The following is a 72,089-nucleotide window of genomic DNA, read 5'->3' on the forward strand; positions in this document are numbered from 1 at the left end:
ATGTTCGACTTGAGGAAATACACTGATTAACTTAACTAACAGTAGCATAGCATAGCATTTTTTATTTTTTTTAAATCAGTTTGCTGCTAAAAAGCTCAATAAGTAATTTTGATTGCCCAAATGTTTATTTCTTTGTATATGTAATATATGTCACAAGTGTATTCCCTAGGTTTTCTTATCTTAGATGGCGCATGAAGCAAAGTTAGCTTTCCGCATGGAAAAAGCATATTTTCCAAAATGTCAAACTATTCCCATATTATGTCCTTCATGGATTAATGTCCACAAATCTGCTTAAAATGAGTAACAGTTGGCACATGCAGTTCAAACAGGAAGTGTAAATTGGGCAATCATAGATATAACTCACATGCTGCTTATTCTGAATATGCCTGGCTCGGGCATGCAGTAACTCTGCAAAAGAAAACCTTTAAATGAAGGGAGTGAGGGTCCAACGGGTGAATGCGTTATAACTGATGTGTGAGGCATAAGTAGGTGATTCATTAACCATTAATGAAATCATGAAATACAACTTATAAACTCTTTGAAGTGTCACTCACGGGGCAACCGGTATTCGTCCGAGCCGTGAAAAGTTGAGCGAAATGCAGTCGCACTCTGGGAAATCTCTGCTGAGTGGACGCAAATGTTTTGGCGCTGGCTGTGAATCACAGACTTGACGCTCAGTCGTTATTACAATTAATGACAGCGTCTCGTCCGAGTGACCTAACACGTGATGAAGTGGTATGACTCTTGCCTTTTTTGGCGTCTCTCCAGTCAGGGTCAGTCAGGCTTAGTTCTCCATCCTATAGAGGACATCTAGTGGCTGCACACCACGACTGACTCACTCCGTCTCCGCCGCCTTCCGACTGCGAAAACCGGCATGACCTCACAGCCATAATTGTCTACGGTGAGAGTTGTCGAAAAAGGGAATATCCCGATCACGAACAGGATGTTCGTGGAGGATGAAAATAGCTGTTAATTAAACAGTGTCTTTAGGAATAAAGCCAACAGAAATTGATCTCATAAAATGATGTGATGGGACGGGGAGCCGGCTGACACAGTATGAACGCGGCGCTGGGATAATTAAAGAGACGAGGCGGTAAGGACATGGCTATTAGCAGGTTAATTAGGCAATAATGAAAGCGATACCTCAGGTTACTGTGGGCTTTAGCGCAATATGATTCCCCGCCGAATGATATAAGGCGGGTGTTAAATTTAATCCTTGCACATTAATAGGGAACGGCATACCTTCCACTCAATTATTGCCAAAAGACTTCACCTGCGCCGCGCAGTCACAAATTGAGAATTCAGAATAGATTCTGTGGTGGCTGTCCACTCCGATTAGTTTGATGAAGCTTACAAAGCTTTTAGAGGGGGATATTTGCGAATTTAGCAGGTGGCACATATCATTCATGGATCTCCTTATTAGGGGGATTGAAGTGTTTCATTTAATGAGTAATTCATTCCCCCCGCTACTTTTTGACCCACTTTGACAGAAGTAGGAGCGCGAGCACTTAATGGGTAGTTTCATAACCTTGAGTGGGTGTCCCACTATTTGACGCGTTCGAAATCGCTCCGTTTCATTATGAATCAGCGTCCGCTGTGATCAATAGCGTCCACGGAGTCGGAGCGACGACAAACCAAGGAGAGGTGTCCTGCAGGTGTTAGAAGTCGGGAGGACAGGGTGAGGTCAAAGGTCAGCGTCCAGGCTTTATCCTCCTCAGGGTGGAGTGACAGGCAAGCCATTGCGCTTCATCCACCCCCTCTAATTGACTTACAAATGCCGCGGCGCTTTCGCTGTCAAGTAACTCGCAGCCCTAAGCACGGGTTGCAAAGTCGATATGACTTTATTAGCGGCTCGGCCTCCATTGACGGGCCCTACTTGCACTTTTGACCTCGGCTAACTGTGATCTACTGTCCAGAGACCGCGCTCCTCTCCCTGTCCTTCCTCCCGCTCTCACTCTGTCATTATCCCACCTCTCAATGATCGTGTCACCCTCTGACTCTAAATCCCGGAAGAGCGCAGGCGGCCAGGAAATTCGACATTGTTGCTTCCCTTTTTAGGAGTCTATCGGTAAACCTCGCTAATCCACAAATCCAACCTTGGATTTGAGCCGCTGAGTCTGAGGGGAAAGTAATTGGGTTGTTGCTAATAATTGGATTTTCTGCTGCGTGGTTTAAAAAAAAAAAGAAGAAAAAACCCACACATAACAACCAATGTCCAGGCATGAACGAGCCCGCACCTCTTTTAAGCTTCAGTTCGTAGCTCCAGACGGGGCCCCAGGTTGCGCATATAAAATGATTAACATTTAAAATCTGCTTTCAGCCCGGCTGTGTTTTATTGAAAGCTCAAATTTTCAGTAAGTGTGTTGTAAGTCCTCATTATGTGACCTGAAAAAAAGTCATTAGTTGCCTACATTGCAGCCTTTGCACTGCAGGACGGTGAGAAAATCTCTGAAGCATTTAGACATGCTATCAGGTATTAGTTCAGAGTATTTCCATTTCCTGCTTCTTAATACTCCTACTTCACCACAACTCACTCACAGCATTATTTTACAGCTATCGTGCCTAGATTCAAATGTTACATACAAAACATGTGGTGATCTTAGATTTATGTAGCTTAAACTACACAACAATAATAATCAGCATCAACTAAAAATATTTGGTCGCAATAACCAGAGCGATTTTCCTGCTTTTACTTTTGATGTTTTTCACAAAAAATATTTACAGTTTTACAATCCTCAGTTAGAAACATTATTCATTTAAACTTTTTACTTTTTCTGAATTAAAAGGAACTGAATACTTCTTCCACCACTGCACCTGCAGCAAAAGTGACTCATTGACCAATTTAGAGTAACGGTGCAGTGTGTAGGATTTGGCGACATCTAGTGGTCAGTTGGCAGATTGCAACCAACTGAATCCTCTCCCACATGCCAAGCGAGAAGGAGAACTATGGCGGCCGAGGCAAAAAAGCCCACAAAAGTGTTTGGTTTGTCCCTTCTGGGCTACTGTAGAAACATGGCGAGCGTCTCCGTGGAGAAGACCAGCTCCTTATTTACATATAAACAACTCAGTCATTGAAAACACAATAATTCTTAGTTTCAGGTGACTAGACACTAAAGCAACATATTCCTTATTCATAAAATATATTCAATTTCTGCCAATAGTTCCCCTATACGCTGCACACTGTTCCTTTAAATATGATTTGAAGAAGAGGAATTCGTCAGCGGACACTTCTATCAATATATATTCAACCGCTACAGTTGGATCAAAAGTAAACAACCATGCTTTCAGAAATAAATGAGCAGAAGCAGCGGTGGAAGAGGTGTCTTCTACAGAAACAAAAGTACATGTAGAAATACTTTGTTAAAGTCAGGAATTCTAAATACTCCGAAAAGCAATTCAGTACAGTGCTCTCACATTTTACAAAAAGAAAAATATTTTTTTGGCGTTATATTATTGTATATTGTTAAACTAGATTATTTAATTTTAAAAACAGGATTAAGGATAGTTTGAGCACTGAATTCTTTGGTTGATGCAAATTGCTGGTTTGTTTTAAGTCTGTTGTCTCTTATGTGAATTATGTTGTATGTTTCTCAGTCTGTTTTTTGTATTTTGAATGTGGTGCTTGTGTGAAAATGTTACGTTGCCATCTTGGCCACGTCTACTTTTGTAAATGACATTGAATGGTTGATATTTCTATGTAAAATCTCAATCTACAAAGGCACTAAAGTTGTTAAATAAATGTGGTGGAGTAGAAAGTACAATGTTTATTAATCATACTCAAAACATCATGGAGTAGAAGTATAACTTCATATATGGGAAATACTCAAGTAAGGCACCGAAAGATTGTATTTGCTGTACGTAAATGTACTTTATTACATTCCACCACTGAACGTAAGATTAAGCGTCTTAAAAGTGACTCCTGTAATTTCCAGATTGAATGTTTCTTATAAAACTTGTACACCACTTCAGTTGTTCTTGGTGAGAAAGGGCTCCCGGCCGCCTCATAGCCCGTATTCATGGGCTGCTCGAAGAAAGTCGACAAGAAGCCATGGGCAGCTACGGAAATGAGCAGCGCACCACATGTTGGGCCTGTGGATAGACCAGGGGAACAACAATGCTCCCCGTCGGGACTTTGAGATCCCAGCCCAGATTATTGGGAAGGAGCGAACTTCACGTTGCTTTCAGGGACCAGGCGGCTTACCACCACCCCGGATGATACCAGCGAAGTCATCCCGATTGTTGTCCCCTGCGATGCCATTAGATCTCGAGGCACGCTGGCTTCACAATGAGGCGCTCTAACGGCCAAGGTCTCCCAAACACGCTCTCTGTACAGCAAATCCATTGGCTCCTCCAGATGTTATTATGCTGTAGATCCCCGACGGGTCCGCGGAAAAAGTCATGTCTTGATGGGGAAAAGAGGCAGAAGGAGTGCGAGCTTTGGTTGGGGGGGCGGGGGTGGGGGGAGGGGGATCTACTAGTCATATTGGTGGTTCTGTTTCATATAGTGTGTCAATCCCACCAGTCTGGCACGGCAAAGCATCAGCATTCATTGACTTGACTGAAACAGAGCGAGGACGTAGGGTTGCGTTACTGAAGTTAATTGCGCATCACAGGACAAGGGATCCAAAACAGAGTAATTGCAGAGAAGTAATTTAACCGCGGTGGTTTGGTGGTTTGGTGGTTTGGTGGTTTGGTGGTTTGACTAATGGCATGATCACAGCCCCACAATCAGTGTCTGTCGCTCGACGATTGAAGAGAAGAGGCTCGGGCAAGAAAAAGTGCTCCCCGTCATTTTTTTCTTTCTGCTTAACTGCGCCACGAAAGGTCAAAGCTAAAAAAACTCTTTTGCTTTTTGCAAGAGCGAGAACAAAGAGCGGAAAGAGCACGGGCCCCTTTTTTCATGCAGTCATTTTCGAGAGAGCTCTAATTTTGTAATAGAAAATAAGGGCAAGTTGAGAAGCACTGGACGATCTTCCGGTGATGGCGAGGAGAAAAGGAAAAGAGGAAAAAAGAAGCATCCCCTACATAAATGCAGTCTGACAAATTGGTGTGGTATTGGGATCGTATTAACACAACAAAGGGAGGGAGGTCTGAAGCGCATGTAAGCAATTACATGTGCGTACACGGAGAACATCAATATGGACGTAAATGAGCTCACTTACATGTCTCCTCGCTGTTATTGTCCACTCACTGTACCCCACTTGGGTATAAAGAGCCAGCGATGTGAATGTAAATGTAAGGAGGTGCAGGCCCGCCATCCTTACTGTGTCCACGCCGGTGTTTCCTGCTCTCCACGGGAAGAAACACGGGATGAGAAACAATTTGCCGATTAGTTCCATGCATGAAATAATGGCGCTTTCTGCTACGGGATGGCGTGTGTTGATGACCTCTGCTTTGCTTTCATTAGATCATTAGCAGGATATAGGGAGTAGCGTCGTGCACGTGTGACATACAAACATTTAAAATATACAGTCAAATTCAGAACTGTTTCATTCTATTGTATAAGTTTGGTTTGATAAATACTCCAATGGACACCAGTGATTCTAAATGTTGACAAGTTTAGGAAATAAATGTCTGTTCATTCAGGTTGGAGTTAAAGTAATTCCAAACTAACAAAATGAATTCAATTGTATCACGTTTTATGACGAATCGAGGTAATTCACAATCCGTGAGGACATCAGGACGTATGCGTAGATGTGTTTAGTACGTACCATTTAAGTGGATTCATTTGTCGTCCATGTTGAAAGGCCTTCGGAGAGAAAAGTCCGTTGTAAAAGTGACGCGATGACTTATTAACCTGTGTACAAAAACTATGCGGCTCTGCTGTAATTATGATTGTGTGGGTGCTTGATGGAAACAGCTCGGAAATCAGTTTGTTAATGGAGGAACACTGGGAACTTTTCTTCTTCTTCTTCTTCTTCTTCTTTATTTGCTTTTCCAAGTAGAAACAACAGAATGAGAGAGACTTTGTTCTCCCACCCATTGTCCACCCAAGTTCCCCTAATTTTTCTTCTTTTTTTTTTTTCATGTCTCACGAGCCCCGCATTGTCTCCCAGGACACAAATAAATCAGTGTTCTTTCCTTTTTATCTGTGTTGGAAAATAATTAAAAAAGAAAAAGGGAGTGCTGAATTGTGTACAAGCTGATTCCTCTGTTCAGTAAGCCACCTTCATCTAAGAAAAGCCCCCCAACCCCCCCCTTTAATAATATGTTCTGCTCTGTTTAAGATTGAGATCAAATACTCCCTCATAGAGCTGGGGTAATTAGATTTCACTATGTAAATGGCCTTTTAAAGCACACTCCGAGTGTGAGATGCTGTGCTCACATTTGTTCGCTGCACTGCTGCCTCCCTCAGGTCATTTGTGAGTGAATCACTTGGCATCGCCTGCACCGAAACACACAAACCGGTGCACACGAACACTGATGAGACAGCGTCCCCATCAGCGAGCCGGCGAGCCGCTTTAAAGCGCTGCTGGCGTTCCGTAATTAGCTGTGTGAAACGTGAAAAGTGGTTCACTACGTGTATTTTTATTTGGTGTTTGGCGAGGGCACCTGCTTCATGTGCTTAATTGTCCAATTTTTTGTTGTTGCTGTGACGTCTGTTGCTGTACAGCAATCCAGTGTTCAATGTCCTAATTCACCCTAAAATGCATTGTAAAAAAAATTTACAAAAAAGGCATCACAAATATATTAATAATTTGCCAGATTTGTACACACCCCTTTAAAATAATACTATAATATAATAATTTCCAATTTAATACATTTAAAGATGAGTAAAGTAAAATCTCTCCCTTGTGATGTCTCGGGATTCAGTCACATCCTCGTGAGTGCTATCGAGGCGGCTCGTATGTTTTAGATTTGTTGTTTAATATTCAAATGTCATCTTTTTAGGGGGTGGGGGGTGGGGGTGCTGTCTCGCTTGCAAGGCAGAGGCAGCAGCTATTGTCTTGAGGAGACAAAAGGAGTAGTGACATCACTAATGTTTAAAAAAAAAATAAATAATAAACAGCAGGCTCCCATTATGTGGTAGAGTCAAAGCCTGGAAAGGAGACCATATGTTGGGCTGAGGGCGATGCTGCTGAGGAGTAACCGCGCATTTTCGTATATCGCTGTCATGCCCCCCCCCCCCCCCCCCCTCCTTCAGCCTTGTCAAAACCGCTGTTGTAAAACAATTAAGCTCCTATTAACATATATTTTATTAATTGCCCTATCAAGACTGAAACAAGGAGACGTGCAAACGCCCCGGCCTGACAGATTTTTTTATTCCTCCGAGGAGCGCATAGCGTGGCAGCTGAAGGAATCAGGTCAGATTATACGAGCATGGACAACCCAACAGATTTGTTTGCTATTGATAGCAGCAATCAATTCAATTAGTTGCCCCCCCCCCCCCTCCACCTCCACCTCCCCCTCTCACACGTCGAACAACCGACGAGATTAGCCGCGGTTGTGTTTTTTCCCCCATTTATTTACTTAATGTATGCATGGACTTCTCTTTCAATAGAAAAGGCTCTTGATTTTTCTTTTCTTTTCTCCCCCCGCCCCGCTTTTTTTCATTGTGCAGCGACTGTTTCATAATTATTGCCTCACAGCTTTCTATTTCCTCTGCAGTAATTGGACTGCCCTGTTAGATTATCCGGTCTAAATTGCAATACTAATTATAAAGCCTAACAGTTGTGTCGCATCAATAGTCAATTAGGATTAATTAAGATAGGAAGTGACAGCTGACGATTAAGCGCATCAGTTGCAGTTCAACAATGTAGAGGTCAAACGATCAAGTTCCTCTCTATCGCAGGAGCGTTAAGCTTTTCTTTTTTTCTCTTTTTTTCTTTTCCATACTCGCATGCAATGTTGTGTGGGATCACACACATGGGCACTTTTGTTATGTATTTTATCGCATGCAGATCCGGACGTGCCATCCGTTGTCATCTCTTTTTGTCCCAGGCAACAACAAAAAAACCCACAATGTCATAATTGATTATGCTTCTAATTACAAAGCATACAATTAGTGGAAGTTATTGATAGTTCAGTGTGTGCCTTTTAACCCCGGAGCTGTCCGTCTACTCCCAGAGGAGATGTGTGTCCTTCTGCGTTAATGATGCAAATGACTTTCGGATAACAAGGGGTGTCCCAGACAATCAGCCGTATTTACACAGTGACCTGGACATTTACTTGCTTGGCCCCTGTGTCTCCCCTGCCTTTATACATTTATATATATAAATATATATATGGAACATGATTCTAATTACAGAGCAACAGACCAGACATCAACAAGGAGAAGTTATTTTAACACAGATGGTTTAAAAATGATCCAGTTCTTTCTGAATCAGCTCTCAAATGGCTCTGATAAAAAAACACTTGTGAAATATTTGTGTTTCAGCACTTTTTCTTTATAGTGACACTCGTCTGCAGCCATTCGCCACCTTTCTTCTCTTTCTTTTTTCAATCCGGTGCACCAGACAAGCTCCTGCATCGTGTTTTAAATGTGTCCATTTCGATTGATTTAATTCTATTTCAACCATTTATCCAAAACCCTTAGTTGACTTGTCTTAAGATTTAAACTGTACTTTAAGGCAACCATTTGGACTTTTTTTTATTCATTCAGTGTATTTCTCAGGTACAGGGTGTTGTAATAATATTTACTGTAACATGTGCCAGAATTAGCCAGAAAGGAAAGTTTTCACCAGGGGTCACCTGGACAAGAGTAAAGTTGGCCGCCTTGACTAACGATGATGATGATGATGATGGTGATGATGATGATGATGATGAAGGCAAATCAATGACAGTGAAAGTAAAACACGGCGCGCAGAACAGAGTTAAAATGACCGTTCAACAAAGCAAAAACAAAGAATTACAGAACATTTAAAATTACACAATAGTTTCTTAAAAAAACAGCCATACACAAAGGTGCACAGTGAGCCTCAGCAGCAGTTGCACTACCTGACCCCCCCAGTGGCTACACTTGGTGTGGAGCAGGCTGCTGTCCAGTCAGCTGATTAGACTTGGTGCTTTAAAATGCACTTCAGATCTGCAGCTCGCAAGGTCAATGTTTATTTTCCTCCGGCGCACAAATAACATAAATACATTTTTCATGAGAAAATCCTAATTTCGTGTTGCTTTTTTCCAAGTGATCTGATCTGCCCAGAAGTAGAAGTAGTTAAACCAGTGATATCATTTGGTGTCTGGCAAGAAGCCGTTTGTTGTTAAAACAGATTTGAAATATGTCAACTGTACAGCGCCTTTTTATATACATCTAATCTATTATTCAATGATGGTTGTAAGTCTCAGCTGCACACACAGAGTAATCCTCATGAGAATGTCCAGCAGCTGACAGTGTTGGGAGCCAGTGTAAGACTTGTGTTCAGTCCAGTGTGGCGAGTCTCCTAAGACGGGCTGGAGTGCTGGGGGGCATACTTACCCTTGAGCTCCCAGAGGAGCAATGTTATTATTGGTAATAAGAAGCGATGACTGCGGTGTGAGGGGAAGCGTATGCCTCCGTAGAAGTTACACTCTGCCGAGTGTGGGCACCTCTGAGAGTCGATGAATCTTTTACCCCAGAGGGCTAGAAGGAAAAAAAAAAACTTTACGCGTTCAGTGCGAAGTAACAAGTTTGTTCGGAAATGTTAATTTAGGACACGGCTGACTCTTTGGCACAAAAGAGCGTGGCGTCTGTGCTTATGACAATTTCAATAGTTTAATCTTTCAAGGAGGGCGGAGGAGTTGTGGGGGTGGGGGGTGGGGGGATGCTAAACTACTGTCAAGACAAATATTTCCAGCAGAGTCCACTCGTATAATGGAATGAAGAAAAGATACATAAGCAGGCACTAAAAGTGTTTCTTCTGACTCTTGCCCCTCGGCATCAGGCTTTTTATATGTTTTTTTTCCTTTTCCTCATCCAGCACAAAGAGTGCATTGTTAGCAGGGCCATTACGGGCAGTCTTGACTACACTGGACGACACATGGCTCAAGGGAGAAAGCTATAGATTGCAGAGATGGGGGAAAATCGGAAAGTTCATCAGACCCATCACATCTGACCTCGAGTCGGTTTGGGGGAAGAATGCGCCGGGATCGCTAGCGCTGAATGGACAGATTTTCCGAATGCTTTGAATTCCGTTAGGAGAGCCAGAAAGGAGAAGCAGAAGAAGAAAAAAAGAGCGAGATGCTCAAAGAAATAGATTTGGCCTATAAAGTGTAAGTGGCGTGATGCCCATTCCTTTAGAGGGATGACATTAGGGGACCGGCGTTATTGATGGCTGCACAAAAAGGGGTAAAGAGTGCACACAATTAGGAGTCAATTGAAGGAGCGGGAGATTAAGGTTGATATATTTTAGCCCTGTATAGCTTTAGGTCTTTTCAGTTTGGAAATACAAAGAGGGAGAACGGAGTAGAGTGTTCCTTCTTAAATGCCTTTTTTCCCTCTGTTCTTTTATTTATTTTGTTTTATTATTAGTCTCTTCTCTTTTTTGTTTTTCTCTCCTCGTGGATGGTTACCACGACCCCCCTCTTGGAACAGATGTATTACTTATGACACCCCCCGCCAACCCCCCTTTCCCCAGTTTTCATCCGTTCACAATTTTTACATTAGAGTTAAATCTCTGCAGCTGGAATCTCACGGCTGAGTTAGCCGGATCCCATCAAATATTGAAACCTTCTGAGCCACTGGCAGGCAGGTTGAGGGGAGTTCATGTCCAAAGCCAAGCTTCAGATTCACAGACATCCCAATAGGAGTGTACTACAGAAAAAAGCACTAATAAAAATTTCATTGAAATGAGACAGGGATATTGCTAGCATTCTCCCCAGCATCAGTATGAAATCTTAATCTGAGTTAATGGAAGAGATACGAAAGCCTTTCTCAATTCAAACACAAGCGGTGCATAATTTATAAATTATTGTCAGAAAAGTGATTCCGCTCTGAGATTTCTCTCTCTCTCCTAGATGGCATTGAACTCGGCGAGACAATAGGACAACACAGCCCTCTAACGCCAGGAGATTTTTACAGCAGAGCTGTCGATATAATCAGGTAAACTTTTTTATTTTTTTTAGAAACACTGCAGCAGCACTCTGAGTGGGCAGATAACAGCAGCAGAAGCTTTTAAAAGAGGAAAAAAAGTATGTCCCTGCAAGCCGCAGACCGGCTCAGAATGAGTAAATAAAAGCGCCTCCGGAGGGGGGGTGGGGGGGTGGGGGGGGGGGTGGTGGTGGTGGTGTAAGAATCCTTTTGTCCTGAAGGTTGACAGTTTGCTAAAAGCTTCATAATGTCTCAAATATGCCGCCTCGGCGACGTAGAAGACCCGAGTGTTATTTTTAAAAAGCCTTTTCCCCTCGCTCGCTCGCTTCTTCTTCTTCGTTCCCTATTTATTTTTTTATACTCCAATTACACAAGATATGTTTGCATGGCGTGCTCGGCGGTTAATTCACAGTGACAGCCTGCTCTTCCTTCCCGCATGTGGAGCGTAATAGAAACGGTGTCCCGCGCTGGAAAACATTATTCACTAATGTAGCCTCAGCGTGTCCAGCGCCGAGCTCGGGGTTGTTCCTACTCCATTACATGGCAGGGAACAGGTCCTGATTAGGATTAGCACATGTAGTCCCCCCCGCCCCACACCACCACCATCACTACCACTTCCCTGAAGACAGCCAAGTTCAATCATCCTGACTTGTTCACACGCCGGCTCTCAGCGAGGCCTCCAGCCTTACGGATCCTTTTTATGCAGAAGCTTGTGGGACGTGCTTTAACCGTCCAAACTGAGCTGTTTCCGGACATTACACAGGAATTGTAACACATGGTTATGTGTATTATGTTTTTTTATATTAATATTAGGACTTAATTATTGAAATCAAAACATCGTGATAGTCTGTTTTTTTAGACTTTAGGCTTTAATTTAACTTCCCATTTGCCCAGATTCTAAACACAGTGAGCTGCGTATTGTGAAAGAAAAACAAGCCTATTACCCCAGGGCAACAGCTGGTATCCGTCAGCCATGTAATTCACCTTGATGTTTGTGTCACTAAATGGTAAAGAAAAGAAGAAAAAAAAGAGCGAAGTTGCAGACACAAACAGCGCAGGACGCTAGATGTTCCTGGAATAGCACGGTTGGCTGAGTCGAGGCGTATCCGAGGTGATAAAAGCATATAAAGGAGACATGAATGTTAGATGGTGGTGTGCCTCGGTACACGTTGCAAAAAAAAAAAAAAAAAAAAAACGTATTTAGGACAGAGCCCCCCCACCGCCCACTGACTTTACAATGCAAATAGATGGACGTGGATCTCGTTTTCGCGTGTTCCGCATAACTTCCTCCGTCGGGAAAAAAACAAACCAAAAAGAAGCCTTCAGGGAGCAGTGAGCGGGGGCAACAAGGCCGCTACATGACCCGGAGACCGCAACGGTAGTAGCCACAGGTTACAGAAATGGAGCATAAACTGGGAGTATTATATTATGTATAATATTTTATTATTTAGCAATTTTAATGCGAGTTATTCGCTTGTGTTTACTATCATAAGGTGAGTGCCGGGGTTTTGCGATGAGGCTTCGGGGCATGAGCGCCCGCCCGCCCAGAAGAGCGCACAGAATCACTTTAGACGACACAATCGGTGAGTGCAGCCCGGTAAATTGAAGCTGCCAGCGATAACTTATTGATGACCGTGCTTGTTTTCTCTCTACCGGTTTAATTATGAGAGCTCGTTAAATCACGGCAGCCGAGGGAGTCAAAGGGAGACGTGTTGGGCGTCATTAAGATATCCCACGACTTCATCACCCACCCCATCCATAATTCACCCGCAATTCATGTGTGACTAAGAGGGCTTTATTTTAGAACAGCCCTAACGGGTAAACTCATGTGGAAAAAGGTCCGCTGTGCTGCACCGGTCTCCGTGTCCCGCCAAGTGGAAGAGTTAAGAAGTGTAAAAGCTGCCTTTTTGGAGAGGCCAGAGTGGACCGGCGGGAGAGGGAGGGATGGGGGGGGGGGGGGGGATATCTCTGGGTGGACGGAGGAGCGCTCACGTGACATGAGGGTGGAAAGGAGGACCATGTGCAGTGGGAGCAATTTCTCGACCTTCTAACTGCGGCCGAGGTGATGCTGTTCATCTTTGGGAGGCTACTTATGTCAGGGAAGTGCCTCGGCTGCGGGGCTCCCGAGGGGACCTGACATGCTCTCCAGAGTGTCCGGCCCTGGGAAAAAAAAGAAAAAGAAAAAGAAAAACCTGCAAGATGTCCCCGGCCTGGTGGTGCTCACTCACTCAGCTTTACTTTACAATTTCTCTTGTGGGACTCGGTGCCGACCACTCATTCTCTTCCAATCGGTCTCCCTAACCCCCACCCCCCCGTCTCCTTTCTCTTTCCATTCTATCAATTTTTTTTTTATCCAACCTAATTTCTTTCTCCCTCCACCAGCCCCCATCACATCCATCACTGGACCCTCACATCCATCTGTTGTCTTCCCGGCGTATCCTGGCTTGTTATTGTTTTTCTTTTAGGCTTGGCAGGCCTGTATTCACAAATGGTTTGCTGCCTGCTGACCAATGTTTCAGACTCTCTTGTATCAATTACCGGAGGAGCAGGATGGCGTTTCGAAACAGGGCTGAATGAAATACCAATGGCTAGAATCTCCTGCTTTTGAACTCCCTGCATATTGCTTCTTCAGCTTCTCTCCCAGATAAATGAGATGATGTAGCGTGATAGTGATAACCTGCCGGTCAGTCATGAGAAAGTTAGTGAAACTCGGTTGTTCACAGTCACCGTTGGTACTTACAGCTAAGGAAAGCAATGCATTCTCTGTGTATATATAGAATCCAAGTAATCGTGAGCCAGGACCTCTAAGGAAATCAGCTGATATTGTAGCAAGAGTGACAAGGTCTGGACGGGCAGGAGACCCCTGCTTGAGTTAACGTTGGCTTATTCTTATTCTTACTTTTGTTGGGTAATGTGCGTACTTTACTAACCGCACCTACTTAAGTTATTTAACAAACCTCATTATTTTACGTAAAAAAAACATACTTATTTGAACCAAAACCCTGATCTCTTCCTAAACTTAACCAAGTCACTTTGTTGCCTCAACGGGTCACAGGCGCACTAATCGCTGAGGTTTGTGAGGCCCCCGATCACGTTGAGAAAAAATTGGATTCAAGCAGACGTCAAGCGCTCGCTGTTGCTTTGATGTTGGATAAGGAAAAGGGGGGAGGGGGATAGTTCATCCGAATAAAAAAACAATACTACCAACCTTCCGTCTGCATTTGCCATTGTCTGTCACGACCACATCTACTGGCAGACTCAGTGGTAGTACAGCCCGCCTTCTGCTTAATTTGATTGGCTGCCTGGGCCAGGAGTGACATTTGACGAGCGTTGCGACTATACGCGCTTGGCTCTGAAAAGTGTGTGACCTTAGATATCTCCAAGTGTAGAGTGTGCGTTGAGTAAAATGTCAGTTGATCAGATATCTTTCGTGGCAAAGAACGACCTCAGAGCTTAAGACCTACCTGGAGAAGCACGTGCCTCGTCTTTGTTTGTCTGTTTGCTTTCTTTCACCTGACTTGGCTGCGTGCTCTGATCACGGCCCTGATCCCAGCGCTTGCATATTCATCTGGTCTAGGTGCTAATTTGTGTGTTTCATGCCTGTACTCACAAGCTTGTTTGCACACCCTGTTCCACCTGGGCTTGTTTTGGCGTCCTGTCAAAACCCAGGCCAGCGGAACAAACAGCGTCTGTGAAGAAAAAAAGGGGCCCATGCATGTTTAATTATGACAGGACACTCTCTCTTTTCTCTCCTTCTCATTCTCTCCAAAGACCTCTCGGAGGAGGAGGTGCCTTCTTGCAACCCCGCATTATTGTCGCCTTTTTGAAGTATGGCAAGAAAAAAAGGTATTAATATTTAAAGCGCTTGCTGCCATCCCCTCACAAACACACACACATATGTTCACACGTCTGCTCGGCTTAATCCCGTCCTGATTTGGGATTTACGATAATGTATGTATTGTTTACACCATGAAATGCTGAAACATTCAAATGTAATGAGTATGTCCTGTAATCCAGGGGGGCAAAAGGAATCCTGTTTCCTTTCTGAGGACATCTTTTAAGTTGATAATACGCATTACATTTTTGTAAAAGTATTGTGATGGTGATACACCTTGCTACATAAATATTGCTGATTCTTAAACCGATACATTCTCCCAAACGTAATGGTAATGAAGCTGTTGTGCACATTTTTCATTTTTTCAAAAGGAGATACAATTTTATTGTATACTAACATTTGAAGCTGGTGCTTTGACTCAGAAAGTGGAAGCTAATTAGTTTGCTAAAGTGAAGCCAATGCGTGCCTTGAACATGCATTCTCTCAAATGGCCAGCAGGCGGCCACTCCCCTGGTTGCCAAAAGAAGTCTGATTGTGTAGAAGTCTATGAGAAAATTACTCTACTTCTCACTTTATTAATTCCCTCAGTAAACATTGGGAACATGAGTTTATGGTCTCAACCTCTAGTTTCCAGTCTTCTTCAATATAGCGTGATGTTTACTCAGTAAAGTATGGTCCCACTTAGAGTCAAATAGACTACATGCTTAACGGCGGGAATACCTTGTGATTGATAGGTCGCTGCAACGTCGTTTGTCTGGTCTTTTCCCATTGTTTTTCTCCTCAGAACTCAATTCATGAAAGTTAATTGTAACATCTCGGTCATAAACATGTATTGTACTTAGCTCCACCCTCTCAAAAAAAAGATGGCCAAAATGCTGAACTCAAGGCTTCGCAACGGCAGGCCACAAAACAATGGGTGACATCACGGTGACTACGTCCAATTCTTGTAAACAGCCCATCATAATTACTATATGGCAATTCTAAGAGACAAACAAATATATATATGAAACAGACATTTTGCCCCCACTGGCCTCCCATACCTCTACCCTCAGCAGTAGTGTCTGTCCTGTTTGCATCATGACAGTAACTTACGGAGGCAAAGAGTAATCACAGATCGGACTAAGCGACATTGGGCATTACTAGCAGTGTCTAGCGCCTGCCTACAATATTATTGTGCTTACCGTTTCTCAGTTTTGCAATTACAAAACAAAATATATTTTAATTGCAGCTTGACTTCAAAATGTTAATTTTTGTATGTATACGCATATTAAAATTATATTGGTATGAAGCATAAATATCATTCATACAATGCATGTAGTATCTGTTAAATTGTTCTCTCACTCATTCAACATGATTAAAACAGTTCAGATAGTCTTTCCACGTAGCATTATATCAATCAGTTTCTCGCTTTTAGAAAAACTTAATGTCCACATAGACTCAAATGTTTCATTTCAAAATTCAAGAAGCTTTTTTGTAAAGATGACAGATAAAATCTGTCTGCTCCAAGGTAGATGGGTTAAATGTCACACTTACATCTACTGAATTTTCGACGTGTGATCTGAGCATCACAGATTATGGGATACCTCACAACGAGGGACACATTTTAAATCCAAGGCAACGTTAAATCCCAGAGCTCAGCAATACAATTAAAAAAAGGAGGCAAAACAATAGACTCACCGAGGAGGAGAGCAAGAAGGGAGGCTTGTTTTCTCTCAGGCCTGACCTCTTTTTCTGATGTGTCACATTATGGTTATACAAAAAGTGTCTCCTTTGCATACAAAAGGTCAGGAAGATAAATCTAAATCTGCATATGTGACTTGCCCGATTCATCACAGCGAAGAGGGCCAAAGTGTTCGCTGTAATCAGACCCCTCCCACCCGCACCAAATATGAGATGAATTGTCTTTGTTAGCGAAATGTAGAACCAGGCGCTTCTTACAAACATCCACTTCTAATTAAACTATTCTGGCGTATCCCTGCTTTTTTTTAAGGAATCGGGTGAAATTAGTTTTTTTACTTTTTTACGGTGTGAAGAAAGAGACTAATTTACCCCTCGAGGTCCGAGAGATGTTTGTTGGCTTAGTGACACTCGCGCTTGTTAGATAATCCGCGATGATGCAATGCTCTGAAATGAAACGCTCTCCCAGCTTGCAGAGCTCCAGTTTGGATCTGGGCCTGTGAGGGTTTTATCTCCGTCTCAGTGTTCCTTCCACCCCTGCTGAGACATTAATTAAGGCTCCTTTCAGGTCCTTTTTTCAACAGTTGGCCCCGTAATGCTCTTGCTCAGTTAAAACCTTACACATGCAGGTGCCCCCAATTGTCTCACAACAAGCTCCTTAATTAACTTGAAGTCGTAATAAATGGCTACACTTTTGTCTCTGCCTTTGCTCTTTCCGTCTCCCCCTCCTCTCTCTCCGAGTTTCTTCGACTGAACATAATAAATAAAGAGAAGATACAAAAAAAGTCAGTCCTGTCTCTTTGACCTGGCGCCTTCCCTCAGCGAAACGTTTGTCTTCCTCCTTCTGTAGTCTGTCATCTCGAGCTGTGGATGATCTCGAGCACAGGCGGAGGTTCAGGAAGGAGTCGAGCACTGCCATCAAAAACAGGCATCACACCTCTCCCGTACACCGCTAATTAGAGTTAATTATTAATACACTTTGATTTAGCCTTGCTCCCCCACCATCAGGTGCCAGAGTATATTTTACATGTTTTCACAAATGAAAGGAGTGAGGCAAATTGATTGATAAAGGAGTTTATTTTTTATTTTTTTACCTTGCAACTTAAATCAAAGGCCCCGCCGGTTTAATTGAAGCCAAGAGAGTGTTTGAAAGTCAATTTTAAAATATATTAGAACTAAAGTTGAAAGGATAAAGTTACTCAATGGCAAACTTTGTGCTTAAAAGAGAGTCCTATTATATGTGCGTAGATAGAAAAGAGGGAGAAATGTATATTCAATAATAATACGTCTTTGCCTTCCAACACAACAAAAAACATATTCTCGCACTCAACTCGTCACATACGGAGGCTTTGTCAGGACCCCCTTGTCATTTATTAACATGCAGGATAGTCTGTGGTTAACGTTGGGAATTCAAGCAAAACTGGGATTTAATTAAAATATGTTACATGGGACACGAACAGAGGTCTGTTGGGTGAAAGTCTTGTGTTTGTTTGACAGAGCCATCCACCAAAACCTCTTGCCTATGCTGACTTTGTCGCTCTTTATACTACGTCGCCTGATCGCCTTCCTTTACTCTAGTGGCCGCAGAATTATTGCGGCCACTAGAGAATAGTGGCCACTAGAGTCTGCCCTGTTCATCATAGTTCGACACATAGTGCCACTGTAGTGCCGTATTAGCCGAGTGACCACACGTTGCGTTTACAGTATGAGCCAACTGAGCCAACCACCCAATTGGCAAGATGCCGTATAAATACCGTAAATGTGGCCTTTACAAAGGTGTTCAGATAGTTTTCTTTCTATTGGTTAAGTTGAAAAGGTTTAGAAAAAATGTGCTCATCCCAAGGCTTAAAGAATCTGCTTTATAAATTTCCTGGTGAGCCTGCGCTGTCCCTTTCTGTTCGTTAATGAAGTGAGGTCATAAAGCTTTGGAAAAATTGCTAATGAGAAGCTGCGATAACATTTCCCCAAAGCCGAAACATTTGTGGCTCTCATTAATGCTTCAATTTCTACCACCCATTGCGATTCTGCATCTTTTCTCACCTTACTGTCTCCAACATTTGCTTTGCATTTCAGTTTGACCACAAACTTCTTCTTCTTTCCCCAGTATTAGATGGATGCACAATGAACGGCAGGGCGATAGGACAGAGGAGGGGCGTAGAAACAAGGTTAAACTGCAGTCACAGGCTGACCCTGGGAATACTAGTGCCGTCACATCTGATGACAATCACTGGGTCCTTAGCGCAGAAGGCATGGAGGGTTGAGAGAAAGAGCAATGGTGGAATATGGCGGCTTGATTCAGATGAGACATTAATCAGTGATGACGGATGTTGAGGTTAAGACCCCTCTCTCCACTGGTCATGTTTCTGTCTGACCGCATAGAGGCTCGCAGGTACAGTAATCGCCCTCTAAACTGCACATTTAAGCCGGGAAAAAGCAGGCCGAGCAAAGCTTGTGTTCTGTGTGTACACTATGCTCCTACTTGGTAAAAGGTTTCATCTGGCGGCCAAAAATATACCTTCTTCCAAAGTTAAATTAGCTGCTCGTACTGTTGGACTCAAAGCAGCATGTTGTGTTAAAGTAATGCTACGTATCTGCCAGTAAGCTAACCAGCTAGATAGCTAACATTACGTAAAGGAAAAAGTGACAGTTTTTTGGGACTAAATACATCCACAGTCGACAAGAAGTGGCAACAACTGAGACAAACCATAACAAACATTGCAGGCCAACATTTATGATAAGCTAACGCTATATTAGCAGGGGCCGTGGATGAATGCTAAAGTTCTGTTGACTGTCGTCTGCGCTAATAGGCTTCCGGTGGGACTGCAGGGTGTCATCTTAAAAGGAGTATCCCTGTGTAAATTGTATCTGATGTTTTAGCTACTTGTCCAGAGAATGAACGGTATTTTTGGTGAGTGAATAGAGCTTTTGAAATACCCAGAGTTTGGGACTGAGAAATGCCTTTAATCATGGCAATCGTACACATCAAAGATGGCGACGCGCCATGGAATGTTTCGAGACACGAACATTTTAAAAAAGGAAATTATTAAAACTGGATTAACACTAACAATAATCAAACAACTAAAATGTGACCAATTCATCATATCGGGGGGCAAAAATAATACCGCTATGGTGATGTTTGAGGAAGTCAAGAGGGGAAAAAAGTAATAGAATAGAAGAAATTAGAGAGCACATACAGAGAAATGTTCCTCCATGCGGGTCATTTGAAGTTTTTACTCTTTAACACCACATCACTGCTCCCACCCTGCAGCAAAAGGCACACTTTAATAACACCTAAGTGACTCACCCATTAAATCGGTCTGACATCTCTGCTGATCCTGTGGTATTCCCAGTTTGGAAATGGGGGGGGGGGGGGGCTTGCTTTGGACTCATCACTGAGGCCAGTGATAACACCCCTGAACCTGTGGCTGTCTTGTGCGTGGCTTTGGCTCCCATGAAATAGAGTCATCACCCCCTGCAACAAAACAAATAAATCCTTCCACCCGGTCTGTTTTGATATGTAATGAGCCGGCGGTTCACTCTTCTGAGATCTCGTTATGTGGTGTATCAGTGGCGTGGCTCTCTGCGGCCGCGGCTCATCCGTCAAACTGGATTTTTCCACCTCAAAATAATGATCCTCTGCTGCACCGAGGGCCCTGCTAAAGCATCTGCTTATTTAAGATGGCTTTGCACCGCTGTTCCGTGTAGGTAACACCTGGCCCTCAGGAGTCGTCTGCGGTGGCTCACAAGTGGAGAGGCCCCTGCCAGAGATGGAGGCAACAAACAAGCCCAGTATCAAGAGGCGGTGGGTTTTGCAGGGTGTGAGTAATGCTATGGTTATTGTCTGTGGATTTCCACCAATGATGGATGTCATAAAAATATATACCATACTTAGCAGCAGTGCTGGGCTCCAACAAGCCCACAGCAAAGCCGTATCTTGTCAGGAGAGACATTTTAAGGAAGTAAGTGATGGAGTAAGTCAGGTTGTCATTCCAGGATGTGTGTAGTCTGCATAGGTGTGTGTGTGTGTGTGGGGGGGGGGGGGGGGGGGGGCGGGGGGATCACTACCATCTGCGTCCACATCTCAGACATTTCTTTGACATCAAGAGACATTAAGAGCCTCTTAATGGGTTTCAAGCTACCTGATTCTGACTATTTAAATCCACTGTGTACGCTCAGTATATAGTGAATGAATAAGTCTTGCAAATACATTGAGTTTACTGCAAGAAGTCTCAACAAATAATTTTTGAAAGAGCTGTAGGTGTAATAAAGCCAGTTTGGCTACTTCGTCATCCAATTGTGTATATTCTTCCCTGCATACAAATAGCCGAATGTATGAAAATGACAATAATTATTTTGATTCTCCATCCTTGGTTGATGTACTACGGATAATGCAAGTGCATGTTACCCAGAAGTATATGTCAAAAGATATGATTGCCCTTGATCTACATATTATGCTGCGAATGATGCTCGATATTTATTTCTTTTTTTGAGTTAAGTGACAATGTAATTTTCTATAAAAAATGAAAAAGGCTGTTTCTTGATAAGAGCGTAGCCTTCCACTTAAAGCAAAGATCAAAGTAATGTCTATTATTGTATGAAAGAAAATGAAATTCGCTGGCCTTTACTATGTTTGATTACAGCATTTATCAAAGCTCCATAGACGATACTGAGTTATAGGCTTGGGAAAAGACATCTGTCCAGTAGATGAAAGGCATATTCTTTTTTTTATATATATATATATATATATATATATATATATATATATATATATATTATTGATCATTTCATTCAAAAAATGCAAATATGACAACGTACATGTTGTATTAAACCTTTAATCTAGACTATATTATTTCGGCATCAGCAGACAACGGTAGATCAATGGACAGAGCTGCATATCTGCCACCATTGTGAGAACGCCTTTATCTCCCCACGGTGTCAGCTTCTGTGTTTCCATTCGCACGGCGCATCAGCGGTGCTTTTAACTGGTCTCGCGAACAGCTTTTTGCCTGCGTGGTTGCAGAGAGCCGGATGGCACAAGGTCGAGTGTGAGGGCAGGCGAAAACAGTTGGTGCTGTAGTCTTGAGAAACAGCTTGCCCCTGATACCTGGCCTGTTCTTCATTGTACTGTCAGACCCACGGAGGCCCCCTCCCCAGTGACCGGGCAGGGCCCACCTCTCTATCCTCCATCCCGCTCTCTGTCGTAATTGAGCTGGGCTTTGAGAATGTTTTAAAACCCGGTGTGTTCCCAAGATGCAACCTTAAGCCCATCTTAAATAATCAGAGCACTGCACAATGGGAAGGCTTTTCTTAACCCTAGCAGGTAGCCGAATGCAAAGGATCAAGTGAATCACTGAGAGAGGGAAAGGCCGGCTCACATCTGTGGACTCGCAGAGGCTTTAAATAAGAGAAACCTTGTTTGGGGGGGGGGGGGGCGTTACTTGTCTTTGATATCCTCTTATACCTCTATCCACCACCTTCTCCCGTCTTCACGCAGCCCCTTTCACTCCCTGCTTTGTCCTTTTTTTTCCTACAGTGAAATAAAAGTGATGATTGAGCTTCATTAAAGAGGTAAATAAAGAGAAGGGTGGTGCGTGGCCCCGGTGCTTCGCCCGCGTTGCTAATTGGCACGGCATGTGGGTTTGATGTGGTGTGCCGCGGAAGGGGGAACGACATCGGGGGCAGGACAAGCGTGTGACCTGGGAGCCTCGCTAACCACCACGTAGCCCTCTCTCGCTCTGTTCTCCCCGTGATCACGCTGTGGCACTCTGCGCGTTTGTTGGGTTTGCTAAGTCAAGGTCTTCTCATTCATTATAATGACTCCACTTGGATGTAAAAAGATTAATTGATATTCTTACAAGCAAACACCTTCGGGGTGATTAATCAATGTGTCAGTTTCCCCCTGCCATAAAATGTACTTTACAGGATAATTAATTTCCTAATATCCTCCAGTCATTCTGAGTGCCCTCAACTTATAATAGTTGACATTTAGCCCTTCATGTACAGCTCACAGGCTCAAAAGAGCTCGTAATACGTCGTAGTGGAGACGGTAAAACAAAAAGAGGCATCCATTTATATGGTGACACCAAAGGTTTGTGTTGGATAATCCAAAAATATTTTGCAGGGGAATAGCATCAAATGTAATTCATGCAGTTATTGACAAACATGTCTAGATCTTATAGCGAGAGGACTAAACCATGCCGTAAAAGTATCTTCTCTAGAAGGCTGCTGTTAGGTCTACACTGCAGAAAGGGGAACCGATGCTGAAGTTCCTTAAACCTGCATTCTTTCCAATAGCCACTAGTTGCAAAAAGAAGACCGATTGTATAGATGTCTGAGAAAATGACTAAATTATGGTCTTGTTTAGAGCAAAGTAGACGATAAAGCGGGGTTTCCTTTTAATGTGGCTACATTGTGATTGACAGGTCGCTACCACTACATTGTCCGTATTTTTCGCTAACAACTTTAACCCTTTACAGTGTGTTTTTAGTTTGTGAAAGTTGAACTGTTTTGGTTGCCTAAAAAAATTCTTATTCAGCATTCGGTTGTACTTAGCTTCACCTTCAAGATGGCTACCGCAAAAATGCCAAATCCGAGGCTACAAAACCATAGTCCACAATCCTGCGGGTGGGGTTTAAGGTGACTTTAAGTCAACTTCTTATATACAGTCTATTTTGAAAATGTCCAGTGTGACAGTAAAAGTCTGTTTTCACATAGAAATGCATTTATCAGTGAATAACATGCAGTGAGTTGCGCAGTATTGGAAGTAGGTATACAGATAAACAGAAAGATGTACTTAATGTGGATTGGTCACATCTGGTCGATACAGTACTCAATCTACTTCGTGAGATGAACATCCCCAGTTGCATTTCATCAGCATAGCGTCGTAACTGGCTGAACAACTCTCTGTGGATCGTATGCTTCATGTAGATAGAGATCTGTTTAGAGACAGTGTCAGAGAAAAAGTGTGTAATTACAGGATTGACACCATGAATCAGCGTAAATGCTGCTGTATTTATAGGATGTAATGCTCCTGCATCTGAGGCACAGGGTGGATGACCGTGCCGGAGCAGGCAGGGATTTTTCCACTACTGTTGATTATTGTTGATGGCTCTGTGGTAAACCTTTTGGAAGGAAAGGCATTTATCTCCTCTCGCTGGTGTAAATGCACTAACTCCAATGCTTCTTGTGTCCCACACCACAGCGGACATCTTGCTGTGAACTTAATGATTCAGCACTCACACATTAGACTGAGAGGCAGGAGAGGACATCGGAATATTTGATTTTCTCGTCACGCAGCTGAGCATAAGTAACAACCCTGGAAAATGGCCAATAAGTGATTTACAATGTGTCATCTTCATATTACTCCCACCTTTTTTACTTTGCTCAGAGCGTGTTGTACAGTAGACACATTGCATAGTCGCCACAGGAAACAATACCTTTAAGTTTCACCTAAGCAGATACATCAGAGCTATGCATATACATTATATATATATATATAATATATATATATATATTATATATATATATATATATATATATATAATGTATATGCATCAGACGATATATTTATCATACATTTTTATACTCCCTAGAAGGGATGTCAGTCAAAATATCCAGTGATGTGCTAAATTGGAGCATTCTGCAGCTAAAGTGCCAGATATTTTGGTTGGTGGAGACCAAAGCAGAGGTTAAAGCAGAGTGAATATTGGACGATTTGGTATTCACCAGATCGTCAGAAAGACAACTTCAAGCAGATTATAATGTTGTATCTGCTGGACGTGTAGGCAACTGCATGTCTGCCAGATAAACCCTTTGAGGTGACAATATATGTGTACTGTTTCCCCTTTGTTTTGCTGCCAGAAATCATCAAAGACTGGAAAAGGGGTTAGCCTTTTGTATTTACAAGTTGCATCTGCTTGACGTGGGCAGACTCCCAACAGTCTGTAAGTTTAACTAAGTTTAACTTATGTGAAAACACCTGTGTGAAAGCAAACTCGACAGCAGCCAGCTTACTAGTCATGAATGTGAACACGCTGTTGTTGCTGTTTGAAGGCAGTTTTCACTTTTGACCGAGGCTAACCGTTTTAAGCTAGGCTAAACCCGCCTGGACCTCTCGCTGCACTGAATTCCATATCCGTCTTCTTGTTTGACTTGTAAGAGAGTTAATTATCCGTCTCCCTTTCTCTCCCCTCGTCTTATCGTCTCAGAAAACTTTGTTGCGGCCCTCTCGTTCCTGACGCTTTTCCGCCTCAGCAACGCTGCTCCTGGAGTTCAACAGGTTCTTATCTGCAACAGCAACAGGCCAGCGCCGGTCAAACGGACGTGGGGTCCCACTCGGGGCACGCCGCTTGTTTACCGTGCATGTGCGAACGCTGCAGCAGCCCACTCAGTGTATGAAAAAAAACTCCTGCACAAGCAGCAGACTGCTCCGACTAGCACAGACATTTAAGCTAGCTTGTACTGTAACACTTCCCCTCCCACTCACTCCTTAAGAAAAGTCAACCACTGAGATGTGTAGCTCAATGTGTGTTAGCTTTTTTTTTTTGCCTTGACATATTCAGAGGCATTACATTTATTATTCAAATACTTGTATTCTGTCTATAATAGCTGTGTTACACTTAATGTCTTAATGTCATTTTTCGAGCACAATATACGATGCAGTTCTTGTGTTAGCGCCGTTGAAGCGTGACCGCATAACGGCTGCTAACTCCTGGCAGTGTCTGAACCGTTAATCCTCATTTTAGGTCTGTGTTGTGCATCGTTATACAGTTAAGAGGAATATTTACTAAAGCAATCCACAGTAAATCCGTGGCTTGAGGCGGCATGACCAGGTTTGTCACCATATGGTGGGAGCCGGCAACCCTCCAGTCATCCACCTAAACTGTGCTGTCGAGCTGGAGCCTTTTAGCAACACAAGAAAGATCCTCTGATTATCATTTTCAAACCGCGCAGCTCTGAAAATGAGGGCCTTGGCTTTATGTACGAAATCTGTTTCTCTTAAATAAATCATGCCCTCCAATACGCTAAGACTGGGAATTATACTTCTGATATTTATTTCATGGTATCGTGCCCTTGGAAACAAATACAACTTTATGCTGAGAATGAAATATTAAAATCAGATCTGTAAAATAAATAAGTAGAAAGACCAGTATACATATTTACAAGAGACATGGTGTGATATTTGAAAATAAATGAGGGCTCATCTCGCATACTTAAAAAATGATGTACAATGAGGCAAAAAGTGCTTTGGGATATTTTTATGAAATTATTTATGAGTTTAAATAAATCATTTATTCGCCCAAGCTTAAACTATTTATCTAAAATGAATGCACCCTGCATTAGTTTTCACAGCTCAGCATTTAGAGATGCTTTAAAAGAGGAAATGTGGAATAATAATAAGCGCTGAGACACACAGGCGACGTCAATAAGGCAGAAGATGGAGTTACGGCACATTTAGGCCTCTGAAGAAATAATCAATGTTTTTTTTCAATGTATCATGCAGACCTTTACTGACCGACATGACATGCATTAGATACATAATTCCTCTGCAGCTTGTTTTGTGCATTCATCGTAAATATTTCAAGACTGCTTTCCACGAGTCAGCAAGAGAGGTTTTTTTTATTTAAATCTCCTTGAAGTGATGTCTGCTGTATGAATCTAATTGAATTTAATCAGGTCAAATGCTTCTAAGCTTATTTTTCAAAAGTGTTATCACTCTGCACATTGAGAAGTAGGACACATGAAGTGCACTGTGATGAATTAAAATGATAAATACTGTGGAAATTACTGTGATGATATTATTAGGAAGGATAAGGAGGCAGAAAACAGGCGGAATTAGCATAAAGGGAAGAGAAAAAAAAGAAGCAATGTGCTACTTAGTGTGGATATACGGAATCGTCACACTTCTTACAAATAAGGAATCTGTTGCATTTAAAACATTTATCCCACTTTGCTTCAGCGTATTTCACATATCAAAAGGCTGTTTTTGAAAAGCGCTCTGTTTTATAACTGCAGGGTACACTTTGTACGCCTTTTTACCTTCGCCCCCTCTTCCCTGGCCCGCCACCCCTCCACTCTCGTTCCTGAAGAAAGCTAGGTGTTAACACTACAGAAGCAAGAGGAGCAAGAAAAAAAAATCCTGCAGGTACCCTGTGGGTATCTTTCAAATTAATCGTCTGGCTGCTCCGTCTTATGTGCAGTTTTGAAACATTAACAAGACCTTTGAGAGCAGGGGAGAAGGGGAGAAAGGGGGGAGGGGAGGAGAGCAGGACATGGCATGATGGTCTTTAATGTTTTATTGAACAGATACAAATTATTTTGGCCCTGGCCCTCACTGTTTGGTGAGAAAAGCATGCCGGGGCATGCCATAGGCACTGTGTGGGGACGAAAGAGAAGCAGTGTGTGATTGAGGGTCTGAGGCTTGAAGCCACATTCGTCTTTAGTTATTTATTTATTTTTCTCAGGCAAAACAATACCATGAGAAATTCTTCGAGGAACAATGGGGGTGGAAGGCTTGCTAGCATTCCACAGTCTCAACAGGAGAAACGTGCTTCAGATAAGTCGATTTCGGTGAGTTTGGTTTTTTGAACACGAGTGTGTGGAGGTTGTTGAAACATGCAGAATGCCCGCATTAAAACAGCCATGACAACATGTCACAGCAATGATTTGCTTAATGTTTTGGATTAAGTTAACTGAAGTTAATGCGCTCATGTAAAGAAACAGGAATTGCCGCAGCATTGTTATAATAAATAATAAATTGTTAAAGTAGCACATTTTACTGCTTGAAATCCCAAAATGGGCCACCATGGCAAATCTTTCCTTAAATCGGTGCCCGTTGAGCACTCAGTAGCACATTCAACCTGAATTAACTACATTATTTGTGGCTCTAATACTCCCTTTTTTCAAGTGATGGGAGTCAGTCGGAGCTTTACTCACAAGGAATTCGTGTTGATTCACTCTCATGCTTGAGGCTACCGGCCTGAACCGCAAACGGGACGAGACATTTCTGCAACACCTAAATCAATTGTCCGTCAGTGACAATACAAAGCAGCACAGTCTCTCTGCCGAGATCAACTGTAGGATGACAGAAATTGAATCGTCCTTCAAATTTGAAATGGCAGCACTTGAGATCGTTCGCTCGCGCGCCGCTTTGAGTGACTGTGACAGCGGGGAAATAAAAGCCTAAAAAAACGATTCATTCACAATTGAGACTCATTTCATTTGCACACTGATGCAAAGACGTGCCCGTTCAAAACGCTGCTCCTCCTCGGGTCCCAGGCGAGGTAGGCGACCTGAACAACTAAGACCGGAGACAGACGGACAGAGATTCCTCGCTTTATAGTTCGACAAATTGATATCATTAGAGCCATTTCCCTGCCTGTCGTCAGTATGCTTTTGCATGGCTAGAACACGAGGCGCTTCATACTGTACATACATTGGAGAGCTAGCAGTGGACCAAAATGATTCGACAGACCCTATTACTGTAATTGCGAGCATTGTGACAAACACAGGTGTAACTGATCATAATAAGCCACGGCTGCAAACTATCTCGTTCAATGTTACCGACACACAGAATTCTCAAATACGATGGCAGACAGTGGTGACTTCATTACAACCAAGTGTGCCACTTCCAGGGCCTCGTAGCGCGTTGGACTCGATTGAGCCACTACTATTATTCCATAAAGCTTATGTTTTTTTGTGCCTGCCTCTTAAAATTAAAATTAAAAAGGTCTATTACCGTGAGCAAAGTCTGCTAGTAAGTAGCCAGCAAATTCACAAAGAAAGTTTCCATATCCAGGCAGGTTGTGACTGCAGAAGCGGCTCAAGTGGAAGTTGGGTAGAACTATGCACACGGTTTGCATGCTCGGAGTTGACAAACTCTGTGCAGCGAGCCACCTGGCAATCTGCCCGTCTGGTTCCTGCGCACAAGAGTTGAAATGTGCTCTGGTGTCGGTTGCTAGTGGAAAAAGGTTAGCGGGTCATAACACCACTGATTGACCTCTGGTTGTCCCTAGGCGCCGCTTGGAAAAGTCCACAGCCAAACTCAAAACTATTGGCGAGGAAATATATTCCCAAAGTTATTGGAGAGAAAAAAAGAAATGCACACATGCAGGTACATTTAAGCTGAAACGTGTTTTAATGAGGGGACATAAAACATGTGCAGGCTGCCGAAGACAGCGAGGCTGAGGTGAAACGAGAGCGGGCCCGGTTGATAAAGCGCCCTCTAAAAGGAAATGACAACAAAGAGAATCGCTACCTTGATTTCACGTGTTGTCCTTAGAGTGCAGTCACTATTTATGTATGTTTAACAGACCTGCTAATTCAATTAGCGTGACGAGTCGCGGGGTTCTCCCTTACAGTCGATGGTTTTCAACGTGCTAATGATGCATTTGCATTGTTAATTCAAGATACTTTTTCATGTTCAGCACAGAAATTATTCCTTTAGGATTCGGTGCAGTCTGTTGTCATTAACCCCAGTTTAGAATGTCCCATTCTTATGGATGTTGGCACCGAGCCGCTGCTTGACACCATAATGCACCTGCTAATGCATGTATTACGAAAGCAGGGACGACCAGGTCGGTCCACTATGTGATAATGTTTGTGTTAACACGGTCTCTTGTGAGTGCCGGTGACATGACAGGTCCCGGTAAGGGACTGCTTCGCCAAAAGCGGCTCTTTTACGACAGGCAGAAAATCTGGTCCTTGCACTTACGCCGAGGGGCCGGTTCACACGTAGAAAGGACCGCCCCCCCGAATCGATGGGAGGACCCTTAACGATCCGGAAACCGGGAACAAAAGTCGCATGGCGGAAGTGTGTTTAGGTGGTTGTTCGTAACAGTTGCCTCACCATGAGCCAAGAGGTCAAAGGTCGTCAGTCCATTATTCAGATCATTAATAAAGCACCAAAGAAAACGATTCACGATACATTGACATGTATTTATTACATGTATATATTTTTAGATAATTTAGACCATATCTACAAAATATCTACTAATTATAAGCATGGACATAACTTGATGTTGCCTCAAATATGCGAACAAATGGATTAGCGTGGGTGAAATAATTTCCCACAAACATCCAGTGTGCCATTCTTTATTACACAACAAACAATGAACACATGACATTTTGCATTACATGCATCAGAGTCACAGTATTACAGACGTATCACTATGGCGTATATATTGGTAGTATTACCAGAATGCTTAACACCGGATGAATAAAAAGTATCAGTGGTAGGAAAATCTAACACAATGCCGGTGGCGTAAAAGTGGCTTTTTGCTCTCAGAGAAAAAAACTCAGTTTGAACTCCAGTTTCTGTGCCCAGAGACGGGTGCACGCACTGCACGGTCTTCTTTTACGGCGGATTGTGTCGTAGCGTGAAAGACAGAGCCGACATTTTGGTCCTGGGTGGACCGATGCATACATTAATGAGGACGGGTGATATGCACATCATGTGCTTTTCAGGTTCAGCTTTGCGGGGCCACTAATGTGAAAGCGGACTAGTTCACGGGTCATGAAAGTTTCATCGTCTGCCATAGAAAAGACTGCAAAGTAGCCATTAGACAGACATATTTAATAATAAACAAGAGGAGGAAAAAATAGTTACACCGACGCGGTGAGCGTCATTTGAATTTGACTATAGAAGGTTGGAGTAAAACTTTGGTTTCCAGCTTTTGTATGAGGACCATATATATGTATTATTAAATCTGTTACATGTGGAGGTCCACGTGGGATTCGGATGCTGCCGATGTTGAGTTCCTGCGGGAATGCTGGCGGGGGAAAAAAAAGTTGGCAGTGAAGATTTACCTGAGACCAAGAAAAACTGAGACTTGTCAGGGGAAATGCACGCGTTGTGCAAGGTTACATTGCACAAGCACAGTGGCTTTCTATACACGCCATGTTCAGGTTGGAAACTGATAACCAGTGGTGGTGAGAAAGTGGGGTCCCTGGCACTGTCTGTCTACTATGAATGAAAGTTAATAATACAATTGTGCTGTATCATTTAAAAGTACATATAATGATAATACGAATAATTAACTCTATATGTAAAGAGGTCTTTAAAAATAATGTTACAAAGTGCTTCACATGGTTTAACCAATATGAACACATTTCAGGACTTCACAGCAGGCAAATAATAAGAAAAAATGTAAAGTAGATATCAATGCTTTGAGGTGCTAGTGAACGAAGCAATAAAGCCATGGCAAAACACATTTAAAAAAAGCTTAAATTGCATTTATGGTTATGAGGGAGGTCCCTGGAAAATGTTTTCCCCTTAAATCTGGCTAAGTATAATCAAAGTTCATGGGACAAGTCACAAATATAGCTGAATAAATTAAACGATGCTTAAAAACAAATGTACTTTTCCTTTTACTTATTATATATTTTATTTTCCGAGCATATGTTTTGGTCTTGGCACACGTGTAAGGCTGTCTATTCCCTGTTACCTATATTCTATATCTTGAATCCCCACACATCAGTTCCCATTTTCCTCAGCACATTTCCTGCACTACTCAAAGGTTTTAAGTGCAGTGCGTCACTCTGAGAAAAGAGACATTAAATCACGTACATCTACAAAATGTCTACCATTACATTTCGCCCTCTGGAAACGTTAAGCTATATCTTTTACAATAAAAGTATCTTTTTGGGAATTTATAATGTTTTAAGTGAGTGCTAAGGGCCACAATGTTTCAAATGCACTGCATTATTTCCGAAACATAACGTTTTCACAATACATACATTAATAAATCAGTGCATCAGTCTTGAGTCACCTCGATTGATTGTTTCGCATTCATCTTATTTTTCTCTTTTCTCTTTTTCAATTATGTTATCGTCATTACAACTACACCCTTTGTATGGATCGACTCAGAATCAGCAGCGCTGTGGAGATGGGTGGTTGTGTTGGGTAGGGGGGTCTTTTGTAGTTGTGATGTGTGACTCAGGGTCTATGAAGTGTGCCTGCTCTGTGTAGTGTGCAGCAGCCTTGTCTCTTGCGTTGAATACTTGACATCATTGATTTCTCCTTACAGTGGCAAAAGGAGCAGTAATTAAGAGCCCAGGCCGCCTCATTGATTGGACTTCCCCGCCTGAGACTTCACGCTGACAAATCATTGCGGCTTCCCTCAAGGGGTCGATCCCGTAAGCCAAGTTTGTTTTTTTAACCGCCGTAACAAAAAAACACGAGACGGACAGTACATCGGACCACCCCCCCCCCCCCCCCCCCCCCACACCCCACCCTCTCTCTGTCTCCACAGTAAGGGACTGTACGGAAATTATTCAGAGTCCTAAAAGGGGGAAGCTTGTGTTCTTTTTTTTCTCTGCTGGGTGGGGGGTAGTGTTACATATTTGGAAGACCAGTATAAAGTCTTTAACATTTTTTTTTCCCTATGCCGGATGTTTTATTTCTCTAGCCGCAGAGAGCTTTCGCAGTTTACTGAGTCACTCACAGTCGTAACTGTTCAGTTCGTAGCTTTTGGTTCTGAAGCATTGGTTGGAAATATCTGGGACGCACATTTCTATGTTTTGCCATCATTTATATTTTGAAATGTGGTTAAGTTGTTGCACCAATAAATTCTTGATGCACTTTAAGTTATTTTTTTCAGATTAACAAGTAAAACAAATGTAAAATGTGTATTATGTTGAGATATTGTAGCTTTAGGTGTAAGACATTTTAAATGTATGCATAAGGATCAGCCCCCCCCCCCAATCGTTACCGCACAGTCCCTAACATGACTGAGCATGTGAAGGAAAAGTGGGAAGGCTGCGGCAATAATTAAAACAAACATCATACTAGCACAGCCAAAGTTGTAAGTTTGTAACAACGCTAACACCGTTGCTACTAAAAAATAATATTGTATTATGATGTCAGTAGATGTGAGAGCAAACACATAATGCCAGAAGCTTCTTCATTACAAAGACAGAAAAAGTTGCCACCGTTTCAATGGAAACAAACATTGCTCTGGGCCCCTTTGTAAACAGCGCACAGCTGCTATTTCGAGTGATGGGAGCTCCACCTTGTCACAACAATTCCCTTAAAGAGGAACAGTTTAATGTCAACAATATTTTCTCCATCTGCCTGCTCATGAAAACCTCCCAATCCACAGGGAAAATGTTTCTCCCATTCCGAAAAGGTAAAAACACAATAGGAAAAAAAAGAAAAAGAAAAGATGAACTGTTAACATCAAGCGCGGGTTGCAGTCAAAAGCGCAGTATTAGCCCGCCGCAGCCAGAGCTTTTGGTGGCACACATCCATCTGTTCACTTTTGCATTTTTCAAAGAGGTGTCACGCTTTCCGTTATTTCGAAAAACTTCTATGCAATTCTCACAAGGAACTCCTCTGAGCACCGTCGCCCCAGCTGACTGATTTGCATGGCCACCTTTTTTTTTTAAAATGGGGGTATTTCACCTGCCAGTCTGCCTGCGCTTTCTTCTGGGGGCGAAGTTTGATCGCTCCGCGATAATCTGATTGGGAGAGATCCGTCCAATTTGCGCTGATAATGAGACAGCTTGACAGGGACACAACAGCAATTACTAGGCGAGGCATATAGTGTCGCAGTCTAATAAGACAAGGTTATACCTTTAAATTGAACCAGTTGTACTGTATATCATACTCTTTCTTTTATTGAATTTTTTTGTGGGCCAAGACACAGCTGAAAATACTGTAGTGTACAACTGTTTCAACGTCTCACGCGTTGTTTCCTATCATTCTCTCATTATTTCACCAACTTCTTTTTCCACTCGTGCCGCCACCTTTCTTCAGTATTGGTGCACTGTGGTAAATGTTAGCGTTGGCTGGGAGCAGCCAAGCGTGCCATGTGAAGGCAGAGAGAGGGGGGAGAGGTGCAGAGGTGAAGGTGAGATCAACGGCGAGGAGACGCGATGGCTTCCATCGTCGTCGTCCTTCAAGATGGATGAGCCTTTTCCTTGGCCGTCTGAGAGCTTCTGGGGAATAAAGGACGCCGCTATGGCGCTGGAAGTTTTCTTACCGCTATCGTCCCGGTTCAAAAGAGCTTAAGACACATGTGAGAGAGACATTATTCCTGAAAGGACCAGTGTGCAACATTTAGGGGGATTAATTCGCAGCAATGGAATATAATATCCATATCCGTGTATAATCACATGAAACTGAGAATTTTAGTGTTTTCATTCGCTTCTAGCGAGGGCCATTCGCGTTTTACGTTATCCGAAAGCAGGGATGCGTTCCGAAACCCGGTATTAAGTGGCCCCGGTGCTAGATTATTATCGATAAACCCCGACGTGTCTTGTGTTTTAAATTCATACTTTTTAATGTTTTGGTGTCTGTCGGGCTGAGCTCCTCCTCCGACTACACAGACGCAAACACAAAGCGACTGGCCGATGTGGTGAGAAGTGAACCAGGTGAAGTGAAGGGCACTTGAATCGACGGCAATTACCATCGTTGCCGTACTTATTTGCGAGTAAAAAGCTAATGCTTGATCAACACATCCATGCGACTAGCTCAGACATGAAAACAAAAGTGAAACCTAATTCAGTCGGAAAATGACAGACCCAATGACGGGTGGTGCAGCTGCATCAACCATCACTGGGCTTGTTGTATGTTGCTCTGCACCATTTTGTCGTCTTACAGCTACAATGCCACTGATATTACACGGTGGGCTTCTTTGAAATTACCGCGATCCTTCATTTTATTTCATGTATTTTGTTTCCATTGAACGCGATAGACGTTAAAACCATTGAAATGATTGATGTGCAGCGTTCTATCAGTCCACGCGTGGCTGCTGACACTTGTGTGAGGAAAAGCAATACATTTTAAAGTTTATTTCACAAGCCTATCATCATACTTATTTTGTGATGTTTCAGTCATTCGTCAATGGGCCGTTCAATGCGTTCATGTTGTCGTGTTTAATTGGCGAACAGAGAGAGACAACCAGAGGCGGATGAAATAACTTGTGTTAAAGCTGAACTTTAACACGAAGAAGAGAACAGGAAACAGTCTAAACTTCTTCCCGAGGGACGAGGAAACCCAAGAGAACTTCTTTAATCAAAATACAAACAAATAAAAAAATAACATTGTGAATGAAAACAAATCTGACAAAAGGCAGACGGCGGTACGCATAGGCAGGCAGAGACTTCAGGACCACGGAAAGCGGCCACTCAGAAAAGGCCCATGACAAAAACCCAGCTGATTTATTTAAATGTCTTTCTAAAATAAGATTTAGGTTTGTTGTCAGAATTGAAGTGTATAATGTATACGTAGCAGAACAGTTTCAAACATTAATTAATCAGATGTAAATGTGGAGAATCTATGCGTCCCATGTTCCAATAGAGGACCCGTGTATTGAACACTGAGGTGTGTTTCACCACCTTGAATGTCTTTTAGAGACAGCCGACCTCAATAGATGTTTAGGACAGAGGACAGAGGAGCCAAGGATGTATGAATTACAAACACAGCTTTATTCATTGTTGCTAACTCATGTTCATATGGTGTCAGTGCAGGTTGTTATCTGTCGTCTTCCATTTTCCATTATAATTTCTCCAGACTATATCACTACTGCATAGTTTTAACTGGTCTAGTGGAGTTAATTTTCTACTTCAAATACTTTTGGGTAGTTGAATCTATAAAAATCATATTTCAGAAGGGGATTTAAATTACAAACCAGCGACTAACTGGCAAATACGTGTGCTGGAGTAAAAAAGTACAGTAATTATCTCCAATGGGTGAAGCCTAGTGTGGCAGTCGGTAGGAATCAGTCTCTTACCGGTACTGTGGTTACGTTCCATCGGTCCGTTTGGATAACAGTAGATACTGAGTAGCCGGTAGCGTCAGTGACACCACTCGGCACAATAGGATGAAACGTTTCATTTACAGATAATAATGAAATGCTAATGAAAGCCTTTCACACTGTTGCAGATGGTGAGTTATCAGGTAATACTTGTGGAAGAAGGGAATCTGGTTGCTTGGATGCGTCGTTGTGGCGACTCACTGCCAGTGATTAATGACATGATTAAAGATGTCTTTACATCTGACCTCATGAACCGCTAACGGCCCATGGAATAATTCTCAGATGTGCCGGCTAATTGGAGAACAACGTGGCGGCCACAGTCTTTTACTGTAATTATAGATATCAAAATACAGACAGGTGTCATTTAGATGTGCTGGTATGACGTCCGAGGTCATGCATGGCACTAAACATATGCAGACATCCCATTCAAGGTTAAAGAAAATACAGAAAAGTTAAGAATGCCCTTGTGAATAAATGTGGATTATATTAACACCAGTGAAAATGGCGCCTTTCAATTTACATAATACATATTGAAACCTTTCTCATGAGATATTATATTATATTTGTGTTGTGCTACCCCCTTAAACAGTCATCCCATCATAAATGGCATGTACTTTTAAGTAACTTGTCATCCAGATAACATTTGAAGAGCGACCGTAATAATCAATTGCGTCTGGAGCTGCCTCCTCTGCAGCAGTTCAGATGCACCCAGTGTGAGGCCTGCTCAGATATGAAAATGTATGGAGATTTACTGAAATTTGCAATATTTAATTGGAGTTTGTGTGCGTCTCTGTGTACGCCTCTGCATCTACTGGCAATGTGCCTGGCGAAATTAAAGCAAAATTCTTTGATCTGATATAGGATTTGAATAGTGAAGATTTAAATATTTAAAATTCTTCTGCAGTGTCACTTTGATCTCTGAAATGATTAATAGGGGTTTGTTATAGAAAATACACTAAACGGATCTGGGAGAGCCAACCCACCGTAATTGTGAGATCTCTCACAGAGTGAGGGTAAATTACACATTTTAAAGTAACAGGGTAAACAGTTCATTTGAATTTTATTTCATTCTTTCATGTTAATGAGACAGGAAGACAGAGAGCGACTTCAAACGGCCCAATCTAAAGTGGAAAATATTTTCTCCACGCAAGAATGACACTTGGAAGGAAAAAGTACTTTCATCGTTTATCATGATGATTAGGAAGAGGAGGCTCTTTGTCTCCCGTCTCTGCCTTTTTTCAGGCATAAAGTGAGAGAACTTGGCCAACACCCGCGACGGCAACAGAATAACACTAATGCTGATAACAGGGGCTGTGTGCTCGTGTGCGGCTCTCCTTGCAGCTAACACCACCTTAATAAGAATATATTGTACGACACCTAAAGAGCAGCGGTACGCTGACATTTTGATCCCTCATTTCCTCAACCTGTAGAGCTCGTTTGCCCAAGCTCTTCAAGCCTAGAATTAATATGTCGTAATGGGTTGAATTGAGAAAACTGCAGAGGACCTTTGTTATCAGTAATGACCCTTAGCTGAGCTCTTCTCCTCTTAGTTACTGTTGTTAGGGCTATAAAGCTCTCCATTCTTGAAATGTATGCAGTTTATTTGATAATGTTGGCAGATTTAACCCTCCACATTCTTGGATAGAAACACAAAAGCGGGCTCCTCCATTCTTGCTCATGATCTTCAGTTTTTGCCAGCTGACAACTGTTGCTGGCCGCTTTTATCAACCGCAGATAATTAGCTAATGAAGCTAACATTGGAGCCAAGAGTCGTTAGACCGCCGTCTTTTTTAATTTTTACAGCTGACAATCTTGTAGGCCTACTGTGAAAGTGTCTTACATGCATTTGACATTTAGTTAACTGTGCTGAAAGGCATAGATGGAGGCGAGGGAAAGAGAGAGGGCATGACATGCTACACACGTCCTCGGCTGGAATCAAACCTTGGACTTTGCGGTTATTAACGACCAAAGACTGGCCAGGACTGGCTTCCACACAGTCTGGAAATAGCCTACTATCTTACACAGTGGATGTGCACGTCCTTCACGGGCCTTTATGTAACCTGTAACCCAACACACTAATGTAGTTAACTCTGGTTCTGAAAGTTACACTGGGTTAGCTTCCTGCAGTAGCTCCCTACTCATGTACACTTACTACTGTAGGTAGCAAGCTAGTTAGCTTTGCAGCTAACGCCAGGGTACATAAACACAGACTATTCAAATGTGTATTATTACTATTATTATACGTTGAGACTTATGCATATTGGTTAGGCTGCCGGGCCCAGTGAGTTGCTCAAGCTATGATTGGACAATCACTGTTGGGGGGGGGGGGGCAGTAAATCCCATGAAAGAGTCGGCCTGCGCATCAAATATTTCTTTAAATGTTAAGATTTTTATGAATTTAAATATAAAATAATTACATGGGCCTTTTTTTTGTTTGTTATTAAAATATTAAATGTGCTGCACTGTCACACTGGTGAACAAGTGAATGGAAATCTACTCAACAGAGTTTTAAATCAACAATAACATTAATACGATATTTGCTTTGAATTAATGTTTAATTCATCCCCATCATATTTAGATTCATTAGCATGCAGAGACTAGAATAATTGTGCCCAGTTCATCCTCTAATGCTTCAGTGACTCTGCCCAGTTGAATATAATAGCCTTGTAAACTGTGCATTAATTTAGAATTGCTCTCCTTCCGATGCATTGCTTTTTTCCCCCTCTTATAAATATTCAGAGTTGGATCGCTGTGAAAACAAATATGGGACATACAGTAGCTATGTTGCTGTTTTCATCTGGGATGAATGTTTCATTTATGTATGAATTCAAGAAGCCATTTCCATTTCTTCCCCCACTTTGAGCTGCCCCCTGAAATTAACATTGACAGAAATTCAGCCCATTTGTAGTTTGTTTCAGTCTGACTAAAAAACAACATGGATTTTCAGATAAGTAGAATCGTACCGAACACTGAACACGTTTTCCTACCATGCAGCCTCTGCGTTTACCTTCCACTTGACCTTTCATCGCCAAACACACTTTCTATGCTCTTTTTCTGACTAAACACACATTTCTAACTGAAGCCGATATGGCAGGCGAGTGTGTGCTCTCGTGCGTGAGCACCGGCGTGCATGCACACGGGCGTCCGTCCGTCCGTCCGTCTTAATGGTGGCCACAGGTCAGTGAAGATGTGTCTTCAGGAACCGTTCTCGGCGGCTGACAGGTGACCTACTGGACCATGAATTGCCTGTCTAACATTTCGGGCGGCGTACCAACCGGTGTTTCCAATTGTTGTGGCACACTGCAAGAGAGCCACCTGCTCACCCACCACTGTGATCAATGATGATGATTTTTCCTTTTCTTTTAGTGACACAACCCAAAAGAGGTGGTATTGATATTTGAGGCGGGGGCATGAATCGATAGTAACCAGTCAAGCCGTCTGACTGAGCAAAACCCATAAACGTCGAGCCCTCTTGTAGTGGCTGGAGGATTGATTGATTGTTTGGAATGGCAAATGTTAAGCCCGGGTGTCAGTTTGTGTTTTCTTTTTTCTCTTCTTCTTGTTCCATCACAAGCATGTTCTGAGGATGAAAAGACTGACTGAAGCATAGTAAATAGTCAGAGGTTATCATGTATTAAGTAGGGCTGGTCACGTTAACGCGTTATTTTACAATAATTTTATCAAGCGTTAACAGCATTATTTTTTTTGCATTGGGAGGGGCTTAACACTGCTGCGCACTTTAACCGAGAACATGGAGAAATGCACTTTTAAATGGACATTTTCATTTTAAATATCTACCAGACAGCATAGTTGATAAAAAGCAAAGTTATTTGTAACTACTGTAAACTGAAGTTATCTCATCACCGGAGGACTACGAGCATGAAGTGCGTCTTAAAGGCGTCACACAGCATTGATGCCAATAGCTACCCAAACAACCAGTGGAGCGAAACTTTGACAGACTACTTTGGATGCGGCGTGCAGGAGAACTGTCGATAAACCAACGCGAGAAAAATTAACAAATGCCTTGGCCAAGTGGCAGGCCGCTTCCTGTAGAGGAAGAGGTTGGTCTGAGGAGCGTCCTTAGAAACACAACGAAAGACGGCGCGTATGAGCCTCAAGACGCACCGTCGTAAGGAGGATAAACGATTTGTATGAAACGGAGCGGACTACAAAAATGGCGGCGGGGGTCAGTGTAACTGCTCAATCATTTTTTCAGAGGCTTTACAGACGAAAAAGTCCCCTGCACAGTAAATTCCAGCTGTGTTTTTTTATTTTTTTTGCTAGACTTGTTCAGAATTTTTTTAAATATTCTGTAAGTTAACTTGCTGTTGCTCTGAGAGTGCCTGTTATATTGTTCTGATAACATTACTTTCAAATAAAAGCGTGTAATACACTAGTTTTTATGAATTCTTGTTTTTTTGCGCATAATGCGATTAATCACAGTTAATTACAGAAAAATTAAGCGATTAATTTTGTTAATCTTTGCCCAGCACTAGTATTAAGATATTTCATAGGTTTCATAGGAGAATAGGTTTATTTCACAACAACGTTGAAAAGAGTGCTCTTGTTGTTTGTAAATACATTAGTATGGAGAAAAGGACATGCTATGCCATCTTAGCCACCTCCTCGGCTGCCTGTGCCTGTCTTGTCAATATCCTCCCCTCAGTAAGTAAAAGCCACTGACAGGTCTGATTTAGTCATTGTGCCTCTCAAAGTATCTTTCCACACTAATCAAAATGACTCTGTTAAATAAAGCATGAAAAAAGCTTTCTCCGGGAACGGTCGGCTTGGCTGCAATGCTGGATGATTAATCAACAGATTGTATTCTGCTCGGCATTGCGATTCCTTCCTGCAGCAATCACTTTGACCCAAACATTATACTTATACAAGAAGTGAGCCTCTTTTTTTTAAAGTGAAATTTAAAGGTAGACTGGTGGTGATGGGTGAGGTTTTCTTTCTTTAGTGCTGAGACCTGCCAGGAGGTATCAGTGAGCATTCCTGGCTCTGCCTGTCAGCAGGGCTGGTAAATGGTTTAAAAGACGGTGGGGGGGATGACACTGTGCATACTAGGCTGCGGTCTGAACGGAAAGTTGGCACCCACTGGTGCGTGCCTTCAGTTAACAGGGTGTGGCAGTTAGCTCTCTGCACTCATCACCCGGTTTATGGGTCAGCCAGTGAGGAAATGTAGCATAAAATCGTCTGGAATCTTGGCTGGTAGCTGTTATGACAGGGAAATTACCACAAAGCAAGCATTAGCTGTCATCGGACGAGTATTCCTCGCTTGATAATTATCACGCTCATTGTGGTGCGTATCCAGATTGTGGCCCACACAAACCAGGCTAGGAATAATAGTCCCTTTAGAAAAAAGAAAAGAAAATTAAATTGATTTTTCTCGGTTTTCTGCTTGTTTACTGTAGCATGAGGGAGGTAAAGGGCAAGGTTTCGGAAATAGAATCAGCCTTGTCTCTCTCTGCACAGCGCGTGAAAATAGTATTGATTAATGGTCATTGCCCCTTTTTCCTCCACGCAGAATGATGTAAAGACCCTGTCAGTTACCATCACCTTCACCCGAGAATGTGTTCCATCAATCGTGGCGGCCCGAGCGGGCAAGCCATGGCAGATGGCACATATTTCACCTGCCCGGGCACAATGGGCCCAGTAAGTGGGACAAGGCAGAGGGACACAAAGTGACACGCACCAAGGTGACAGCTTTTCACACCTGGGAATAATGGTTTTGATAGGCGTCCTGCTTGTTTGGCCGCTGTGGACCGCGCGGAGGGGCCAGAAAATGTGTGATAATATACACAATTAGCTCATGGCGCAAAATGACCCGGGGGCCTTCACAAGCCGGGGCAGATCTAAACTCCCACCGTTCACCGGGGGAAGCGCGTCGGCTCGGTCTCGGCCACAACGCTGGAGGAATACTGTGTTTTGACACATCAAGGATACAATTATTGGACCCTGAAGCCATGCTTGTCCACACACGCAGCCCTCTCAGTCAGACAGTGAATGGCGGTGGGAGCGCGCCACGCTTAATTTCCCCAGCAGAAGACCATCGTCCCTGCTGCCTGTGATTCCATTTGAGAAGGGGGATAGCGATGCGGTGTTTATTGCCGTGATAACCTCGCCAGCTGTTTTCATGGCAGCGTGAATTACGCGTGCGACGCCACTTCAAAAGCAAAAAGCCGTTAATATCACTTTGGAGCTCCAATTTATTCTGTCTCTAAAGGACAAAGATGGCCTCTTCAACAGAGCGGCCGGCATCGTTACCGCGAGTACACGCCAAGCTATATTAGTGTCCGACTTCATTGCCGAAGAGTTGACAGGATAGCGGGACGTTTTGATCATCTGGTGGGTTTATTATCTGCATATTGTTACTCAAAGCTCGACGGCGGAGGACCAAGATGCATCTCCCTCTCTCTCTCTCTCTCTCACTCTCCCTCCCTCCCTCTCCCTCTCTGCAGGGCATCCCTGAGATACTTCGGCTTATTATCAGCGCCTCTTAAATGCTTCCCAGCAAACACAGCTGTGGGCCCTGAAAGAGAGAGAAGGAATCAATAAGATTGTGCGCGTATTAAGGCGGGAGAGGGATTAAATATACATGGTAAACCCTCACACATGAAGACTAATGGTGTCCTGAAGCCACAGTCAGCAGAAGTTACCTAAAGGATGAATATGAAATTAAAAGATTACCATGTATTAAGATTTGAAGCACTAACAATGCTGTTAAGTTCATAACAAATACATTTAGCAATAGTAGGCAGATTTTTTCTTTTTTCAGGGAATTTTTAATCATTCCTCAAATGAACTTGAAATATTATATTGCTGTTTAGCAATCTTTAAAAAGCATTACATTTGCCTCCGCAGCTTTGTCATCACTGTACTGTAGCTGAACACTTTGCTTCGTTTTTAGCACATTCTGTATTGAACAACGAAACAAGCTAGCAATGTATTGCTTTCTCTGACATACTAATTCATAGACAACAATAAAAAAAATGCTCGGCAAATACCTGATAATCTCGGCTAATGTAATAATCACGGTCCACTGTCAGCTCCACCCGGTCCTCTCTCTCTGGGTCAGCTGGTGGAAGTCTGGGATGTGTTTATGGCAGTTTGGGACGAAGGAGACCAAATCCAATCTGCTCTTTCTCAAGGCCTCGGAAAGTTATGCAGTTGGATAATTAAACTGTCGAGATGCGGGTCCTCTCTTCTTCCTCTACCTTCGCCTTCCCCTTTTTTTTCCCCTCTGCGGTTTCATTTATTTGGACAAAGGACAAACCGGTTTGGCAGGCTTCTAGCTCGACTGTGAACGCAGCACGAGAACGATGCAGTGGCTGGGAGAGTTCGCAGGTTGGGGTGAAAAGGTAGAGCCATCGGGGACAAGCCGGGGTCAAGCTATTTAAGTCAATATTGCTCACCCTGCCTGACAGCCGGAGTAACACATTCCTGATCCACAAGGCCAGTGGACAAAGGAGGCGGCGTCTGCGCCTCATCAGGGAGGGATTGTGGGCTTTGGCGGCTCCACAACGGCCGGAGGGGCAGAGGTATGTGTCCGAGGGTCCCCGTAGAACAGGCTTTTGCAGTGAAGGACTCACTGTTGTTGACCTAGCCCCAGGCCACCCGTGACACCGGCACAGCCATCAATACTACCACGGCATTACATTTGCACTTCAAAAATAAAATTCACAGCTTGATAGATCCGAATGCCAATGGCAGCATTTATATGCAGTGGAGTCGAAGACAAACCTGGATAATTATATAATAATATGATATAATATATATCATATGCTCATTGGACATGTCGGGAGAGTGTTGTGTTTTTATTTATTTTTTTAATAGAGTGTACTTATTAAATTCAAGAAATTCAAGTCACACGTTTCCTGTACCTCAGGAATTAAATCGTGACGTCTGTTTCCATTGTACTTATGCTGCAACCTCGGCGAAGCGTAGAAACAGTTTTTAAATATTCAGACTTTCTTTCAAAGTCCTGCGTTTCCACAAAAGTGTTTTTCATTTCAAGTGACAAAAACCAGTGGACAGAAACACACTTATTTATGGTATCCATTTTTATATATAATGAAATTCAGCGTTACCACACTAAATTGTTATGTGAGAAAAGGTAGATTTGTAGCATGTATGTTGCAGTATGGACGCATTGTATTTGTCCATACAGTGTAGCAACAATCACACCTTGCATGGGGTCAATCGGCCCACCTCTTCCCAAGCTTATAAAATGTCCCTTATCAATATTTTAGCACATCAATTGTAACCCTTGGTAAACACGTCTCCTCCTGAAAAGTAAATCATCAGCGGACACAGCCACTGGGGATCGACTGTCTGGGACGCTGTCCAGGCTTTCTCTCTCTCTCTCTCTCTTCCACACACACACACACTCTGTCAATTCCATCATTGAGTGGGGGACCGATAGAATCCAGCGAAAGCTCTTGTTGAGGATTCTTCAAACTAAACAATGCCCTGGGCATATTGTATTCTCAGGAGAACTGTTGGCCAAAGTAAGATATGCTTCAATTCCCAGAATGCTGAACACTGTGCAGTACAGTTGGAGGTCCGTGTACACAAACAGCGTTGATTTGAAACGTTTAGGAGTATAGATATATATACGGTATAATATATTGTGAGGAATTCTGTGAAAATAAAAAAGTTGTTTTGCTTGATGGCAAACGCACTTACTTAAAATACCAAGCTCCACCCAGCTGGATAGCTTAGCACAAAGAATCAGCTCCATCAAAGGCAACAGAACACGCCAACCAGCACCGATAAATGTCCTTTGGACCAGTTCTTGGCTGGGCGCCGTGACGTTATCGACTCCAACAGTTAGCCATGAGCGAACGAGCGAAAAAAAACTTAAATCGTCTATTTCCATAACAGTCACTACTCGTTCAGCTTAACTGTGTCGTAGGCAGCGAGGTTCCCCAACCAGTCATTAGTGCACAACCTTTATGCACAGCTGTGGTTATTTATAGCGCTAATCCCATTAATTCATCGCACTGCACCTGTAAACCACCATATGCGGCGATATCTCGTCATAATTAAACTTCAGAATCAGATTAATTCATAGCACTCCCATCGACGCAGACTTTCGCAAAGTACTTTACCACCGAGGATAAAATGTCTATCATTAACATGGGTAAAATATGACTGGAATGGATGTAGAAAATCACACGTGAGCAATTAATTGAAATCATGTCTGTAAATGTGCCTTTTTATTTTTTGTAAACTGTAAAATAAATTATAATTTTCAAATAACCCAAAGCTACCATACTTTATTATTTAGATCTCTGTTCTCACCGAATATTTATAAAACGTGTGTGTTCACCCTATCGTATCACCTGCAGCTGGCTAGAAAACAGTGTGTTTCTGGTCTGAAATACATCACACATTCTCAACGCAAACTCTTCACTTATTAATATCAGTTGATGCATGGTGTTTATGCGTGTGGATACATTTGGCGCACACGTATTGCAGCTTATATGCCCCCGTTTCCAGTCTTCGTGCTAAGCTACGCTAACAGGCCGCTGGCTCTAGCTTCATACTTATCGTGCAGACGTGAGAGTGGTATCCATTATCTCCAGAAAATGACGACGCGTTTTCTTTACCCTAAATGTCAAACTATTCGTCAGAGAACTTGAAATTGAGGACTTGTCTTTTACACAGTTATTATCGCTCAGTCTGCGCTGCTTGTTTGTACAATTAAACAAACAGAGAGCAACTAAACGTACTGCTGATACATAATAATAATAATAATAATGCATTTAATTTATATAGCGCTTTTCATAATACTCAAAGACACTTCACATAATTAAAACATCCTAAAAGCTAAAAATAAATAAATAAGAATAGCTAAAATACAGGTAAAACAAATAAATAGGGACTTTGAGTCGCTCGGACCCTGATAAGAAAACAAAAAAAACAAAACAAACAATCACACATTAAAAGCAGATCTGAACAGATGGGTTTTGATTTGCGATTTGAATAAGGAAAAATCAGTGCAGTCTCGGATGAGTTTGGGGAGAGAGTTCCAGAGGGAGGGGGCAGATATGGAGAAAGCTCTGTCACCCCACGTCCGGTGCTTGGTCCTATGTGGGATGGACAGGAGATCATCAGAGGACCGGAGCTGACGGGATGGAGTGTGGTGGTGGAGCAGGTCGGTGAGGTAGGAGGGGGCCTGATTATGGAGGGCTTTGTGAGTGAGGAGAAGGATTTTGTATTGGATCCGTTGTGGGACGGGGAGCCAGTGAAGGCTCTGGAGAACAGGGGTGATGTGATCACGGGAACGGGAGTGGGTGAGCAGGCGAGCAGCAGAGTTCTGGATTTATTGGAGTTTGTTTAGGATTTTGGAAGATGTGCCATAAAGAATACTATTGCAATAGTCAATTCTGGAGGTGATAAAGGCGTGGATTAAAGTTTCAGCAGCAGATGAGGAAAGGGATGGGCGGAGACGGGCAATGTTTTTTAGGTGGAAGAAGGAGGTTCTGGTGATTTGTTTGATGTGATGTTCAAATGAGAGGTTGCTGTCAAACATGACTCCGAGGTTGCGGATGTGAGTGGAGTTGTCAATGGTGAGGCAGAAGTTGTGACTGGTTTTAGTGAGAGATTTGGGGCCGATGATGATCATATCCGATTTATCACAGTTGAGTTTGAGAAAGTTGGTTTGCATCCATGATTTAATGTCAGTGAGGCAGTTGGTCAGAGTGGAGTGAGTAGTAGTGGTAATGGCTTTTGTGGAGATGTAGAGCTGGACATCATCAGCGTAGCAGTGGAAGAGGAGACCGTGATGACGTATGATGTTTCCAAGAGGGAGCAGGTAGAGGATGAACAGAAGAGGACCAAGCACCGCACCCTGGGGGACGCCCTGAGACATCACACTGCCGTAGCTTAGACTGCAAACCGCAGCTCATCAGCGGCTGCTGGAGAGACCTGCAGAGCAAGAGAGCCTCATCACACCGAGATGGGGATGTTCATCGGTGTGTGAAGTTTCTTCAGGCAGTCAGAAGCCAGATCAGCACACAGAACGATTTACCTTTGAATCTCGGCGAGCTTAAAAACACAGATTATCATTTTATAGCCGGCCTAAATACGAAATAGCCTTGATGTAAAAGATGAAGTCCCATTTTAAAGTTTAAAAAAACATTCATAACTTGGTCCGAAATAGTGAACATCCCATAACGCAAACCATGCAGGAGGCCAGCATTGTGCTCATGTGATGCTCCGCGGGGAACGAGATGAGAAGGAATATCTTGGTCTGAACTGTTGAAATAGATGTTGTGCCGCAGAATTCAACGTCTGTCACAACTTGAAGTATCACGAGCGGCATCGCCACGCTATGAGCGCGGGGTAGACACATTCTGACGGGGTGAACGACACAATGAGAATACGCCTTAATGCAAAAAGGAAAATGTGCAGAGCAGATAGTGTGTTGGGGAACAAGAAAAACAACATCTTTACCAGCTGATTTACGTCCTCAGCAGTGGCGATGTGAAGGCCTGGTTCACATCCCATCGCACATTACTGACTTTGCCTTTATAAAAACCTCCTCAACAGCCATAAGCGAGGCATTGCTCATGTCATCTGCAAATCACAAATCGCAGCTCCTGACGCGAACCGCTGCACAGAAGCCAAGTGCCAAAGGGCTCTGGCCAGAGCCAGCATCAGACTTTAAAGTGATTTGAAACAGCGAGCGAAAGGAGGGGCAGCATTTTGCCTCGGAGCCTGACGTAGACAGAGCTTCAATCTTCAATGGAATGGAAACAACAAAAAAAAAAAGGGGGGGGGGGGGGGGGTGGGGGGGAGCGAAACAGTAGCATGGCCAGCTCATCCATCATTTCTTTAAAAGGTCAGGATTTTTTAGGTGGAATTTGGAAGAGCAGCGAATTGCAGATGCACCGAACAGCAGGGTATTTTCCGCTGCCATGACCAGCTAAGGAGAGCTCCTTTAAAACACATCTGCCAGTAAACATTTTGGCCTGACTCTGGGTCATCTCTCCTGTCTGGATGAAACCCGGCCGAGCGTGAAGATGTACCTGCACAAACCCCGAGACAGACTTAGTCACTTCAGACTTTCCTCTCAGCCCGATACCGCCTACCTCTTAATTGTTATGTCGATGGGTAAGTCCTGGATTCTGAGAGGGCTTTCTCACCTCCTCTCCTTTCAATTTTTTATCATCAGTGAGAACAAAATCGACAATATTTGAATCACGTCACCCTCGGGCGTTTCTTAAAAAAAAAAAAAAAAACAGCACTCCCACGCGAGTATTGATTTACAAAATACAGTGTATCCGGTGCACGGGTTTAATAAACGACGAGGCAATGTGCCGCCGTAAAACAGCAAATGAGTAAAACGAAAATGTCATTTTAAATGATATGTAATTATCTGACCACAGGTCTCAGAGGTACATTTGGAGAGCAAATGGGGCAAAGAAATCACAGACGAGGCCCGTCTGAAGTGAAGCCCATCAGCGGCTAAGTGCCTCTTTACCTCCTTCAACCACGAGAGAGGGGGGGATGGGGTGGAGAAGGAAAAAAAGTGACCTTCTCGCATTATGGACGGGGAGAATCTAACCAAACACAAGTCACTCACGAAAAGACGCACACTTTTTGTACCGTACTTACAGAGGAGTTCCGTGCAGCAGGGCAAAGCACTTTTCTCTTCCACTGTCAAGAGTGATGAAAAGGTTGCTATCCCAGAGAAAGAAAGAAAAAAAGGAAAAAGAACGGCGCGAGGGACAGATGTGAGCTCGGTTATAAGTCTCTCCATCAGCCCTGTAGATGCTGCTCAGACACCCCTGGGATGCCCGGGAACATCTGGAAAAGAATTGTCAACGGGATTGATACAGTACCCAGAGTAATAAAAAATGAATTTCCCTGCCTGGATGTAAACACCAATGACCCGAGCCACGGCGCGTTTGCTTGTATACGCTTTGAACAGTCCCGGCCAATTCGGCCTCGACGCGAGGAGGAAAACCAGCTCGCCCACGTGAACAGAGCCCAGGCTGATCCCGAACAACCTGTTCAAAAAGTATCTTGATATCAGAATAGATTAATAAATAAAAAGCAGATTTACGCTGCGATAGAGGTATAACAAGCGGCAAAGCTGCTGCACACTTTTGAACAGCCTTGCACGGGCAGAGAGAGAGAGAGAGCGAGAGAGAGAGAGGCGATACATTAAACATGAATTGTTGGAAGGACACAGACGACATAAAAGCATGCGGTGACAGGGTCACAGACATTGTGAGCGGAGGGGACAGATTTGTGGAGAGTCCTTTTAATGTACGCGCTTGTGCTTAACCATGTTTAGAGCTCAGTAATTTGAGATTACTACCACTGGGGGGGAGGGGGGGCTGCCCGGGGGCATTTTCATGATGAGCTTTGGAAATATGTCGCCGCCGAGCTCTTTGAGGTGGCCAATGTATTGCTTCTTCAAGGGAGCAAAGTCTTTAACAAATATACATCAAACTCAAACATAAAATAAAATGAAGAATCGCTGCCTTATGCGAAACTGTGTATAGCAATTCTGACAGATTCAGGTTTGATGGCCCAACATCAGTGATCTCCACCAGCGGTTGGAGGGGCTGCTCTGGCTGCTAAGCTGTCTGGCGAGGTGTTTAAGTGAAGGCCTTGAAAGTTGCGGCAAGAGCCCCATGGTTTTTTAGTCCCGGGACACACAGGGGAGGTTCCGGCCCGCCTCCGGGGACCTCTTCATTATCTGTCATTAAATGTTTTTTCAAGTTTGCATAATTGATCCCCCTCCAATAAGTCGTCATTGATTTATGGAGGTCTGGGCAGAAGGAGGAACTGGTTAAAAATTCATAACCCTGCTATGCGCGTCTTCACAATCCATTAGCTGCCCCTGGACCCAGAGTCCTTCCATTGATTGACCTTGTGCCGAGAATCTCATGGACTCTGCACTTCATCCCTCTGTTATTGCACTGTGGGAAGAGTTCTGTTTCTTTTTTTTTCTTTCTTCCCCCAGACGGGTCTTACTTTGATTTTCTCCCTCCCCATCGCTTCGTCTCTTTCTCTCCCGTCTCACCCTCCCTCTGTCTCTCTGTTTCTCCCTCTCCATTTAAACTGAAGACCTTACTCTGAGACGATGAATAAATAAAGCATGTTCCATAAACAGCTTTCCACTATTATTTAAGCTTCCAGGACCTCGCACTCTTGACAGCCTGCTTTCCCCGCCATCAAATTCAAGTGTGTAAATTTTCTAAAAGGCTCTGAATGTTTTATGATGATTTCAGGGAATGATGGAGTAATAGCTGAATAGTAAAGCTATTACTTTTAATATTTATATTGAGTGCTTTGAATCATTAATGTGACAGGATGTAAAATCAGAGCTGCGGGACGTATGTACTTCACAGCCACAGCCACTTGGCGGAAAATATTTGTTTTCCCGAGCAGGGCGTTCCAAACTGTTGTGGGCTCCACCCGATCGGGGCGTGGGGGCGAAGTGATTTCACATCAATTTAAATCCCACCTTGAGAAAAGGCAATTTTTTGAAAGCATTAGTTTGAATATGCAGCACGTCTGAAAGAAACTGCAACAAATCTTTGAGGGCGTTTAGAACTCGGAGGTCGAGTCGTGTGTCTCGACCTCTTTTATTCTCTTCATACGCAGTAATACTGAGGGATGTTTGCCATGTGACGAATATCATCATATCATGATGAAACTATAAGTTACCAAGTAAAAAATATTAGACAGTGTACATAGAAATAATTTAACCTAACTTGTCATGACAGTAGCTTGTTGCATTAACTGATATTTCACACCATTTTTTTTTTTTAAACATTTGCTTTCTAAAATATCCAACCACGAGCTCTTCATGTCCTTTTCCTGGCACAGATTGGCTTCCATAAAACAGTAACCGGGTTGTATCATTATGTTAAAAAAGATGTAATCATAAGGCAACAATATTAGACTAAGTTCATACATGTGACATTGTACAGTATGTCTTGTCTTTGAATTTGGAAAACTTCATAATTGAATGAGTAAATACAGTAAGTTCTGATTTTGAATAGAAGTACACAATAGAGGTTTTGATATATTATACCATATTTAAGATCATTCTGTTTTCCCTTAACGATTTTGGCTCATTATCTCATATGTTTTACTTTGTAACTCAACATGTTAACTTGGTTAGTTCTGAATGTGTATTTTCTTTTCTTTTTTTATCCTTCTTACATTATTATCTTTTTTGTTGTGTTTGTTTCTTGGGTCAAAATGGACTTCCATACCTCTGCTTCCACATTACATTGTTTGGTGGATGGACAGAGATTTTACACCCTTTGACTGTCTCTCCCTGAGTTTATTTTTTGCGTAACACTTGCCACATGTACTCAACCACGCAGTTCATGTACAGGACCACATACCGTTAGCTCCTACAACAAACAGCAAGTCAAAATGCTGTGAATATTGCCTTCATCGCTTGTAAAGGTTCATTTGAAACACATTTGTATATGTATCTCTTTACACTTCATGAATAGAAAACAAAGGGAGAATGAAAGAGAGAGGTACTGTGCCTTGGTGGAGGTTATAGCTGCTCTTTGTGGTGTTGTTGTGTCCCTTTAGTCTGTGTATCTGCTGCTGTGTGGAGCTTTGCAGTTAAAGGCCAGTTTATTCTTGCGGGTATCAGGCAGCCTTGTCCTGAGGGAACGAGCTCTTTCATGCACAGTTAGTGCACTTGACTCAGCATGGAGATGCTTTCAGATGGAAAAGCCATGTTTAGAGGACGTCTTATGAGACATTAAAGCACTACTGGTCCGTTGTTTTAGCTCTTCCTAAATGTCACTTTCCTCTCCTGAGCCTGCCCTTCACCACGCTGTGTTTCGTGGACGCGTCACGGAGGAAGGCCTTCTCCCAGCTGCCACTGAGGGTCCGTGGCCGACTGTAAACCCACCGCTCTGGCCATTACTGTCGTCCTCATCTGTTTACTTTCTATGCAATATTTATTGAAAGAAAAACAGGACAAATCAGACACGTTAGGGACTCTTTGGGATACTTTATTTTTTTTACATTGCATTTAATGAAAGCCTAACCCTAATGTTTGGCTGTGTTTTTATGTTGCAAATTGTATTCAGATAGTTTTTTCATCATCTGACTAGTTCAGTTATCATTATTATTAATATTATTATAATGTATTAAAAATCTACTTACTTTTATTACTTTATATTATGACTGTCAAAACGACTTTCTATGAATATCATACACAGCGCCAAAATAGTCCCATCTGTAGTCAACGCTGAAAGAGAACAACCTCTACTTTTTGAATCTAAAAATACTTTTAGGCAGAATAATACATATATATGAAAATATTACCGCCCGAGTGGAGTCAAGAGGTCTTTTTCTTTTAATAAAATGGAACCGGCTTCGTTTGTACTGATGTTCATATGGCCTTGGACTGACAAAGATATCTGCCAGTGGGCTGTTTCATACATTCTCAGACTTAATAGCACCCATCAGCGGCGGGAGCGGAGGCCGACACGGCTATCTGGAGATTAGGTGTGTTCTGAGAGTGTGGAGAAAGGACAGAGACGGGCTGAACTCAATAACTCTCCATGCCTCTTTAAGTTTGAGGTTGATCCACTGAGAATAGCAATTGAAAACAGACTGTTGCCGGCGGTGGAGCTGCCGACCCGATCCAGCAGGTGCGGTTGAGAAATTAGATTTACAACAAGTGTCGTAGGTGCGTGTGCCCCTGCATGGTAATGCTGTTTCAGATGAGCGGTAATGACTTTGTGTGGATTCAAATGTTGGTATAATTGAGAAATAGATGGCGTGACCGGAACAGATTTTTTTTATATAGGCTCCTGCTCAGACTTCCATGAGCTGGTGTGTGTGTGTGTGTGTGTGTATGTTTGTATGTGTGTGTTTGGTAAATCTATTCTCATTCTCATGTATTTTGACGGTCCAATATATTTATGAAGATTTCTTTTAAAATGGGTTACTCGCTATGGATATAGTTAGGGTAAGCCCCTAAGCCATGAATGTACTATGATGTAATACAATGTCCATTCATATTATAGCAATAACAATAGACCTCATTAAGAACATTTTCATATTCTTATTTCAACTTTCTCGTACCTTTCTCAGCGGTTTGGTTGAATTCTGCATGTTCTTGCCCTGCTGTTGGTTAGTAGTTGGCTTAATTGACAAATGTGAATTTAGATGGTGTGGAAGTGAAATGCTGACCTTTTATTTCTCTGGAGCAGGTGGACAGGCGCTATAACGAGAGCTAGTCAGATGTATCGCCGCTAAGGACTTGGATGTTGACACGAATGGTATTCACGGGCTGGTGATTGTAGTAACTCCCACAGGACATGAACTTGGCATTAGTCCCTCGCCCCTCTCCTGTCACTTGAAAAAACAAGAGGGCTACAGCCAAAAAACAAGATGGCGACGGACAAAAAAAAAAAAATGTCGAGAGCCAAAACGCCAAACTCAAGACTTCTAAATACTGGTCCATAAAACAATGGGCGACGTAAGGCCGACTGCATACATTTCTAATATACAGTCTGTGGTTCACATACTGGACAGGTGCGGCGGACCCTTTTATCAAAGCCAAAATGGCCACGACCACTGCTCTTAAGTGCCAAACCAAGTGGAGTGATATAACCCACAAACAGCTTATTTGTATCTGTTTCAACCACGGCGCAGCTAAAAAAAAACGGGACAACATGAATCCTCCCGTTTAGTAAATGACAGTCGACGACTGTCGAAGACGAACTCTTTTCATAATGAATATATAAACACGGCGCCCGAGATGAAACGAGGGGTTTCTATAATGGAAGGTGAAAATGCAAACACTGGAACAATTAGGCGTCCCACACACTGTCGCTGTGTATAGCCGTGCCGGAGAAGGTGCAGAGCCCCATGCTGACATGACAGGCCTGTCTCAGATCCTGTCTAGGCCTGCTCCCTCTCTCCCATGTCTTACCCCAGTCTTCCTCTCTCCCCATCAGCGGTGGCGCCTCTGACTCAATGTCATTTCCCGATGCGTGTGTGAACGCGCACAATAAAAAAAGACAATAACACACAATACTGTGACACTGACGCTCCCTCTTTCTCCGTCTCATAGGTCGTGGTCTAAAGATGCTAGCACCCCCCCCCCCCCCCCCCCTTCCCGAGAAGGTGTAATAGTCGTTTCAGCGCATACTCAGAAGTTGTTTAATGGAAATAACAAGGAATTAATGATTTTTGTTCTATTCCCGGAGGGTTACAAGTAGTAAGTCTTGAAACGACAAGGATTTATCCTCTGGGGAATTTTAATATGTTGGGTGAAAATTATGGAAATCTACGAGTTACATTTAGATCATACTCATGTAGAAGTGGGACATTTGGCCGTATGGACGAGCGAGAGCAGTGTTTCCCAATTACAAATAAGCCTTATCTATAAATCGCGAGAAGAGCGAAATTGTGCATAAATTAATGTTTTTGAGCATTTTTTACTGCCATTTCTGCATCACTTTATATTGTCTTGAACAGGTAAATGTAATTTAGTAATATAGGTTAAATAAATCACAACTTTATTTTAAGTATGAGTAATTGACAAAACATAAACATGGTAAATGGGCTGTAACGCGCTTCTAGTCTTCTGACCACTCAAAGCGCTTTCACACTACATGTCATCATTCACACAGTGATGACAGGAGCTACCACGCAAGGTGCCACCTGCCCATCAGGACAACATGTTAAATACTTTATGAATGAAACCAAACAAATGCATTTTTAGGCGCCGTTAACAGACAGGCTCATGTAATTTATTTCAATTTCTCTCATCAAATAAACAGAATGAATGCTAGCCTTTCATAATAGACCCAGTGTTTTAAACAGGCTATAATTATTGAAACAACACCAACATTCAGGCTCCCTGATGTGGCTCAAAGGTGTATTGCAGATATAAATGTTAAATAAAAGACTATTTCACTCAACCCACTGTCTGTCGATGCGGAAGTGTCTTAAAACTTGCAGTCTCTCCTCTGGCCATCAGGGGGCGACTCCTCCGGTTGCAAAAATAAGTCAGATTATAAATCTATGAGAAAATGACTCTAGCTCTCTCTTGATTTATTCCCTCAGTAAACATTGTAAACATGAGTTTATGATCTCAGTCTCTAGTTTCAAGTATAATACAGCATGATGTTCATTTAGTGAGTTATGGTCCATTTAAAGCTACAGACCAGTCCTCTGACAAACTCAATGGTTTGTCTTGTTGGTTTGTTACTGCATTTATTACTTATAATTCTTAATAGTATATGTTTTTTAATGTAAAGTAGCGTTAATGTGTTATGCTAGTAGTAATAACAGCAGTATAGTGTTGCCGTAGCTTTAGAAATTACAGTTTTGCTTTTGATTGTGCCGAATTAATTAAGAATTATCCCTTTAAAACCATGAATGTCCACACCGCATTTCATTTAAACTGCCCTGTATTTGTCTAAATATCTTGGGGCCGAAGAGTTGGACAGACTGGGCTGTCACCATCTCTAGCCCTCTAAAGCTACTCGCAGTGCAAAGATCAACCACCACACTAAGTCTGGCACACGGCTCTGACACTGCGCCGGTGCTGCTAATACACTCAGTCATCACTCACAAGCACAATTAGACATTTTCATCATGCTTACATGACGGGACTAATTTGCGGGGTTGTCTTTATCACTGCCATTGGGCTGTGAGTTTGTGCAGAGGACTCCCAAGGTCTGTTTAATATTCAGCAACGTTGTCAACATCCTCTGTATGGCAGTCGGAAAGATTTCTCATCGATCCAGTGCATGAGATACATGCAGGGCTCCATTGTGAAGCCACGGTGCACTTTATACAGACGGATGATTGACAGGCCGTTGTATTTCCTCAGAAGAGTGTGAACCAGTGAACCTGGTTAATAAAACATTAGAAGTGCCTGAGAGCCCCGGCTGAAGCGAGGGGTGGGGGTGGTGGGGGAGAGAAGGGTCACTGGTGTGCTCCACCACCATCGCGGCCCCAAGAGCGAGCACGGGATCTCCCCGTTCTCCAAAGCACATCACAGGGGGGGAAGGGGGGGTCCATGTGGCCTCATTAAAATCAAGGAGATCACATGTAAGGACCAGAGGAAGAGGGCTAGTCCCGGCTCAAAGCGCGTGGGACTCCCAGGGCAGTTCTTTGAGGGAAGCGCCACTGGAGAACACAGGGATGAAGCCAGGAACCGTTAAAACAGTGGACATTTAACACGGCCTTTGCACTCGGCTAACCCTTCAAAGATGGCGCCGCTGCAGCAAGAAACACCCCGACTCGGAATGGAAGTGAGCCACGTCAAGTTCACCTGATCTGATTTCTTAGAGAACCTTCGCTGAATGGAGGGATGAAGGCTGGCAGCTAGCTGTGTCTTCATGCGCTGGTCTGAGAGCCCTCTTTGCTTTGGATCCACGCCATACTCCAAGACACTCGATCTCAACTGTTTTTACAGATACACAATCGTCTATTTGGTTCCATTCATTAGCGAGGCGATAACACTGATATATGCAGCCTGCATGATTGGGCCTTAGCAGAGCCTTCTTTTCTTTTTTTTTTATTGATATATTTATTTTTCATGATATCCCAATAATTTACATGGTTGATTGTGTAAAGAGTGAGGGAAGAGTGAGCTGTTAGGCAAATTTTCCAAGTCATCGCATTTGTTCAGCTGTCTGCCTCACTGCCGCATGCATTTCATCTTTCTCCCTCCTTTATTTATTCTGCTCTTTGGACGCCTCCCCTAGTCATGTATTAAAGCTTGGCGGCGACAGTGCGGCTGTCAGAGTGTGTGTGTGGGTGTGTGTGTGGGTGGGGGGGGGGTAGTGCATCATCACTGTCTTTAATGGCTCGCGTCACGTTCTGACAAGGCGACTTAAAGCGATGGGCTTAGCAAAATGAGGGGCCGGGTGGCTGGTGCGCCTCGGGATAAATAAATCACTTATTTTTTGTGTGTGTTATTTAGTCTAATACATCTCCAGTAAGCAGCGGCACACTGTCGTAGGTCGGACTTATAGCTGACTTTCCCGGTTTAAGAAGGGGGTCAGAACCTACCATACAAGACAGTATTGTTAGGGAACATTTACCATGTTGAGATGTCATTAAAAAGCTGCTGTCAGACTCGGGGGGGGGGAGCACTCTCTGACCGGGTCTACATTGAGACGAACACCCATAATGAGTGGGTGGCACACCGGGAGGAGGAGGGGGAGGGATGCTGGTTTGTTTATGGATAGTCTCAGAAAGCTCTTGTTTTGGTGTGGGGGGGGGGCAAGGGTTCACGGCGAGCAGAGGGTAATTACGCTCCATCCGGTGGCTTCGGGATGCTTCGCAGAACCTGACACAGGAGGGCAGGCGTGCCAGGCGAATGGGAGGGAGGGTTGTGGAGGGGGGTGGGGGGCACAAGAACAAACGGTGGTGACAGTGATATTACGGCGCTCGCAAACACACACACACACACACACACACACCATCACGTGTAACTGGCATGTGCCCCGGGAAGGCAGGGATGCCAGGGAGAGAGGAAGCAGCAGAGAGTTAATTAGGGCTTGGATGCACACTCTTAGGGCTCTCACACCTCACTCACCTCCAGCCTGCTTCCTTCCTGTCATTGTTCCCTGCAGTTCAGCCAGGGAGACACACACACACACACACACACACACACAACAAGATGGCCCCCAAATAGCTGCTCCGTCTGTGACAAGTTCACCTCAAGTGGTGTTGGGAGTTTTGTAGAGGACTGTGTGTGTATGTGTGTGTGTGTGTGGGGGGGGTTAGTTGGTTCTATTCGTACATTTAACCATTTATTCACTTTAAGAGCCAAAACACTGAGACTCCAGCTGTTTATTTACTCATTACCCAATTATCACACTTACGGCTAGACGGCATGGAACAGTGAAACTTTCCTGTGAGAACAGAAGTGCAGATTGTGCTGCATGTTGAGTACACACTTGCACCAGTTGACAGCAACTAGATGTGACACATGAGGCACGAGAGGTGTGCTGCGTTATTTCAAGAGACAATGTGACATATCTTGGACCGTGCGCCAACAGTGAGATGCATTACTCGGTGTACTGAATTTACCGAACCTATTTAGAGTTTGTATTGTGTGTGTGCACGAGTGCAGGCTGCAGTATGGAGTTGCTGTCTGAAACCCTGTCCCTTTCAATATATATATTTGTGTGTGTGGGTAATTTTCTTTACCCATTGTGTTTTCTTCCAAAAATCTTTTCATTCTCTATGCAATACTCACATGCCGGGTGTACAATGAAACAGTTAGTGGTCGTTAACACTTTGCGATAGCCAGCTAAAAAATTAAAAGGAACTAGTTCACTATAATTTCTTCCATTTGTTTTTTAACTGGTTGAATGCTATGGCGTTTGCTCAGTCTCAAAACCTGTGCACATAAAATAAACACACACACACACAAGCGCACGTAACATAATTTCTTCCCCGCGTCCACAAATTGAATCCCGCGAGCACTGGGTCGTGGCAAGCTAGCTGCTCAGATGAGACACAAGCTGAGGTCGCCGCTTCTTTTGATTTGCACTAGCCATGCCGGCGTGCAGTAAAACATGCGCGAGTGCTAGAGTTAACGGCGCTAACATTTGTAAACTGATAAATCCAGTTCACCAAACATGCAACGGTTTAGCTAACGCTGATTCAGCTAGCAGCTAGCAGACTCAGCCAAAGCTAAAGCCCATGTTTGGCTGATTGCTGGGATCTCTCGATACTAAAAGGCTGCTAGTTATCCAAGCCACTTTATTTGGAGGTAGGCCTACAATGAAAGTAACATCACCCAAAATGTTGGCAGGTACAGTCAATGGTGAACCATGAAGTTGGCCCTGGAAACCTGCTTTCTCTTGCAAATATTTTTGACTTACCTGGGGGTTTGTTTTCAACCTGTATGGTCCTCTGACCGCTCTTGCTTCTTGCCTGATCGTTCCTGAGCTCAGCGAGTACAAGTGGTATTTTGGTCGAGAGAACAAACCATTGGCAGCGATCAAAATAAAACCACATACACTGTTGTTTTCTTATAAACATGGACAGGAACACCCTAATTATGCTTCAGTTGCCGGGAGCAAATACTGAACAAACAACAAATACATATCACAGTTTGCAAAAATATAGTTATCTTGATAAAAAAAGAAAAGAAGAATCAATGAAGAATCATGTTGTCATTATCAATTAGTTGGAAATGAACAACATTTTTAAGAGACAGGTTTCTTTGTTTAATTCCCGTCCCTATGTAACATTTACATGAAAATATCAGCCTGTTTCCTACCCTGGTGCTCCCACTTTAATTGGTAGATTTTCAGCATTAATCTCACTGCTGAGAGAAAATAGCACCTGCTCTGGTTTAATTTATTTTCCCCGGCTAGTTTTGAAAAGACAGGAGAGCCTGTGCTGTCACAACAGTCATGAAACAGATGGTGCAATGGAACCTCACTAACTCGGACCCCGAAGGAATTACTGTCCAGTGTTCAGACGGTTGGCATTTTTTTTTGGACAATTTAGTGTTCAAATACACTTTCATGCATTGTATAACATCCATTTACTTTTGCATGGTCATTCATCTAAGTGGCAATTAATGAATACAAACTATTTTTTTGCGTTGCCACAGGTTTCATGTAGGATGAAGGTGACTGGTGATTGCGTCTTTGGATTGAATCAGACATATTCAGTCCCGGGCAATACAGTGTCACACAAAGGTCTGTGCTGCTAAGGGAGGTGCTCATTGTGTCAAGAGATGGTTTCAGCTGGTTTACCTCCCAACCCGAGCACGGTATAATTATTGACAGAATTCAATGTGTTGCCTGTAACACCGTCGGCAATCCATCTGTTTTCTCCAAGAATTTCCCCTAATTGGAAAACTCAATATTTGTGCAACAAAGCGCGGCAAAATTGGAATTCCGTTGCAAATAAAATCCCTAAAATCCAATACTAAACTAATTACACGTTATTGAGGAAAAGTGGAACGTGACAGTTGGCTAAGTCGCATAAACCGGAAAAACAGTTGTGTTGTTATATGTGTTCTTGCGTTTGCACTGATTGAGCAACATACAGGGTGGCTCTTTTGGCAGATGCACAGAACGTCATGTATAATATATGTGTGCTCTTTCAGCTATGCACAAAAGCCAGATGTTCTCCTCGATTGGTGGGTCCCCGCGCCCGCTATCACGTTAGAGCGCGGTGGCGAAAAACCAAACAACAACAAACAAGTGTTTTCGGTTACCAACAGAGGCCATTTTGGAACAAACAACAGACTCTCCACAGCGGGAGGCCCAAAAGTTGTGTTTTTTCCAGTGTTTCGTATACACAAATACAGTATATGTATATATAAATATATACAATTTGTTTTTATTGTGTCTGTCTTCCTCTCCATATCAGGTTGATGAAGGAGTTTCTGTGTTGTCGTGTTGCATGTTCCAGGAGTCTCTTGGAGAGCTGTTTTTTTTTTGGCAGGGTGACAGGGAGCTCTCTCAGGGGCTAAACAAACAGCTGTGGCGTACGGGTGGGGACGCGGCCTGTCCCGGTCAGTCACGTTCCTGTGAGCGCTGGCTAGTATTCATTAGGAGCATGGGGCCCGAGCTGTGCCCCCGCGATGAAAGCCCGGTGTCAGGCGTGAGCTCTGATGCCACGGCGAGGGAGCGAGGGGATTTGGGGGGCTGCTCTTGCAAAGACCCACCCCTGGGTATCCATCACACACAGCCATCACTCGGGAGCAGAGTAGACCTGATAAATAAATCAACTTAGAGGCCCAGTGAGGTTTCAGGCCCTATTCCTCTTTATGAGGGTGAGAGATGGCGAGAGGAGAAGGAGGGGGTGGGGGTGTGCTTGGATAAAAAAAAATAAAAAATGACTTTGACTTCTTCATGCCTTGGTCCCAGTAGGCATGAGGACCAAAGACACCAACTCTGTGATTCTTTCAAAAATTAAATATATTCATTTATCTGAAAGGCCCCGGCTCAAGATCCTCATCTTTTCCTTTAACATCCGAGATAAAAGTGTGAGGACTTTCCCATTGGCTTTCGATCGGCAGCTCTTTGAAAACTCACACTTAATGATTTGAAGGTCTTTTAGAACTTACTTTAGGACAACAATTTCTGAACTGCCCCTTTTATGTGGAGATGAGTAGAAAAAAGGGGGCCTGTGTGAACACATCAGGGAGCTTCAAATTATCCCAACTTTAGAAAGAACATTGGTTGTAAGAGGCCTAATTGAACATGACTGATTTATCTCCAGCAGACGCTCTTTATTTTTCATCCACTCCCCCCCAAAGTTTTATTTGTGCTGTTACTTATTTATTACAGACAAAAGTAGAAGACATATGTCTCAGATTCGGGGGGAGTTTTTTCTTGCGCAGCAACTTTGCTTTCGCAAAAATAAAAATAAAATAAATAAAACTGAGGTGAAGTAAGCAGCGCGTTGACACGAGTTTGACTCCTTCAAACCGGTGGCTGCGTTTCATCCTCGGAAACTCCAATTGACTGCATTTTAGAATTCGTCCCCCATCAGAACACCTTGAGGAGCGAACGCAGAGCAAAGACGGGGTCGTGAGGAAGAGGATCAGGACACAAACTCACAATCCAAATCCCCCCCACCCCCTGCACTCTGTCTCAGTTAGAAATGTAATGGCTATGTTTACCTTCTCCCCCTGAATGTTTTCTCTCAAGGCTCCCCTTTAACACACTGTATTTGACTCTAGGAAACATTTCATTCAATCTTATTTTCCCGCCGCTTCCTCATTCCGTTTGTTCTTTCGTCTGCTGTTGAGTTTTGCTGCAGTTTGGCAAGTGTTACATAGCCTGAATGGGAGACGTGTCTTAAGGCACATTTCTCCCTGACGGGAGGCTTGCCGTACGAGAGGGGTGACAGCGCCGGCTGGAAACCCTTTCTTCCTTTGTGGTTTGGATAAGTAAGCACGCGCAACACCCTTGTGATTAAAATCTCCTTCTGATATTTCTATCACCGTTTCTATTAGGAGACAGACAGGGGAAAGATGCTGCCACAAATAAAAAAATAATAAAAAAAGGCAGCACGCAGACAAGCGTATACATCCTGCAAGTGGAAACACCATTCAAGAAAGAGCGGCAGGGTATTTAAAATATTTAAGCCAAACTCTTTGGCATTTTCTTGTGTGTGTTGTTGTTCCACACCCCATATGTATTGTTTGTTGATTGCTAGCATCGGAACACATTTCGCGAGCAGGGATTCCGAACCCGGAGCGGTACAAGCGCGGACCGTCACTCACGGAGAACAGGGGGGTGGTGGTGGTGGTGGTGGTGGATGGGGGGGGTTTGACGTATGAGGAGCGATCCCTGCCACGCACCTGCTGACAGTGCTGCATTTCACCTCACAGGCAGGGGAGCAACAATCACCTGTCATCTCCTAAAGCACCCGGTAATTGTGTTTTCCGCCACACAATTATGTACGGTAGCCTGCTGAACAGCGGCGAGCTTTGGTTTTCGTATTTTCACCCACGTCTGAGACAAAAGAGTCATTTACATTTCCTTGGGCGAGTGCTCTCTGTCTACCCCCTCCCCTTCTCTCTCTCTCTCTCTGTCTCTCTCTCTGTCTCTCTCACTAACAAAAGCTTATTTAACCCTAGGTTAGATTACAACAGTGAGGTGATTGCCTGGCCCTCCTCCAGCTCCCCATTATCAAGGGGCCACCACCTAATCTGGAGGAGCAGCTCTTCATTAATGTATTATTAACAAGCCTGTTACAGTGTAATGCAGGGAAAAGACTCTCCGCCGGGGATAGTCCTAATGGGGAAGGGCAAGAGTGCACCTAGTGAAGCAGATTACAATGAAAGGCCAACGAACTGGGCAGAGAGAGGGGACCGACGAGGCCCGCCCCTTGTTATCCTCCACAATGGATCACAAAAAAAGTCACCTTGCCAATTAGCTTAATTGCATATTTGCAATAATAAAGACAACAGGGTTTAATTGAAAAGATGCTCCCTGTAACCCCCTGCGGCGCCGCCGCTGTAAACAATCCCTTCTGCACGTGCGCGGCAACGCATCTAAAAGGGGGATGAGCGTTGGATCGCTGATTCATTTCCCCCCCGATGTACGAAGATGTGTAAGCGGAACCGCAGCCACTCGTAGTCAATGCTCATTTACAGCGTGCGGGTGCAAAATGACACTAATTGCACTAATGCCAATCTTTTATATGTGAATATACATTTAGACTTGACCGTAATGCTCATAAATAAAATATTATCTTTCTGCAAAGCCTTGACTAGTATTGTGAAAAGTAGATTGTGGGTATGTCTGGGGATTTTTTATATGTTTCTTATTGTCAACAAATCCCAACAGTGTTGAAATGACGAGTCAATTAAGCCAATTGATGGACGATTTTGCTATTCTTCAAGCAAAAAGAGCAACATTTAGTGTATTAGCCATGTGTAGCCAAAGCCTCACATCCCTCTGCGCCATAAAGCTGGGTTGTTGTCTGAAATCTATTCTAGTCTTTGCACTCGGTGCCACGTTCCTTCACCATGATGGACTTATTTTGAGCCGATTCTGTGTTGTAAAAAAGAGACGGGTGAAATTATTTAGCCTGTCTTTTCCCGATCAGAGTACATATTTGCGACCCGTTTTTTAATGACATAAATCTTCAGCAGGGTTTTAGGCTTTGGAGCCGTAGACAAACTGGGGTAGAGGCCGACGAACACATCGTTGGTTTTGGTCCGAGGCATGTTGACGATATGAAACATGTGTGACCACCGACACTCTTTGTTACTAGCTTTACTTGCTATATACTTGAGAAATTTATTCTGGAAAAGGGTAACTCACCAGCTAACGGGAAAATAGCCGCATTACGCTTACGAGACTGTATTAGAAGAAAGCTTCTGCTGAGAAAAAAAACAAATCAAGATGCTTAATGGGGATGTATTGCTGGCATGTGCTGCCTGTTTTCAGTGAATTGTTGACTAAAAGCTTTTATTTTAATTTAAAGTGTCCCCTTTTCTCATTTCTAACAACAATTCTACTCATACTAGTTGCCTCCTAATTTGTTTTTCTTTCCTAGCGCCATGCCGGTCACGTGACGGCTACCGAAAACCCCGGGTTCCTCCTGCCTATACGAGGGCACACGTCCCTCCCACCACTCTTCACACTCGCTCTCTCCCGTCTAATTGACTTCATGCCTGTTCATGAAAAGGATCCTAGTTTCCACCTGTTCTGCCTCCATTCACAGCGTAACACCAAATTCTCCTGTGCTCTCACTCTATTAACAGAGATCATACCCGAGTTCAGCTCCCCGCTATTATTGCACTAGATGCTAAAATCTCATTTTCAACTCAATTTAACCTGGCCTACCTCGGGGCGGGGGGAGATGGAGGAGTCCTCCCTCCGACTTAATTATGAACAAGTTGAGAAAAGTCTCTTCAAATTAACATTTTGATTATTGCTCGGCAGCCGGGAAACAATCGCTCTGCTATCTCTGAGCATGTTTATTGTGACCGGATATAATGTCATTTCTGGGTTGTGAACAGAATCCGTATTTTTCTCTACAAGCCTACTTAGTATTAAAGGTTCCCTCGTTTGATTCAATCTTTTTTTTCATCTAGGTGCCCCAATTACAGTTAATAATTCAGTGATCTTTATGCAGTTAGCTCTCGTGACCTAGATAGCTAGTTTTTTTTTAATGAAGTAGTCCCCTTGTTTCGTACTCGTGCTTGCCTCCGTTGAGAGAGTCCTGTTTTACCTGGCGTCAGCCAGCCTTCACCCCCCTCACTCCCTGCAACGGAGACTCCCCAATAAATTGACTCTGGAGGTTTCGCCGTCTGCGCTCATTCAGGAAAGATTGTCAGATAATGTCATTCAGAGCTGCTGCCCTCACCGCCGCTCGGTGTAGATGTGGCTGTGGAACATTTGCGTATTGTAAAATTACCGGTTACGCTTTAATTGAATCACCCGTATGGATATTCATGCGTATGGCAGACGGGCATGGCTTAATTTTGCATGCTGCATGGCAGAAGGAGTTTCCTTCTCTTTACAGGAGCGCTGTAAGAGGTGACGTTTTTTTTTTTTTTTTTTTACGCCGGCATCCTCGAGGAGGCTGTCTGCGGCTGTTGCTTTGAGCTCCCCTCAAGCAGATACACAGATCCTTAGCAGGAACAGTCTGGCTCGGTGTTTAATGGTACACCAATACCAGGTTCAGTGGGACGCCGGGGCTTCTGTCTGCGCTCCTTCCTCCCAGCTATTGAGCACTGTTACCAGGCCATCTGTGACTAAGTGCCGTGCAGTTACCCCAGTTTTGGAGCATTACCCCCCCAGCACATCTATGATCTTAATGAACCCACAAGCTTTTTACTGTCAATCAATAATTGAACAGCCACTGAAGGAGCTATTTTTTTCCTTCTTCTTCTTCTTTTCCACAGCTATTTGAAGGGAGTTTTCCCAGCGAGTTAAAATGCACATTGCAAAGCCTTTACCAGACTGAATGCAGCTGCTGCTGAGGGGGATGCAGAGGCAAGTGTACCATCATTCTGTTTTCTGTGAGATTTCTTTTTTCTTTCTCGGGCATCTGTATTGAGTCTAATCCACTAAATCTGTTTAGAGCGGCACACAAACATACAGTGAATACACAGGTCTCAGCCGTTTCTTTCAGTCCTAATTTTCACCTCATTCGCACCTATAGGGTTGCATCTGACTACCATTAACATCAGGTCATAGCCAAGCAGTGCTCTCTGTTAGAGGTAACACCTTCAAGCAACTGTCAAGTCAGGCATGATGCCTATTAACATCTCGCAGGGATTGAAGCTATCTGTGAATTCAGTCGTACTATGTAATGTAATGTTGACATGAATTAGCCCATCTTCTGACTAGACTTTTCTGAGAGGGGCTGTGTTTTGGTTCAATGCACAGTTTGCACTTAAAATGCACAGCTACGGTTTCCTTGAGAGCTCAAAACTCTGCAAATTAAAAATGCAAACTTACAAAACGCAAGCAAATGAAACAAATAGAAATAAAAACTTGAAACCACATTTGCCGCATAAAAAACACAACGCGGCCAAATACAAAGAAACATACAAATAAATAAATAAAAATAACACTTGATTCAAAAACACTGCAAAAACACCAAGAATGAAAGGGGAAAGATCAAAGTATGCAAACTCAACTAGCGTCATGTACTCATTCATCGAGTGTCATTGGAATAATATGTTCAGTGGCGTTTTTAGGTGTGACAAAATTACTTAATTTTACATTAAGTGCTTTTTCACTTTTGCTATTCATTTTGTGTATTTAGTTTTGCTCTGCAGACCGAGCCCGCTGTTACTTCGCTGTCCTGCTACTTTGTTATGTTTGCTAATCCTCAACCCGCCCGCTTCAAGTTAATTAATCAGCATTTATCACGTTTCAGGTCAGATATATGTTGATGGTACTCCATTTCCTTTGAAGACCAGGGCCTTTACGCTAGTTTTAGTCAAGTTGGTTCAGTCAGCTACTGCACACAACGGTTACGCGTGGCAGGTGTCGGGTTAAATACTTAATAACAACTCTTTGTCAGAGCGAGCAGTTTCATAATGCTGTGTCGTCAAAGTCTCGAAGATCTTTTCCCCCCTTCCATTGCAGCAGCGGGTTGAGCACTCCGGGCCACCGTACGCAACAAACGGCCGAGCGGCTCCCTGCGTCACGCTTGTACCTGCAGCTCGGGACTGACTTTGAAATTATTTCGAAGGGTCACGTGCGCTTCATCCCATTTGCTCGTTGCGTCACTTCACCGCCAAGACGAGGCAGGAATCCGGCATCAAACCCCGGCCTCCGCCCGAGAAAACTCCCACCGTCGACTGGCAGTAACAGTGTTCTCGGTTTGCTTTTAGTCAGGAGGTTAAGCAGCTGAGAGTAGAGTTTTTCTTCCTCCAGTATTCCCCACAGGCGGCGGGGGGGGGGGGGGGAATACTAGAGGAAGTATGTCCCTCGGTTCTCTTAGCCCTCTTTATCCTGAGACTTTCACAGAATAGACCTTAAACCACTTTAGCTCTGCTTTATGGTATCATCATTGAGTCACTTGTGACATGTAGATGCACCGGGTGCTGGAGATCTACAGATTCATCCATTATTTATGAATTGTGTCGCGAGGATATAAATGCAGCCATCTCATTGTGGGGTACTTGGCCTTTCGAACCTCCGCACTCGCAGACTGCAGCATCTACTCACAGGCGGCGGCAAGCTTTCCATTCGGCGACTTGCTCGCGTGGAGAGTATTGTCTCTGCCAGGGGAGCCGATCCAGACCTGGACCCAAGCCGATCGTTTGTGCGCGTTGCCGTTTTCTTTTTTTTTCTCGCATTATCTCATGAAGATTTGAGGAGTGCGAGCAAATAACTTTCAGATACGCCCGAGGCCAGCCCCGAGAAGTGAAAGAAGCCACGTCCCTGCACTCTCCTGGGAGCCACAAATCCTTCACCACGCAAACCTCCCCTTAATTAGTTGGACTGCGAGTAATGGGAGAACATTAGTATTGTTATGAGGGGATGGGGAGTTTGACTGACAAGGTCCTGCTCTTAACTTTTTGCTGAATTAAAAGAGGATAGCTAGACTGGGTGCCAGTATATTGAAACGACCATTTGCATATTTGCGGCTATATTAAAAGGGATTAGCTCCAGCCAGTGAAGCACAACAAACAGAAGGAGGAGGACGGCATGGTTTAATATCACAAGTGACACCTGGGGAGTTACCCCCGAGCTCCGAGCCTGATTGCGGCTCCTTAATTAGGACGGTTTCTCAACTCTTGCACCTCTCCTACCCCTGCTCTGCCGAGTGCGGCAGGAGTTTAAGTCCCAGATTCAATATTTACCCTGCACTCCTCCACTCGTACCGGGAGTTTTTACCGGAGATATAGAGGGGTGAGCTTGGGGGGAGGAGGGGGTAATATTAATCATGAAATCTGTTCCTCGTGTGCAGGTGCAAACCAATTAGCCGGCTGGCATTTAAAGGACTTTAATTAATATTATCGTGACAGACGAAATCAGATATTGGTTATGTTTAAATGCCTTTCACACGAGTTTTCAAATATTGGGGGGGGGCGGGCCCGAGTGTTGCATTATTGGCAGCTGTGAGATTCAGCTTCCACTGTTGACACCTCACATTTGCACACGTGCTGCGAGCGCAGTAACATAGGTGATACACGCTGTAATTTTCTTAATGCGAATATGAATATGCAACGCTTTTAAGGCGTGTCTTGCATGACACCGGTCTGATCTGTAACTCTGTGTCTCCTTTTGTATCGTAAGAAATGAGATCTCTTTTCGTGCGTTAGTATTTAATGTCAGATGTGATCCACGTGGCAGCTGTTCATGTAGTCTGTCTACACACAAAGCATGATGGAATGACCCAAATGACTATGCATTGTTGTTTACATTTGGCAGATTGATAGTAAATAAATGTGTGGGAGCTGCATTACGGTTTGTTATTTTTAGTATTTCTTTTTGGTCTCAATGCTACTTTTGGTTTTTACCTACAGTATTTTTGAAGAAAATACTGCACGCTGGTCTCATCCAGCGTACATAGTTATATCTATGAAAAAAGGAAGTGCTTTAATTTGTAGATGTCCCACGAAATCAGATAATTGGTAACCCATGGAATCAGGTGTTTGTTGCCAGTGAAGACAACGGTTTGTTTTGAAAAGGCATGTTGATGGCGGAAATCGACAAGCGTTGCTGGATATTTGTAGGAAAACCCACAGAGAAATGTGCTTTTTCCAAGCCAATCACAGAATTGCAGCCTTTACGTGCACACAAAGCCCGTTCCACATGCGATGTACACAACTCTTTATGGCCAGCGTACGTATATGCGTCCAACATTAATATTAAAGATTGTGTCACCCTCACTTTCCGTTGAGGCGCAGCTTTATGAAATCACACGGGGGCCGCTGACCTGCAAAGATGCAACTTGAACCACTTTTTTTCCGTTTTTTTTTTTTTTTCTTCAACCGCCGCGAGGCTTGGGGGTGGGTTAAGGGTCAACTGTCACAGAAGCCACAGAGGATCCTCCTGGGTGAAGATCCTTGAGACGTTTCCCCCTTAAACCAAGACACCATGGCCAGGTTTCACAGGTCTGCCCCGCAGCCGCCCCAGGGCTTGAATACATCTGTGTGTTTATTGGCCGGTGTGGTACCACCGGCCACAAAGAACCCCGGCCATTTCCCCAGTCAAAGCTGCTCTTGATGTTAATGTTTAAGTGGGCTTACTGGTCTTTCCACCACATTGTGTTCAAACTCATACTGTTGGCAATGTTTTGTTGGCACAAAAACTTTATCGAAGGGGGTCACATGTTATATTCAGCATCGCAGTTGCTGAGCGCTGTTTGGTCCTGATATGAGGGAAGGCGTTAAGCAACCTCAGCTGGGTTTATCCCAGAAAGAGTGGGCCACACATCCGGAGATAAGTGACATGTTTCTCATTCAGTGTTGGTAAAGCGTCTTAGTAAGCGCTGATTGGGAATCCGCTCAGCCAGAACTAAACTGTGTTTGCTCTATCCACAGTGGAGAGGGGGGGAGGGGACAAAAAAAAAAATCATATTAGCAAAAATAAATGTTGGTGGGTTGTTAGAGAGTCTGATTATGTGTGTCTCGGGCAAATTGGCGGTAATGAGTCAAGAGACTGCGCTCGTTCACATACATTAAAACAGAGATCATTAGGAAATTAGGGCCCGGATTAATCCTGTTAATGACACGCTGGTGCTCATGGGAGAAAAAAAAAAGAAAAAGGCGGCCCCAGATGTCGGTGATGCGGCGCCCGTGATGAAACATCGACGAGTGGAGGCGACGGCTCCTGCTTTCGCCTCCTTTTTTCTCTCCCTCCCTTTCTCTCGTTCCTCCTCTTCCCCCCCCCTGCGCCTGACTTGGGAGGGATGGAGGCCGCTTCTGCACAGCGCCGCCACTTGAAACGCAAACGAGGAGAGAGTATGTGTGTGCGTATGTGTGTGTGTGTGGAAGGGGGGTGTGGGGGTACTGCTAATGAGAGCAGATCCCAGAGATAAGGAGCGAGAGAGTAGGAGAAAGAACGTAGATGCGTTGGGGGGGGGGGGGGGGGGGGGGGGGGGGGGGGAGAAGTGAAAGTGAATAAATTAAAAGAAAAGAAAAGAAAAAAAGAGGAGCGATCTGAACTGAGGATAAGACACAGCAGCAGGAACTCTGATGTCCCCAATTAGGAGGGATGTCACCCCCTGTCTGGGCCGTAGTAATAAAGCCCTCACTCTGTATTCGGAATCACATGGCTCCAACACTGTTAACATTCTAATATCTTGGGCGTGCGTGGTAACATTAATTACTTGGCCATTTTGATGGCTCCTGAATCTCCTTAATGTTTGCCTCCAAATGGAAATCTGAGCTGCGGCTTAGGAGTGTTACATCAGGAAATAATAAGCCATATTTACCCTACCAGCAAGCAGTCACGCCTGCTCCGCAACTGGTTCCATTTCTCCTATTGACTGTTTGGATATACTGCCCTCCTATGCAAAGACAATTATTCTGTGAATTTTAACAAGTGTGATCCCTGGAAACGGTGTCTTTTTTTTCTATCTTTTTTTTTTGTTGGACCTCTTGCACAAGTAAGAGCCCGCTGTTTGAGAGAGGCCGCGCCACGTTTCAGATTTAATTACAGGTGTTTCAAAAATCTATGCAAATCTCCCCCAATCTATTCCTATCAGGGGAGCCCAATAATTGAAGCGGAATCTTTCCAAACAATTCCGGCAACCATTAAAATTCATGGTCACCTTGAAAGGCATGTCTGCGGCTGTGAATCTTATCAATCGTCACTCTCTTAGTGAGAAACAACCACTCTTGTTCTTTAGTCGCTGCAATATATATATATAGATATATATATATATATATATATATATATATATATATATGAAGAATTGTGTTGGAATGAACATTCTTCAGACTGTGACAACAAATGGTCAACTTTCATCGGGCGGAAGCCGTGTCGACTGTATTGTTTTCAAAGTGTAGTGAACCCAAAAGAGAAAGGGTAAAGCCATATTGGTGTGTGTGTGTGTGTGTGTGTGTGTGAGAGAGAGAGAGAGAGTCTACACGACAGCGGTGTGTTCTTTGGGGTGGCAATATAAGAGGAGGCCCTGGATAAAGGAGAAAAAAAGATTACAATTTTCCCCCCATGTTGTGGTGGCGAGGCTGCCAGCGAGAGGCTGAGGAGAGCAGCGAATGTAATGGTTGTATTACTGCACTCGGCGATGCATTATTAATGCAAACGTGATCAAGGCAGGTGGACAAGCCCAGGAGAGATAGCGCTGCTTAATGAACAGCCCCCTCTCTCCCCTCTCTTTCTCTGGCAGAACAAGGCCTGGCAGCTGTTAGTGTTGCACTGCGAGGTGTGAGCGGCTGCACCTTTGTGGTTAAGGTAGCCCCCCTATTTAATTAAGAAATAATCCGCAGCCGCTGCTAATTGACTCTGCTCACAGAACCGGTCGCGCGCGTGTCAGCGCCGCGGTCGCGGCCACCTGCGATTTAAAGCGCGAGCGGGTATTTGGTGCCGCTCATCGTGTGTTCGTTGTGCTGGAGGCGCACGTGGTGGAACGTGGCTCCTGAACATTATATGATTCTTGGATACACTGGCTGGGCCCTACAGTGTCGGCCCAGATGTCAATTTGAGGAGGCGTGATGATGGGATGGGTCCAGACTTCTGCAGCCACTGGATTCTTTTTAAATAAATCTTTTTTAAAATGACATTGAAAATGCACATTTGTCGATATCTGTACACACCTGCATGTGGGTCTCCGATCCTCAAGACACTTTCCATCTGTTTGTGCTCATCCCCCGAAGACTGCAACCTTTCAGGGATAGTGAATGACTATCTGTAAAACTATGCAGTGAAAACAAGAGGCGAGGCACTAATCCTGCTACCGTGAGCTGAAGAGAATGCATGACGCCTTGTTGCGGAACATATGATTATTTAGAGGCCGTTGAAATCACGCGCGGCGGCGTACACGGCTCGTAGAAGCGTTGCTGATGGGTGCTGGGAGGATTGCTTTTATTGAGGATAACATCAATTTGACTTGAAATTTCCATTTAATTTTTGGAGCCTGCACACTGGGCCTGTTAAGGCATTGGCTTTCGCCGGCGCATGTTTTTAGGTCACATACTGCCCCCTAGAGTGAGTGTGAGGTATCACAGGTGTAAATCAGGGCCTTTGAGAGAGATGCATGGAATGCATGGCTTTAGGAAAAATGTATGATTACCCAGAAAATGTTATTTGCTAGTTTGTTTGTTTGTTTGTTTTTGAGCTCGAGAGTATTTTTGGATTCGAGGCGGTTGAGTTGGAGATAGCTTGTCTGATTGGGGGCAATTCTTTCCCCCCAAAAAATAATTAGCTTTCACTGCAGTTAAACAGCAGTTGAGCAGGTCTGACGAGGGTTCCGGTTCACTGAGAATCCGGCGCTCCGTTTACCATCCTACACACGTGGATACACATTTGTGGGCCTGTTGTATTTCCTTTCTACTTCAAACCCCAAAGCTAACACCAGCTCCATGCAGGTGAATCCAACACCTAGCCTGGGACCCCATGCTGTTTTGTAGGGGGGGACCGCAGCCAGCAAAGGCCCTGCGGTGAAGGAGCAAAAACGTATGGGGCGTATCCGCAGCCGATGAGCACTTAAAAAGGCTGCATGGACTTTTACAGCAATGCTGACAAGGAGCCAGCAGCGACTGAACGGTGCAAAAAAACTGGGAGGGGGGCAAGGTGCGCTGCATTAGCATAGACAAAAGACACAAACAGACAAAGCTTGCGTGGGCGGACACATACACAAAGTCATTGATTTAGCCGTGTTCGGCCCTTCAGACAGGTAGCACCGG

The sequence above is a fragment of the Cyclopterus lumpus genome, chromosome 4 (assembly GCF_009769545.1).
Source record: "Cyclopterus lumpus isolate fCycLum1 chromosome 4, fCycLum1.pri, whole genome shotgun sequence".
NCBI lineage: Eukaryota > Metazoa > Chordata > Actinopteri > Perciformes > Cyclopteridae > Cyclopterus > Cyclopterus lumpus.